The following is a 72089-nucleotide window of genomic DNA, read 5'->3' on the forward strand; positions in this document are numbered from 1 at the left end:
CAGGGTAGTAATGAGACTATATACAGGGGGTACCGGTACTGAGTCAGTATGCAGGGGTACAGGCTAGTAATGAGGCTATATACAGGGGATACAGGGTAGTAATGAGACTATATACAGGGGGTACCGGTACTGAGTCAGTATGCAGGGGTACAGGCTAGTAATGAGGCTATATACAGGGGATCCAGGGTAGTAATGAGACTATATACAGGGGGTACCGGTACCGAGTCAGTGTGGAGGGGTACAGGGTAGTAATGAGACTATATACAGGGGGTACCGGTACTGAGTTAGTATGCAGGGGTACAGGCTAGTAATGAGGCTATATACAGGGGGTACAGGGTAGTAATGAGGCTATATACAGAGGGTACCGGTACTGAGTCAGTGTGGAGGGGTAGAGGCTAGTAATGAGGCTAAATACAGGGGGTACTGGTACTGAGTCGGTGTGGAGGGGTACAGGCTAGTAATGAGGCTATATACAGGGGGTACTGGTACTGAGTCAGTGTGGAGGGGTATAGGGTAGTAATGAGGCTATATACAGGGGATACCGGTACTGAGTCAGTATGGAGGGGTACAGGGTAGTAATGAGACTATATACAGGGGGTACTGGTACTGAGTCAGTGTGGAGGGGTACAGGGTAGTAATGAGGCTATAAACAGGGGGTACAGGGTAGTAATGAGGCTATATACAGGGGGTACCGGTACTGAGTCAGTGTGGAGGGGTACAGGCTAGTAATGAGGCTATATACAGGGGGTACAGGGTAGTAATGAGGCTATATACAGGGGGTACAGGGTAGTAATGAGGCTATATACAGGGGGTACTGGTACTGAGTCAGTGTGGAGGGGTACAGGGTAGTAATGAGGCTATATACAGGGGGCACCGGTACTGAGTCAGTATGCAGGGGTACAGGCTAGTAATGAGGCTATATACAGGGGGTACAGGCTAGTAATGAGGCTATATACAGGGGGTACCGGTACTGAGTCAGTGTGGAGGGGTACAGGGTAGTAATGAGGCTATATACAGGGGTACAGGGTAGTAATGAGGCTATATACAGGGGGTACCGGTACTGAGTCAGTATGCAGGGGTACAGGCTAGTAATGAGACTATATACAGGGGGTACCGGTACTGAGTCAGTGTGCAGGGGTACAGGGTAGTAATGAGACTATATACAGGGGGTACCGGTACTGAGTCAGTATGCAGGGGTACAGGGTAGTAATGAGACTATATACAGGGGGTACTGGTACTGAGTCAGTGTGGAGGGGTACAGGGTAGTAATGAGACTATATACAGGGGGTACCGGTACTGAGTCAGTGTGCAGGGGTACAGGGTAGTAATGAGGCTATATACAGGGGGTACCGGTACTGAGTCAGTGTGGAGGGGTACAGGGTAGTAATGAGACTATATACAGGGGGTACCGGTACTGAGTCAGTATGCAGGGGTACAGGGTAGTAATGAGACTATATACAGGGGGTACTGGTACTGAGTCAGTGTGGAGGGGTACAGGGTAGTAATGAGACTATATACAGGGGGTACCGGTACTGAGTCAGTGTGCAGGGGTACAGGGTAGTAATGAGGCTATATACAGGGGGTACCGGTACTGAGTCAGTGTGCAGGGGTACAGGGTAGTAATGAGGCTAAATACAGGGGGTACCGGTACTGAGTCAGTGTGGAGGGGTACAGGGTAGTAATGAGACTATATACAGGGGGTACCGGTACTGAGTCAGTGTGGAGGGGTACAGGGTAGTAATGAGACTATATACAGGGGGTACCGGTACTGAGTCAGTGTGGAGGGGTACAGGGTAGTAATGAGACTATATACAGGGGGTACCGGTACAGAGTCAGTGTGGAGGGGTACAGGGTAGTAATGAGACTATATACAGGGGGTACCGGTACTGAGTCAGTGTGGAGGGGTACAGGCTAGTAATGAGGCTATATACAGGGGGTACAGTCAGTGTGGAGGGGTACAGGTTAGAGGTAATATATACATGTAGGTAGGGGTGAAGTGACTATACATAGATAATAAACAGAGAGTAGTAGCAGTGTAAAAACAAGGTGGGAGGGTCAATGTAAATAGTCCAGTGGCTAGTTGATTGGATTATATTTTGTAACAGATGGTTGTACCAGTGTGTGTTCACAGAATTTCTATTTGCATTTCGACTTAGGACAGATACTCCCCGAGGACCAAATGTCCATGTGACACACTTTGTTCTCTCTTTAAAACTGAGTCAGTGTGGAGGGGTACAGGGTAGTAATGAGGCTATATACAGGGGTACAGGGTAGTAATGAGGCTATATACAGGGGGTACCGGTACTGAGTCAGTATGCAGGGGTACAGGCTAGTAATGAGACTATATACAGGGGGTACCGGTACTGAGTCAGTGTGCAGGGGTACAGGGTAGTAATGAGACTATATACAGGGGGTACCGGTACTGAGTCAGTATGCAGGGGTACAGGGTAGTAATGAGACTATATACAGGGGGTACTGGTACTGAGTCAGTGTGGAGGGGTACAGGGTAGTAATGAGACTATATACAGGGGGTACCGGTACTGAGTCAGTGTGCAGGGGTACAGGGTAGTAATGAGGCTATATACAGGGGGTACCGGTACTGAGTCAGTGTGCAGGGGTACAGGGTAGTAATGAGGCTAAATACAGGGGGTACCGGTACTGAGTCAGTGTGGAGGGGTACAGGGTAGTAATGAGACTATATACAGGGGGTACCGGTACTGAGTCAGTGTGGAGGGGTACAGGGTAGTAATGAGACTATATACAGGGGGTACCGGTACTGAGTCAGTGTGGAGGGGTACAGGGTAGTAATGAGACTATATACAGGGGGTACCGGTACAGAGTCAGTGTGGAGGGGTACAGGGTAGTAATGAGACTATATACAGGGGGTACCGGTACTGAGTCAGTGTGGAGGGGTACAGGCTAGTAATGAGGCTATATACAGGGGGTACAGTCAGTGTGGAGGGGTACAGGTTAGAGGTAATATATACATGTAGGTAGGGGTGAAGTGACTATACATAGATAATAAACAGAGAGTAGTAGCAGTGTAAAAACAAGGTGGGAGGGTCAATGTAAATAGTCCAGTGGCTAGTTGATTGGATTATATTTTGTAACAGATGGTTGTACCAGTGTGTGTTCACAGAATTTCTATTTGCATTTCGACTTAGGACAGATACTCCCGAGGACCAAATGTCCATGTGACACACTTTGTTCTCTCTTTAAAATGTACAACCAGCTATTTTTAAGCTCTCGTCTCTCTTCTGTCTCTTTTCTAACGTCCCCCAGTCAACAAGCACAGCTCTCTTTGCCAAGATAACATTTTTGTTTTAGAAAAACAGAAGAAAAAAAACAGAATTGATTCTAATATGTTATGACTCATAAGAAAATGGTGTGTGTGTGTGTGTGTGTGTCTCACATACATTCTCATAAGATTCATTTCCCACCTGTGAAGTGAGGAGAGAGATGAGGAAAGGAGAGAGAGAGGAGATAGAGGAGGAAAGGAGAGAGAGAGAGGAGGAAAGGAGAGAGAGAGGAGGAAAGGAGAGAGATGAGAGAGAGAGGAGAGAGAGAGGAGAGAGTTAAGGAAAGGAGAGAGAGAGGAGAGAGATAAGGAAAGGAGAGAAAGAGGAGGAAAGGAGAGAGAGACGGGAGGAAAGGAGAGAGAGATGAGGAAAGAGGAGAGAGAAAGAAGATAGATGAGGAAAGGAGAGAGAGATGAGGAAAGGAGAGAGGGACAGGAGATAGCCGAGGAGAGGAGAGGAGAGAGAGAGAGAAAGGAGAGATGAGAAAGAGAGGAGAGAGAGGAGAGAGATATGAGGAAACGAGAGAAAGAGAGGGGAGAGAGGAGAGAGATATGAGGAAAGGAGAGAGAGAGCAAGGTATATAGAGAGAAAGAAATAGTGAAGGAGTAAACTTGGCAGTAGAAAACCTAAAACAGTATATTTGACCTCTCAGCTTCCCGATAAAATCTAAACATGTCAAGCAGAAAACTGAAGAAAATCAACAACAATGACAAATGGTTTGATGAAGAATACAAAAACCTAAGAAAGAAATTGAGAAACCTGTCCAACCAAAACATAGAGACCCAGAAAACCTGAGTCTATGCCTTCACTATGGTGAATCACTAAAACAATACAGAAATACACTACGGAAAAAGAAGGAACAGCACGTCAGAAATCAGCTCAATGTGATTGAAGAATCCATAGACTCTAACCACTTCTGGGAAAATTAGAAAACACTAAACAAACAACAACACGAAGAATTATCTATCCAAAATGGAGATGTCTGGGTAAACCACTTCTCCAATGTTTTTGGCTCTATAACAAAGAACAAACAGCAAAAACATATACATGATCAAATACAAATCTTAGAATCAACTATTAAAGACGACCAGAACCCACTGGATTCTCCAATTACCTTGAATGAGCTACAGGACAAAATAAAAACCCTCCAACCCAAAAAGGCCTGTGGTGTTGATGGTGTCCTAAATGAAATGATAAAATATACAGACCACAAATTCCAATTGGCTAAACTTGAACTCTTTAACATCATCCTCAGCTCTGGCATCTTCCCCAATATTTGGAACCAAGGACTGATCACCCCAATCCACAAAAGTGGAGACAAATTTGACCCCAATAACTATCGTGGGATATGCGTCAACAGCAACCTTGGGGAAATCCTCTGCATCATCATTAACAGCAGACTCATACATTTCCTCAGTGAAAACAATGTACTGAGCAAAAGTCAAATTGGCTTTTTACCAAATTACTGTACGACAGACCACGTATTCACCCTGCACACCCCATTTGACTAACAAACAAACCAAAACAAAGGCAAAGTCTTCTCATGACTTGTTGATTTCAAACAAGCTTTTGACTCACCTAGATCTTCTGCACAGATTCTGCAGACCTGGGCCCTGACAGACCTGGGCCCTGACAGACCTGGGCCCTGACAGACCTGGGCCCTGACAGTAAATCTCAGTAAGACAAAAATAATGGTTTCCCAAAAAAGGTCCAGCTGCCAGGATCACAAACACAAATTCCACTTAGACACCGTTGCCCTAGAGCACAAAAAAAACTATACATACCTCGGCCTAAACATCAGCGCCACAGGTAACTTCCACAAAGCTGTGAACGATCTGAGAGACAAGGCAAGAAGGGCCTCCTATGTCTTCAAAAGGAACATAAAACTTGACGTACCAATTAGGATCTGGCTAAAAATACATGAATCAGTTATAGAACCCATTGCCCTTTATGGTTGTGAGGTCTGGGGTCCACTTACCAACCAAGAATTCACAAAATGGGACAAACACCAAATTGAGACTCTAGCAAACTAGAATGCTGTTTGTCCCTAAACAGAGAGTACACAGTGGCAGAATACCTGACCACTGTGACTGACCCACACTTAAGGAAAGCTTTGACTATGTACAGACTCAGTGAGCATAGCCTTGCTATTGAGAAAGGCCGCAGTAGGCAGACCTGGCTCTCAAGAGAAGACAGGCTATGTGCACACTGCCCACAAAATGATGTGGAAACTGAGCTGTACTTCCTAACCTCCTGCCAAATGTATGACCATATTAGAGACACATATTTCCCTCAGATTACACAGATCCACAAAGAATTCGAAAATAAACCCAATTTTGATAAACTCCCATATCTACTGGGTGAAATACCACAGTGTGCCATCACAGCAGTAAGATTTGTGACCTGTTGCCACAAGAAAAGGTCAACCAGTGAAGAACAAACACCATTGTAAATACAACCTATATTTATGTTTATTTATTTTCCCTTTTGTACTTTAACTATTTGTACATCATTACAACACTGCATATAGACATAATATGACATTTGAAATGTCTTTATTCTTTTGGAACTTCTGTGAGTGTAATGTTTACTGTTCATTTTTATTGTTTATTTCACTTGTGTTTATTATCTATTTCACTTGTTTTGGCAACGTTAACATATGTTTCCCATGTTAATAAAGATCCTTGAATTGAATTGATAGAGAGGGAGACCATACATAGATAGAGAATAAATATTGTGAACAAGAATCTGTCAACTTCAGTTTGCTACCCTCACCACTTCCTGCCCGCTAGACTCAAACACTCTTCCTCTTTACTGCTGCTACAACTCATATAAACCTTGATGGAACAAACCAAGAAACACAGTCATGGTGAGGACTGAGAGCAGAGAGGGGAGAAGACCAAACCCAGTCATGGTGAGGACTGAGAGCAGAGAGAGGGGAGAAGACCAAACCCAGTCATGGTGAGGACTGAGAGCAGAGAGGGGAGAAGACCAAACCCAGTCATGGTGAGGACTGAGAGCAGAGAGGGGAGAAGACCAAACCCAGTCATGGTGAGGACTGAGAGCAGAGAGGGGAGAAGACCAAACCCAGTCATGGTGAGGACTGAGAGCAGAGAGAGGGGAGAAGACCAAACCCAGTCATGGTGAGGACTGAGAGCAGAGAGAGGGGAGAAGACCAAACCCAGTCATGGTGAGGACTAAGAGCAGAGAGAGGGGAGAAGACCAAACCCAGTCATGGTGAGGACTGAGAGCAGAGAGGGGAGAAGACCAAACCCAGTCATAGTGAGGACTGAGAGCAGAGAGGGGAGAAGACCAAACCCAGTCATGGTGAGGACTGAGAGCAGAGAGAGGAGAAGACCAAACCCAGTCATGGTGAGGACTGAGAGCAGAGAGGGGAGAAGACCAAACCCAGTCATGGTGAGGACTGAGAGCAGAGAGGGGAGAAGACCAAACCCAGTCATGGTGAGGACTGAGAGCAGAGAGAGGAGAAGACCAAACCCAGTCATGGTGAGGACTGAGAGCAGAGAGGGGAGAAGACCAAACCCAGTCATAGTGAGGACTGAGAGCAGAGAGGGGAGAAGACCAAACCCAGTCATGGTGAGGACTGAGAGCAGAGAGGGTAGAAGACCAAACCCAGTCATGGTGAGGACTGAGAGCAGAGAGAGGAGAAGACCAAACCCAGTCATGGTGAGGACTGAGAGCAGAGAGAGGGGAGAAGACCAAACCCAGTCATGGTGAGGACTGAGAGCAGAGAGAGGAGAAGACCAAACCCAGTCATGGTGAGGACTGAGAGCAGAGAGAGGGGAGAAGACCAAACCCAGTCATGGTGAGGACTGAGAGCAGAGAGAGAGGAGAAGACCAAACCCAGTCATGGTGAGGACAGAGCAGAGAGGGGAGAAGACCAAACCCAGTCATGGTGAGGACTGAGAGCAGAGAGAGGAGAAGACCAAACCCAGTCATGGTGAGGACTGAGAGCAGAGAGGGGAGAAGACCAAACCCAGTCATGGTGAGGACTGAGAGCAGAGAGAGGGGAGAAGACCAAACCCAGTCATGGTGAGGACTGAGAGCAGAGAGAGGGGAGAAGACCAAACCCAGTCATGGTGAGGACTGAGAGCAGAGAGAGGGGAGAAGACCAAACCCAGTCATGGTGAGGACTGAGAGCAGAGAGAGGGGAGAAGACCAAACCCAATCAAGTGAGGAGGTTTTTACACTGGACAGACACACTGATGAGAGTTGTCCTGGCTGTGGCATGTCCTCTTCTCTCTTCCTCATCAGACACACTGTATACATTCTAGTTCCTCTTGTTTCTTCTGGTTGATCCATTGTTTAAATAGAGAATGTTAGTAAATAGTGAAAGGTGTGGCCTTCCACCTGAAATCCTTTGATGTGGGAGAAGAGGATGACAGAGAGAAGGAGAGGGAGAGGACAGGAGGATGACAAGAGAGAAGGACAGGAGAGGGAGAGGACAAGAGGATGACAAGAGAGAAGGACAGGAGAGGACAGAGAGACGGACAGGAGAGGGGGAGGACAAGAGGATGACAGAGAGACGGACAGGAGAGAGAGAGGACAGGAGGATGACAGATAGACGGACAGGAGAGGGAGAGGACAGGAGGATGACAGATAGACGGACAGGAGAGGGAGAGGACAGGAGGATGACAGAGAGACGGACAGGAGAGGGAGAGAAGAAGTAAGAAGGAGAGGGTTAGGAATACATCACCTTTAATTCGTCTCACTTCCTGTTATCTCAGTGGTGCTACAAGCCCAGGTGGCCACAGGGAAAGTTGGCCTCCACCCAAGAGCAGTTTTAGGAGAGAGGGATGGAGGGAGGAGAGAGAGAATGAAGGAGAGAAGGTGGGAGGAGGAGAAATGGAGGAACGAAGGAGGGAGAGGTATGTGGCTACTTTAAATCTAGGAGAGTGAGAGAATATTTCACTTTTTTATATTATCTACTTCACTTGATTTGGCAATGTTAACATATGTTTCCCATGACAATAAAGACCCTTGAATTGAATTGATTGAGAGAGAATAGAGAGAGAGAGAATAGAGAATAGAGAGAGAGAGAAAATAGAGAGAGAGAATAGAGAGAGAGAAAATAGACAGAGAATAGAGAGAGAATAGAGAGAGAATAGAGAGAGAGAGAGAGAATAGAGAATAGAGAGAGAGAGAAAATAGAGAGAGAGAATAGAGAGAGAGAGACAATAGAGAGAGAGAGAGACAATAGAGAGAGAGAATAGAGAGACAATAGAGAGAGAGAGAGAGAATAGAGAGAGAGAATAGAGAGAGAGAGAGAGAGAGAGAGAGAGAGAGAGAGAATAGAGAGAGAGAGAGAGAGAGAGAGAGAGAGAGAGAGAGAGATATATATATATATATATATATATATATAGAGAGAGAGAGAGAATAGAGAGAGAGAGAGAGAATAGAGAGAGAGAGAGAGAATAGAGAGATAGAGAGAGAGAGAGAGAGAGAGAGAGAGAGAGAGAGAATAGAAAGAGAGAGAGAGAGCGAGAGAGAGAGAGGATAGAGAGAGAGAGAGAGAGAGAGAGAGAATAGAGAGAGAGAGAGACAGAGAGAGAGAGAGAGAGAGAGAGAGAGGATAGAGAGAGAGAGAGAGAGAGAGAGAGAGAGAGAGAGAGGATAGAGAAAAATAGAACTAGAAGCGGAGGGAAAAGAAGAGGAGTTAATTATGAAAATTGGAATTGTAAAAAAGATCAATATCGTTACAGATTAGAGTCTCTTCCAATCCTCCATTCTCTCTGTCCACAGAAGGAAGATGAACCAGCGGCTTCACTGATGGGATAAGATGTGTGTCACAGTGATTGTAGGCTCCTGCCAACTTTCCTCTGTGTTGAATAATGGATTTGTTTTCAGTCTGTGTGTGTGTGCATTTTTTTTTGGTTGTACTGTCCTTCTAGGTAACAGAAGTCCTCACATCACAAGGATAGTCAATGTAACAGTGTAGGTTCCGTCCCTCTCTTCGCCCCAAGCCGGGCTCGAACCAGGGACCCTTGCACACAATCAACAACTGACACCCCACGAAGCATCGTTACCCATCGCTCCACAAAAGCCCTTGCAACGCAAGGGGAACAACTACTTCAAGGTCTCAGAGCGAGTGACGTCACTGATTGAAACGCTATTAGCGCGCACCACCGCTAACTAACTAGCCATTTCACATCGATTACATCAACAAGGACAATTCTGACAACTGGATTCATTTTGCCGGTCCCCACAACAGAAAAAGCTATTTTAGGTTTAGGGTTTAGGGTTACAATTAGGGCTATGGGTTAGGCGTTAGGTTTAATGTTTTGGGGTTAAGGTTAGGTTAAAGGTTAGGTTTAGGCGTTAGGTTTAATGTTTTGAGATTAAGTTTAAGGTTAGGTTAAAGGTTAGGTTTAGAGTTAGAGTTAGGCGTTAGGTTTAATGTTTTGGGGTTAAGGTTAAGGTTAGGTTAAAGGTTAGGTTTAGAGTTAGGAGTTAGGTTTAATGTTTTGGGGTTAAGGTTAAGGTTAGGTTAAAGGTTAGGTTTAGAGTTAGGAGTTAGGTTTAATGTTTTGGGGTTAAGGTTAAGGTTAGGTTAAAGGTTAGGTTTAGAGTTAGGAGTTAGGTTTAATGTTTTGGGGTTAAGGTTAAGGTTTGGTTAAAGGTTAGGTTTAGGGTTAGGAGTTAGGTTTAATGTTTTGGGGTTAAGGTTAAAGTTAGGTTAAAGGTTAGGTTTAATGTTTTGGGGTTAAGGTTAAGGTTAGGTTAAAGGTCAGGTTTAGGGTTAGGAGTTAGGTTTAATGTTTTGGGGTTAAGGTTAAGTTAGGTTAAAGGTTAGGTTTAGGAGTTAGGTTTAATGTTTAATGTTTTGGGGTTAAGGTTAAGGTTAGGTTAAAGGTTAGGTTTAATGTTTTGGGGTTAAGGTTAAGGTTAGGTTAAAGGTCAGGTTTAGGAGTTAGGTTTAATGTTTTGGGGTTAAGGTTAAGTTAGGTTTAGGGGTTAGAGAAAATAGGATGTTTTATGTTTGGTCCTCACAAGGATAGTAACACAAACGTGTGTGTGCTTCTTCATTTCGATCTCAGTGTGTGTGTGTGTGTGTGTGTGTGTGTGTGTGTGTGTGTGTGTGTGTGTGTGTGTGTGTGTGATGCTGTTTGTTTAGGGAAATCATTCATAGAGCTGTGTGTGTGTTGAGGTGAGAGTGTCCGCAGTCCAATATCACAACGTAAATACTAGATATGGTACATACACACACACACACACACACACACACACACACACACACACACACACACACACACACACACACACACACACACACACACACACACACACACACACACACACACACACACACACACACACACACACACACACACACACACACACACCTTATCATACCAGAAATGAGAAACAAAACAAAATGTGAACGAGGGATATAGTACCGCTCTCAGAATGAGGAGAGGAAAGAGGAAAGGAAAGAGGAAAGGAAAGAGGAGAGGAAAGAGGAAAGGAAAGAGGAGAGGAAAGAGGAGAGGAAAGAGGAGAGGAAAGAGGAAAGAGGAGAGGAAAGAGGAGAGGAAAGAGGAAAGAGGAGAGAGGAGAGGAAAGAGGAGAGGAAAGAGGAGAGGAAAGAGGAGAGATGAGAGGAAAGAAGAGAGGAAAGAGGAAAGAGGAGAGGAAAGAGGAGAGGAAAGAGGAAAGGAAAGAGGAGAGGAAAGAGGAAAGATAAGAGGAAAGAGGAGAGGGAAGAGGAGAGAGGAGAGGAGAGAGGAGAGGAAAGAGGAGAGGAAAGAGGAGAGAGGAGAGAGGAGAGGAAAGAGGAGAGGAAAGAGGAGAGGAAAGAGGAGAGATGAGAGGAAAGAAGAGAGGAAAGAGGAAAGAGGAGAGGAAAGAGGAAAGAGGAGAGGAAGAGGAGAGGAAAGAGGAAAGAGGAGAGGAAAGAGGAGAGGAAAGAGGAGTGGAAAGAGGAGAGGAGAGGAAAGAGGAGAGGAAAGAGGAGAGGAAAGAGGAGTGGAAAGAGGAGAGGAAAGAGGAGAAGAAAGAGGAGAGGAAAGAGGAGTGGAAAGAGGAGAGGAGAGGAAAGAGGAGAGGAAAGAGGAGAGGAAAGAGGAGAGGAAAGAGGAGTGGAAAGAGGAGAAGAAAGAAGAGAGGAAAGAGGAGTGGAAAGAAGAAGAGACACTGCAGTATACTAACATAGAAGCCTCATATTGAGACTATTTTACACAATTATTTATAAAGTCAACTAACATTATGAATTAGGAGAAGAATTAGGTAGTAAAACATAAACAACAGTCAGTGTTCAGCCTATAAACCTCATGAATCCAGATGTCCATAAGGGTAGTTGCTAAGTAGGCCATAGCAAGGTCTCTCTCTCTCCCTCCCTCTCTCTCTCTCTCTCTGTCTCAATTCAATTCATTTCAAAGGGCTTTATTGGCATGGGAAACATTGCCAAAGCAAGTGAAATAGATAATAAACAAAAGTGAAATAAACAATATAAAACACACAGTAAACATTACACTCACCAAACTTTCAAAGGAATAGACACATTTCATAAATATGGGTTGTATTTACAATGGTGTTTGTTCTTCACTGGTTGACATTTTCTTGTGGTAACAGGTCACAAATGTTGCTGCTGTGATGTCACACTGTGGTACCCAGTAGATATGGTAGTTTATCAAAATCGGGTTTGTTTTCAAATTCTTTGTGGGTCTTTGTAATCTGAAGGAAATATCTCTCTCTCTTTGTCACACACACACACACACACACACACACACACACACACACACACACACACACACACACACACACACACACACACACACACACACACACACACACACACACACACAAAACAAGAGTCAAATGGATCGATACTTGAGCTATGCTGCTCTCTAGTGGCCAATGTGTGACGCATAGAATCAGGAAAAGGATATTTATGGCGCTTTAGTTGTGTTCTGTTATTCCCTCTGCACTGTAATAGTGACTATAGTTGTTCTGTTATTCCCTCTGCGCTGCAATAGTGACTATAGTTGTGTTCTGTTATTCCCTCAGCGCTGTAATAGTGACTATAGTTGTGTTCTGTTGTTCCCCCTGCGCTGTAATAGTGACTATAGTTGTTCTGTTATTCCCTCTGCGCTGTAATAGTGACTATAGTTGTGTTCTGTTATTCCCTCTGCTCTGTAATAGTGACTATAGTTGTGTTCTGTTATTCCCTCTGCGCTGTAATAGTGACTATAGTTGTGTTCTGTTATTCCCTCTGCACTGTAATAGTGACTATAGTTGTGTTCTGTTATTCCCTCTGCGCTGTAATAGTGACTATAGTTGTGTTCTGTTATTCCCTCTGCGCTGTAATAGTGACTATAGTTGTGTTCTGTTATTCCCTCTGCGCTGTAATAGTGACTATAGTTGTGTTCTGTTATTCCCTCTGCGCTGTAATAGTGACTATAGTTGTGTTCTGTTATTCCCTCTGCGCTGTAATAGTGACTATAGTTGTGTTCTGTTATTCCCTCTGCGCTGTAATAGTGACTATAGTTGTTCTGTTATTCCCTCTGCGCTGTAATAGTGACTATAGTTGTGTTCTGTTATTCCCTCTGCGCTGTAATAGTGACTATAGTTGTGTTCTGTTATTCCCTCTGCACTGTAATAGTGACTATAGTTGTGTTCTGTTATTCCCTCTGCGCTGTAATAGTGACTATAGTTGTGTTCTGTTATTCCCTCTGCGCTGTAATAGTGACTATAGTTGTGTTCTGTTATTCCCTCTGCGCTGTAATAGTGACTATAGTTGTTCTGTTATTCCCTCTGCGCTGTAATAGTGACTATAGTTGTGTTCTGTTATTCCCTCTGCGCTGTAATAGTGACTATAGTTGTGTTCTGTTATTCCCTCTGCGCTGTAATAGTGACTATAGTTGTGTTCTGTTATTCCCTCTGCGCTGTAATAGTGACTATAGTTGTGTTCTGTTATTCCCTCTGCGCTGTAATAGTGACTATAGTTGTTCTGTTATTCCCTCTGCGCTGTAATAGTGACTATAGTTGTGTTCTGTTATTCCCTCTGCGCTGTAATAGTGACTATAGTTGTGTTCTGTTATTCCCTCTGCGCTGTAATAGTGACTATAGTTGTGTTCTGTTATTCCCTCTGCGCTGTAATAGTGACTATAGTTGTGTTCTGTTATTCCCTCTGCGCTGTAATAGTGACTATAGTTGTGTTCTGTTATTCCCTCTGCGCTGTAATAGTGACTATAGTTGTTCTGTTATTCCCTCTGCGCTGTAATAGTGACTATAGTTGTGTTCTGTTATTCCCTCTGCGCTGTAATAGTGACTATAGTTGTGTTCTGTTATTCCCTCTGCGCTGTAATAGTGACTATAGTTGTTCTGTTATTCCCTCTGCGCTGTAATAGTGACTATAGTTGTGTTCTGTTATTCCCTCTGCGCTGTAATAGTGACTATAGTTGTGTTCTGTTATTCCCTCTGCGCTGTAATAGTGACTATAGTTGTGTTCTGTTATTCCCTCTGCACTGTAATAGTGACTATAGTTGTGTTCTGTTATTCCCTCTGCGCTGTAATAGTGACTATAGTTGTGTTCTGTTATTCCCTCTGCGCTGTAATAGTGACTATAGTTGTGTTCTGTTATTCCCTCTGCGCTGTAATAGTGACTATAGTTGTGTTCTGTTATTCCCTCTGCGCTGTAATAGTGACTATAGTTGTGTTCTGTTATTCCCTCTGCGCTGTAATAGTGACTATAGTTGTGTTCTGTTATTCCCTCTGCGCTGTAATAGTGACTATAGTTGTGTTCTGTTATTCCCTCTGCGCTGTAATAGTGACTATAGTTGTTCTGTTATTCCCTCTGCGCTGTAATAGTGACTATAGTTGTGTTCTGTTATTCCCTCTGCGCTGTAATAGTGACTATAGTTGTGTTCTGTTATTCCCTCTGCGCTGTAATAGTGACTATAGTTGTGTTCTGTTATTCCCTCTGCGCTGTAATAGTGACTATAGTTGTGTTCTGTTATTCCCTCTGCGCTGTAATAGTGACTATAGTTGTTCTGTTATTCCCTCTGCGCTGTAATAGTGACTATAGTTGTTCTGTTATTCCCTCTGCGCTGTAATAGTGACTATAGTTGTGTTCTGTTATTCCCTCTGCGCTGTAATAGTGACTATAGTTGTGTTCTGTTATTCCCTCTGCGCTGTAATAGTGACTATAGTTGTGTTCTGTTGTTCCCTCTGCGCTGTAATAGTGACTATAGTTGTGTTCTGTTATTCCCTCTGCGCTGCAATAGTGACTATAGTTGTGTTCTGTTATTCCCTCTGCGCTGTAATAGTGACTATAGTTGTGTTCTGTTATTCCCTCTGCGCTGTAATAGTGACTATAGTTGTTTCTGTTATTCCCTCTGCGCTGTAATAGTGACTATAGTTGTGTTCTGTTATTCCCTCTGCGCTGTAATAGTGACTATAGTTGTGTTCTGTTATTCCCTCTGCGCTGTAATAGTGACTATAGTTGTGTTCTGTTATTCCCTCTGCGCTGTAATAGTGACTATAGTTGTGTTCTGTTATTCCCTCTGCGCTGTAATAGTGACTATAGTTGTGTTCTGTTATTCCCTCTGCGCTGTAATAGTGACTATAGTTGTGTTCTGTTATTCCCTCTGCGCTGTAATAGTGACTATAGTTGTGTTCTGTTATTCCCTCTGCGCTGTAATAGTGACTATAGTTGTGTTCTGTTATTCCCTCTGCGCTGTAATAGTGACTATAGTTGTGTTCTGTTATTCCCTCTGCGCTGTAATAGTGACTATAGTTGTGTTCTGTTATTCCCTCTGCGCTGTAATAGTGACTGTAGTTGTGTTCTGTTATTCCCTCTGCACTGTAATAGTGACTATAGTTGTGTTCTGTTATTCCCTCTGCGCTGTAATAGTGACTATAGTTGTGTTCTGTTATTCCCTCTGCGCTGTAATAGTGACTATAGTTGTGTTCTGTTATTCCCTCTGCGCTGTAATAGTGACTATAGTTGTGTTCTGTTGTTCCCTCTGCGCTGTAATAGTGACTATAGTTGTTTCTGTTATTCCCTCTGCACTGTAATAGTGACTATAGTTGTGTTCTGTTGTTCCCTCTGCGCTGTAATAGTGACTATAGTTGTTCTGTTATTCCCTCTGCGCTGTAATAGTGACTATAGTTGTGTTCTGTTATTCCCTCTGCGCTGTAATAGTGACTATAGTTGTGTTCTGTTATTCCCTCTGCGCTGTAATAGTGACTATAGTTGTGTCTGTTATTCCCTCAGCGCTGTAATAGTGACTATAGTTGTGTTCTGTTATTCCCTCTGCGCTGTAATAGTGACTATAGTTGTGTTCTGTTATTCCCTCTGCGCTGTAATAGTGACTATAGTTGTGTTCTGTTATTCCCTCTGCACTGTAATAGTGACTATAGTTGTGTTCTGTTATTCCCTCTGCGCTGTAATAGTGACTATAGTTGTGTTCTGTTATTCCCTCTGCACTGTAATAGTGACTATAGTTGTGTTCTGTTATTCCCTCTGCGCTGTAATAGTGACTATAGTTGTGTTCTGTTATTCCCTCTGCACTGTAATAGTGACTATAGTTGTGTTCTGTTATTCCCTCTGCGCTGTAATAGTGACTATAGTTGTGTTCTGTTATTCCCTCTGCACTGTAATAGTGACTATAGTTGTGTTCTGTTGTTCCCTCTGCGCTGTAATAGTGACTATAGTTGTGTTCTGTTATTCCCTCTGCGCTGTAATAGTGACTATAGTTGTGTTCTGTTATTCCCTCTGCGCTGTAATAGTGACTATAGTTGTTCTGTTATTCCCTCTGCGCTGTAATAGTGACTATAGTTGTGTTCTGTTATTCCCTCTGCGCTGTAATAGTGACTATAGTTGTGTTCTGTTATTCCCTCTGCGCTGTAATAGTGACTATAGTTGTGTTCTGTTATTCCCTCTGCGCTGTAATAGTGACTATAGTTGTGTTCTGTTATTCCCTCTGCGCTGTAATAGTGACTATAGTTGTTCTGTTATTCCCTCTGCGCTGTAATAGTGACTATAGTTGTGTTCTGTTATTCCCTCTGCGCTGTAATAGTGACTATAGTTGTGTTCTGTTATTCCCTCTGCGCTGTAATAGTGACTATAGTTGTGTTCTGTTATTCCCTCTGCGCTGTAATAGTGACTATAGTTGTGTTCTGTTATTCCCTCTGCACTGTAATAGTGACTATAGTTGTGTTCTGTTATTCCCTCTGCGCTGTAATAGTGACTATAGTTGTGTTCTGTTATTCCCTCTGCGCTGTAATAGTGACTATAGTTGTGTTCTGTTATTCCCTCTGCGCTGTAATAGTGACTATAGTTGTGTTCTGTTATTCCCTCTGCGCTGTAATAGTGACTATAGTTGTGTTCTGTTATTCCCTCTGCGCTGTAATAGTGACTATAGTTGTTCTGTTATTCCCTCTGCGCTGTAATAGTGACTATAGTTGTGTTCTGTTATTCCCTCTGCGCTGTAATAGTGACTATAGTTGTGTTCTGTTGTTCCCTCTGCGCTGTAATAGTGACTATAGTTGTTCTGTTATTCCCTCTGCACTGTAATAGTGACTATAGTTGTTCTGTTATTCCCTCTGCGCTGTAATAGTGACTATAGTTGTTCTGTTATTCCCTCTGCACTGTAATAGTGACTATAGTTGTGTTCTGTTATTCCCTCTGCGCTGTAATAGTGACTATAGTTGTGTTCTGTTGTTCCCTCTGCGCTGTAATAGTGACTATAGTTGTGTTCTGTTATTCCCTCTGCACTGTAATAGTGACTATAGTTGTGTTCTGTTATTCCCTCTGCGCTGTAATAGTGACTATAGTTGTGTTCTGTTGTTCCCTCTGCACTGTAATAGTGACTATAGTTGTGTTCTGTTATTCCCTCTGCGCTGTAATAGTGACTATAGTTGTGTTCTGTTATTCCCTCTGCGCTGTAATAGTGACTATAGTTGTGTTCTGTTATTCCCTCTGCACTGTAATAGTGACTATAGTTGTGTTCTGTTATTCCCTCTGCGCTGTAATAGTGACTATAGTTGTGTTCTGTTATTCCCTCTGCGCTGTAATAGTGACTATAGTTGTGTTCTGTTATTCCCTCTGCGCTGTAATAGTGACTATAGTTGTGTTCTGTTATTCCCTCTGCGCTGTAATAGTGACTATAGTTGTTCTGTTATTCCCTCTGCGCTGTAATAGTGACTATAGTTGTGTTCTGTTATTCCCTCTGCGCTGTAATAGTGACTATAGTTGTGTTCTGTTGTTCCCTCTGCGCTGTAATAGTGACTATAGTTGTGTTCTGTTATTCCCTCTGTGCTGTAATAGTGACTATAGTTGTGTTCTGTTATTCCCTCAGCACTGTAATAGTGACTATAGTTGTGTTCTGTTATTCCCTCTGCACTGTAATAGTGACTATAGTTGTGTTCTGTTATTCCCTCTGCGCTGTAATAGTGACTATAGTTGTGTTCTGTTATTCCCTCTGCGCTGTAATAGTGACTATAGTTGTGTTCTGTTATTCCCTCTGCGCTGTAATAGTGACTATAGTTGTGTTCTGTTATTCCCTCTGCGCTGTAATAGTGACTATAGTTGTGTTCTGTTATTCCCTCTGCGCTGTAATAGTGACTATAGTTGTGTTCTGTTATTCCCTCTGCGCTGTAATAGTGACTATAGTTGTGTTCTGTTATTCCCTCTGCGCTGTAATAGTGACTATAGTTGTGTTCTGTTATTCCCTCTGCGCTGTAATAGTGACTATAGTTGTGTTCTGTTATTCCCTCTGCGCTGTAATAGTGACTATAGTTGTGTTCTGTTATTCCCTCTGCACTGTAATAGTGACTATAGTTGTGTTCTGTTATTCCCTCTGCGCTGTAATAGTGACTATAGTTGTGTTCTGTTATTCCCTCTGCGCTGTAATAGTGACTATAGTTGTTCTGTTATTCCCTCTGCGCTGTAATAGTGACTATAGTTGTGTTCTGTTATTCCCTCTGCGCTGTAATAGTGACTATAGTTGTGTTCTGTTATTCCCTCTGCGCTGTAATAGTGACTATAGTTGTTCTGTTATTCCCTCTGCACTGTAATAGTGACTATAGTTGTGTTCTGTTATTCCCTCTGCGCTGTAATAGTGACTATAGTTGTGTTCTGTTGTTCCCTCTGTGCTGTAATAGTGACTATAGTTGTGTTCTGTTATTCCCTCTGCGCTGTAATAGTGACTATAGTTGTGTTCTGTTATTCCCTCAGCGCTGTAATAGTGACTATAGTTGTGTTCTGTTATTCCCTCTGCGCTGTAATAGTGACTATAGTTGTTCTGTTATTCCCTCTGCGCTGTAATAGTGACTATAGTTGTGTTCTGTTATTCCCTCTGCGCTGTAATAGTGACTATAGTTGTGTTCTGTTATTCCCTCTGCGCTGTAATAGTGACTATAGTTGTGTTCTGTTATTCCCTCTGCGCTGTAATAGTGACTATAGTTGTGTTCTGTTATTCCCTCTGCGCTGTAATAGTGACTATAGTTGTGTTCTGTTATTCCCTCTGCACTGTAATAGTGACTATAGTTGTGTTCTGTTATTCCCTCTGCGCTGTAATAGTGACTATAGTTGTGTTCTGTTATTCCCTCTGCACTGTAATAGTGACTATAGTTGTGTTCTGTTATTCCCTCTGCGCTGTAATAGTGACTATAGTTGTTCTGTTATTCCCTCTGCGCTGTAATAGCGACTATTGTTGTGTTCTGTTATTCCCTCTGCGCTGTAATAGTGACTATAGTTGTGTTCTGTTATTCCCTCTGCGCTGTAATAGTGACTATAGTTGTGTTCTGTTATTCCCTCTGCGCTGTAATAGTGACTATAGTTGTGTTCTGTTATTCCCTCTGCGCTGTAATAGTGACTATAGTTGTGTTCTGTTATTCCCTCTGCGCTGTAATAGTGACTATAGTTGTTCTGTTATTCCCTCTGCGCTGTAATAGTGACTATAGTTGTTCTGTTATTCCCTCTGCGCTGTAATAGTGACTATAGTTGTTCTGTTATTCCCTCTGCGCTGTAATAGTGACTATAGTTGTGTTCTGTTATTCCCTCTGCGCTGTAATAGTGACTATAGTTGTTCTGTTGTTCCCTCTGCGCTGTAATAGCGACTATTGTTGTGTTCTGTTATTCCCTCAGCGCTGTAATAGTGACTATAGTTGTGTTCTGTTATTCCCTCTGCGCTGTAATAGTGACTATAGTTGTGTTCTGTTATTCCCTCTGCGCTGTAATAGTGACTATAGTTGTTCTGTTATTCCCTCTGCGCTGTAATAGTGACTATAGTTGTGTTCTGTTATTCCCTCTGCGCTGTAATAGTGACTATAGTTGTGTTCTGTTATTCCCTCTGCGCTGTAATAGTGACTATAGTTGTGTTCTGTTATTCCCTCTGCGCTGTAATAGTGACTATTGTTGTGTTCTGTTATTCCCTCTGCACTGTAATAGTGACTATAGTTGTGTTCTGTTATTCCCTCAGCGCTGTAATAGTGACTATAGTTGTGTTCTGTTATTCCCTCTGCGCTGTAATAGTGACTATAGTTGTTTCTGTTATTCCCTCTGCGCTGTAATAGTGACTATAGTTGTGTTCTGTTATTCCCTCTGCGCTGTAATAGTGACTATAGTTGTGTTCTGTTATTCCCTCTGCGCTGTAATAGTGACTATAGTTGTTTCTGTTATTCCCTCTGCGCTGTAATAGTGACTATAGTTGTGTTCTGTTATTCCCTCTGCGCTGTAATAGTGACTATAGTTGTGTTCTGTTGTTCCCTCTGCGCTGTAATAGTGACTATAGTTGTGTTCTGTTATTCCCTCTGCGCTGTAATAGTGACTATAGTTGTTCTGTTATTCCCTCTGCGCTGTAATAGCGACTATTGTTGTGTTCTGTTATTCCCTCTGCGCTGTAATAGTGACTATTGTTGTGTTCTGTTATTCCCTCTGCACTGTAATAGTGACTATAGTTGTGTTCTGTTATTCCCTCTGCGCTGTAATAGTGACTATAGTTGTGTTCTGTTATTCCCTCTGCGCTGTAATAGTGACTATAGTTGTTCTGTTATTCCCTCTGCGCTGTAATAGTGACTATAGTTGTGTTCTGTTATTCCCTCTGCGCTGTAATAGTGACTATAGTTGTGTTCTGTTATTCCCTCTGCGCTGTAATAGTGACTATAGTTGTTCTGTTATTCCCTCTGCGCTGTAATAGTGACTATAGTTGTGTTCTGTTATTCCCTCTGCGCTGTAATAGTGACTATAGTTGTGTTCTGTTGTTCCCTCTGCGCTGTAATAGTGACTATAGTTGTTCTGTTATTCCCTCTGCGCTGTAATAGTGACTATAGTTGTTCTGTTATTCCCTCTGCGCTGTAATAGCGACTATTGTTGTGTTCTGTTATTCCCTCTGCGCTGTAATAGTGACTATAGCTGTGTTCTGTTATTCCCTCTGCACTGTAATAGTGACTATAGTTGTGTTCTGTTATTCCCTCTGCGCTGTAATAGTGACTATAGTTGTGTTCTGTTATTCCCTCTGCGCTGCAATAGTGACTATAGTTGTTCTGTTATTCCCTCTGCGCTGTAATAGTGACTATAGTTGTGTTCTGTTATTCCCTCTGCGCTGTAATAGTGACTATAGTTGTGTTCTGTTATTCCCTCTGCGCTGTAATAGTGACTATAGTTGTGTTCTGTTATTCCCTCTGCGCTGTAATAGTGACTATAGTTGTGTTCTGTTATTCCCTCTGCACTGTAATAGTGACTATAGTTGTTCTGTTATTCCCTCTGCGCTGTAATAGTGACTATAGTTGTGTTCTGTTATTCCCTCTGCGCTGTAATAGTGACTATAGTTGTGTTCTGTTATTCCCTCTGCGCTGTAATAGTGACTATAGTTGTGTTCTGTTATTCCCTCTGCGCTGTAATAGTGACTATAGTTGTGTTCTGTTATTCCCTCTGCGCTGCAATAGTGACTATAGTTGTGTTCTGTTATTCCCTCTGCGCTGTAATAGTGACTATAGTTGTGTTCTGTTATTCCCTCTGCGCTGTAATAGTGACTATAGTTGTTCTGTTATTCCCTCTGCGCTGTAATAGTGACTATAGTTGTTCTGTTATTCCCTCTGCGCTGTAATAGTGACTATAGTTGTTCTGTTGTTCCCCCTGCGCTGTAATAGTGACTATAGTTGTGTTCTGTTATTCCCTCTGCGCTGTAATAGTGACTATAGTTTTGTTCTGTTATTCCCTCTGCGCTGTAATAGTGACTATAGTTGTGTTCTGTTGCTCCCTCTGCGCTGTAATAGTGACTATAGTTGTGTTCTGTTATTCCCTCTGCGCTGTAATAGTGACTATAGTTGTGTTCTGTTATTCCCTCTGCGCTGTAATAGTGACTATAGTTTTGTTCTGTTATTCCCTCTGCGCTGTAATAGTGACTATAGTTGTGTTCTGTTATTCCCTCTGCGCTGCAATAGTGACTATAGTTGTTCTGTTATTCCCTCTGCACTGTAATAGTGACTATAGTTGTGTTCTGTTATTCCCTCTGCGCTGTAATAGTGACTATAGTTGTGTTCTGTTATTCCCTCTGCGCTGTAATAGTGACTATAGTTGTGTTCTGTTATTCCCTCTGCGCTGTAATAGTGACTATAGTTGTGTTCTGTTATTCCCTCTGCGCTGTAATAGTGACTATAGTTGTGTTCTGTTGTTCCCTCTGCGCTGTAATAGTGACTATAGTTGTGTTCTGTTATTCCCTCTGCGCTGTAATAGTGACTATAGTTGTGTTCTGTTATTCCCTCTGCGCTGTAATAGTGACTATAGTTGTGTTCTGTTGTTCCCTCTGCGCTGTAATAGTGACTATAGTTGTTCTGTTATTCCCTCTGCGCTGTAATAGTGACTATAGTTGTGTTCTGTTATTCCCTCTGCGCTGTAATAGTGACTATAGTTGTGTTCTGTTATTCCCTCTGCGCTGTAATAGTGACTATAGTTGTTCTGTTATTCCCTCTGCGCTGTAATAGTGACTATAGTTGTGTTCTGTTATTCCCTCTGCGCTGTAATAGTGACTATAGTTGTGTTCTGTTGTTCCCTCTGCGCTGTAATAGTGACTATAGTTGTGTTCTGTTATTCCCTCTGCGCTGCAATAGTGACTATAGTTGTGTTCTGTTATTCCCTCTGCGCTGTAATAGTGATTATAGTTGTTCTGTTGTTCCCCCTGCGCTGTAATAGTGACTATAGTTGTTCTGTTATTCCCTCTGCGCTGCAATAGTGACTATAGTTGTGTTCTGTTATTCCCTCTGCGCTGTAATAGTGATTATAGTTGTTCTGTTGTTCCCCCTGCGCTGTAATAGTGACTATAGTTGTTCTGTTATTCCCTCTGCGCTGTAATAGTGACTATAGTTGTGTTCTGTTATTCCCTCTGCGCTGTAATAGTGACTATAGTTGTGTTCTGTTATTCCCTCTGCGCTGTAATAGTGACTATAGTTGTTCTGTTATTCCCTCTGCGCTGTAATAGTGACTATAGTTGTGTTCTGTTGTTCCCTCTGCGCTGTAATAGTGACTATAGTTGTGTTCTGTTATTCCCTCTGCGCTGTAATAGTGACTATAGTTGTGTTCTGTTATTCCCTCTGCGCTGTAATAGTGACTATAGTTGTGTTCTGTTATTCCCTCTGCGCTGTAATAGTGACTATAGTTGTGTTCTGTTATTCCCTCTGCGCTGTAATAGTGACTATAGTTGTTCTGTTGTTCCCCCTGCGCTGTAATAGTGACTATAGTTGTGTTCTGTTATTCCCTCTGCGCTGTAATAGTGACTATAGTTGTTCTGTTATTCCCTCTGCGCTGTAATAGTGACTATAGTTGTGTTCTGTTATTCCCTCTGCGCTGTAATAGTGACTATAGTTGTGTTCTGTTATTCCCTCTGCTCTGTAATAGTGACTATAGTTGTTCTGTTGTTCCCTCTGCGCTGTAATAGTGACTATAGTTGTTCTGTTATTCCCTCTGCGCTGTAATAGTGACTATAGCTGTGTTCTGTTATTCCCTCTGCACTGTAATAGTGACTATAGTTGTTCTGTTATTCCCTCAGCGCTGTAATAGTGACTATAGTTGTTTCTGTTATTCCCTCTGCGCTGTAATAGTGACTATAGTTGTGTCTGTTATTCCCTCTGCGCTGTAATAGTGACTATAGCTGTGTTCTGTTATTCCCTCTGCGCTGTAATAGTGACTATAGTTGTGTTCTGTTATTCCCTCTGCGCTGTAATAGTGACTATAGTTGTGTTCTGTTATTCCCTCTGCGCTGTAATAGTGACTATAGTTGTGTTCTGTTATTCCCTCTGCGCTGTAATAGTGACTATAGTTGTGTTCTGTTATTCCCTCTGCGCTGTAATAGTGACTATAGTTGTGTTCTGTTATTCCCTCTGCGCTGTAATAGTGACTATAGTTGTTCTGTTATTCCCTCTGCGCTGTAATAGTGACTATAGTTGTGTTCTGTTATTCCCTCTGCGCTGTAATAGTGACTATAGTTGTGTTCTGTTATTCCCTCAGCGCTGTAATAGTGACTATAGTTGTTCTGTTATTCCCTCTGCGCTGTAATAGTGACTATAGTTGTGTTCTGTTATTCCCTCTGCGCTGTAATAGTGACTATAGTTGTGTTCTGTTATTCCCTCTGCGCTGTAATAGTGACTATAGTTGTTCTGTTATTCCCTCTGCGCTGTAATAGTGACTATAGTTGTTCTGTTATTCCCTCTGCGCTGTAATAGTGACTATAGTTGTTCTGTTATTCCCTCTGCGCTGTAATAGTGACTATAGTTGTGTTCTGTTATTCCCTCTGCGCTGTAATAGTGACTATAGTTGTGTTCTGTTATTCCCTCTGCGCTGTAATAGTGACTATAGTTGTTCTGTTATTCCCTCTGCACTGTAATAGTGACTATAGTTGTTCTGTTATTCCCTCTGCGCTGTAATAGTGACTATAGTTGTGTTCTGTTGTTCCCTCTGCGCTGTAATAGTGACTATAGTTGTTCTGTTATTCCCTCTGCGCTGTAATAGTGACTATAGTTGTTCTGTTATTCCCTCTGCGCTTTAATAGTGACTATAGTTGTTCTGTTATTCCCTCTGCGCTGTAATAGTGACTATAGTTGTGTTCTGTTATTCCCTCTGCGCTGTAATAGTGACTATAGTTGTGTTCTGTTATTCCCTCTGCGCTGTAATAGTGACTATAGTTGTGTTCTGTTATTCCCTCTGCGCTGTAATAGTGACTATAGTTGTGTTCTGTTATTCCCTCTCCGCTGTAATAGTGTCTATAGTTGTGTTCTGTTATTCCCTCTGCGCTGTAATAGTGACTATAGTTGTGTCTGTTATTCCCTCTGCGCTGTAATAGTGACTATAGTTGTGTTCTGTTGTTCCCTCTGCGCTGTAATAGTGACTATAGTTGTGTTCTGTTATTCCCTCTGCGCTGTAATAGTGACTATAGTTGTTCTGTTATTCCCTCTGCGCTGTAATAGTGACTATAGTTGTGTTCTGTTATTCCCTCTGCGCTGTAATAGTGACTATAGTTGTGTTCTGTTGTTCCCTCTGCGCTGTAATAGTGACTATAGTTGTTCTGTTATTCCCTCTGCGCTGTAATAGTGACTATAGTTGTTCTGTTATTCCCTCTGCGCTGTAATAGTGACTATAGTTGTTCTGTTATTCCCTCTGCGCTGTAATAGTGACTAAAGTTACAAGGTCAACAAGACGTTTTTATTTGTCAAATTAAATTAGCCATATTTCTCCTGCCGCTTTTCAGAGATATGCATCACTGTGAATTGTAAATAGCAGAATATGCCTCTTTAGATTCATTCAGACCTTGTACTTTGTGAGAATTCATTATTTATTACACCGTTTGTATACTGTTTACTTTACATGGATGATTTATAGCTGAAGGTATCTAGCTAGCTAGGGAGAGTGAACGTTATTATTATTGTTATTGAGGCATACCTGACATAATCGCACCTCTTTGAAATGAAAATGGATGCTCTCTCCCTGAGGGAAATATATTTTTACCTGGTCCTCCAAGCGTTAAAACACGTTACCCTCCCCCCTCCAAAAAAAATTATAATTAAAACCAAATAACAGGGAACATTAAATCCCATTTTATTCGGCTATCAATGTTGCAGTCATAATTTCTGTCAAATCAATCTGTGGCTGAGAACCACTTCTGTAGTTAAAAATGATCCAAAATGTACCATGCATCAGGTTAAAAAATAAATAAAAAAATTACGAATCGCCGGTTTACAAAAAATGTTTTGCTCAAATTAGGTCTACTTTCTTTCTACCTTCCCAAAAGACCTCATATCTTGGGACAACTGCGTCCTGTTCTTCAGTGTGGAGTTAAGGACGTTATTATGTTGACAGTCATTCAGATGAACAAACCCCAAGTCATATCAGTAGTCAAACTGAAGCTTTGTGCGCTGACCAACGTAGGATACATGCTGGTCGTGTCTTGCACATCAGCAAGAGTTTTGTAACTTTCGCTTGAAACAAAATCAGTATATATATGTCAATGTTTAGATATACAGGGTAAAGTTGTCCCTATCTGGTGGTAGATGTCCAGTTTGTTATGGCTCAGCTCAGGAGCCGAAATACATAATTTACACACACAACTGTCTTACTATACCTGTTTGGACTTTCTGGGGACCAACAATGGATTCCCATCGTATTTTCCCTAACCCTAACTCTTAACCCTAAACCCAAGCCCTAACTCCTAACCCTAATTCTAACCCTAAACCCAAGCCCTAACTCTTAACCCTAATTCTAACCCTAAACCCAAGCCCTAACTCCTAACCCTAATTCTAACCCTAACCCCTCCCCAAATACAGGTGTGCCAAGCTTGTAGCGTCATACTCAAGAAGACTCAAGTCTATAATCGCTGCCAAAGGGGTTTCAACAAAGTACTGAGTAAAGGGTCTGAATACTTATGTAAATGTAATAATTCCATTTTTAATAAATTAGCACAAATTTCTATAAACCTGTATCTGCTTTGTCAATATGGGGCATTGTGTGTAAAGTATGAGAGGGAGAGAACAAAAAAAACTATTTAAAATAACGCCGTAACCGAACAAAATGTGTAGGAAAAAAAAAAGTCAACGGGTCTGAATACTTTAGGAAGGAACTTTTACAGCTGACTGGATTCAACTGAAAATGTGTCTTCCGCATTTAACCCAACCCCTTCTGAATCAGACATTCTGCTCCTGATAATGTGCACCGACGTCAGACAGATCCAGCATATGAACTCAATCCGCAGCGGATTTCAATTCACAACGGGGAAAATAATGTGTTGGCGCAACAAATGTTAAGTTTATCCAAATCGCATCGATTCGTTGCTCTAATCAAACCGAATCGTTTCAAACAAAAAAACGGATCATTCCTGTATCGTATCGGAGCCCATTTATCTAGTTACGTATCGAATCGTCTTGAAAGAGACGTCATTACTAATTATGTATCCACTTACCTGTGACTTAGTGATGCAGTCAGAGAAGGAGTGAAAGTACACTGGTTTTATACTCCCCTCAGAGACATTTACTTAGCAGAGTCCCAGTCCTTAAATCACAGTATCATAATAATAAATACAATTTATAATAATATATCATAGTGAATAAGACAGCCTCCACATTTAGATTTTAGTAACTCAATACTTGTCAAAAAAAGGTTTTCAACATCAGTAGTTTTATTGAAACACCTTGACGTTTTGACTGGTAACACTTCAGTTACTTAGGCCCAGTTGCACACACACACACACACACGACCAGTCTTAAAAAACACACAGGCTCTCTCTCTCTCTCTCTCTATCAATAGCAGCTTCGTACACCTGAGACAACACAACTCTTCAAAACAACAGAAAGTCCAGAAACTGAAATCTAGTCGTCTACAACGACAATAACTCAAACAAAAAAAGAGGCTCAAATAACTCATAAATAACTACATTCAATTTAAATATCTTTTAAAACATTTCACATTTGATAAAAAGTCTAAACATTCTGGTTGATACATATCGTACCAATATATTGATTCGCTTCATGACCGGTTGGTTCTATGTTAAAATTATAAATAAAACGTAAAAAAAAAAAAAAACTCCTTTCAGTTGAGAGCAGGGAGATGGCGCCATTGAAAAAGCATATTTTTATTTGTATAGAAAAATCCAATGAACACACATGTAACAAAAGCAACAAGAATGTTAAACATGAACACACAACCATACATTATATATATATATATATATATATATATACATACATACATACATACACACACACACATATATACACATACATATATAAATACACACTGTAGCCTGGTCGATACTTCAATACTGATAGTTCAACAACCATCCAGAAGGACCACAGGTTCAGAACTATTGTCAATACTGACAGTTCCATCCAGAAGGACGATATACAGTAGCCTGGTCGATACTTCAATACTGACAGTTCCATCCAGACTAATAAGACTGACCACCAAAGGTTTAGAACAGCTAACAGGAGAAAATATGGAATGATGATGATGATGATGGAAAATCAAAGATGGGAGGAAGAGGAGAAGGAGGAAGAGGCAAATTCAAAATCACCTCAAGCTAAAAATGGAGAGGAAGTGGGAAGACGGGTCCGGTATGCCGCCGTTCCAACCCCTCAGTCGCCCAGCGTCCCAAACGGCACCCTATTCCCCATTTAGTGCACTACTTTAGACCAGGGCTCATAGGGGCCAAAGATAGGGAATAGAGTGCCGTTTGGGACGCAAGACAAGGTTCCGTCCCTACATCCATCCAGGGTCTCACAGCTCCGTGTTCTTCCCAGGCAGAGCCACCTTTAGCTGGATGTCTTCGTCAGACGAGACCCCCTCTCTCTCCTTCTCCGGTGACACCGCCTTTCCCTTTTTATTCACGGTCTTCCTGGCTGCCTCTCCTTCCTGGCTGCCTCCGTCACTTCCTCCCGCGTCTTTGCTCTTCTTTTTTCCTACTCCCTTCTTTTTTTTTCTTCTTCTTCTCCTCGGCGATGGCTGCCACGTCTCCCTTCTTTGAGTACTCCTCTTTCAGGCAGGCTGAAGAAGAAGTGAGAAGAACATTCCAAACTACTTAATCAGTTTCCGTGTTTTTGCGTTCCTTCAGTGTGTTTATTACCCATGTCCTGTCCCTGTATACAGGGCCTCCAGGAAGTAGTCACACCCCTTGACTTTTTCCACATTTTGTTGTTACAGCCTGAATTTAAAATGGATTACAATGTAGATTTTTGTGTCACTGACCTACACATAATACTCCATAATGTCAAAGTGGAAATATGTTGTTTTTTTTTATGAATAAAAAATGTAAAAGCTGAAATGTCTTGTAAGTATTCAACCCTTTTGTTATGACAAACCTAAATAAGTTCAGGAGTAAACATTTACTAAACACGTCACATAATAAGTTGCATGTGTTAGATAGTCACAGACACGACACTATCATTAAATGTGAAGACTTACTTTAACATATAAATTCTCTCTGTTTGTCATTTAATTACGTAACTTTAACTAGGAAGTCGGGGGCACCACGGGAACATGTTTATAGAGTGTCAATTTCCCCAAATATAACTCTTCAGATATTTTCATTTCTTATAGGATTGGTCATTCTCATTCATGTATTATTATTATTACCTCATCAGTTCTCATTACTGAATGTTGCAAACCCTTGGATATCAGCATGAACCCTAACCTAAATCATGAATCAGTGATATAATTAAGCCAATTTGTATTTAAATTTACTGACTAACTAACTAACTACACACAGAATTACAAACAAACAGTAGATATTTGGGTTACTACATGACACAAAGAAGAAAAGTCCCTAGTGGTGATTCCAACAGAGAAGACAACGACAAACGGGTGTAAATATATACATCGAAATCATTCTCGAATGAGCGACCTGCTGGAGAGTCAGTTCAACAGAGCGTCTCTGGTTAACTAACCCAGAAGTCACAATGTCTTTCGTGGTTGTAGCTTACTCCACGGCTCTGGATAGTGTCTGTTGTAATGGTTACGTCAGGCGTACAGATGGTCGTTGTATAGAATAGATGCTTCCGCGGTTGTCGGGTATTCTCGTACTAGACTTACGTCATTTCCAGCTGCAGACTAGTAATTCTACGTCTAGGATTTGCTCTTATTGTGTAGTGATCGATAGTCTCAGAGTTTAATCATTTCCGGCCGTGTTGCCAAAACTACAGCGGCTAGAGCGTCGGGGCGGCAGGGTAGCCCAGCGGCTAGAGCGTCGGGGCGGCAGGGTAGCCCAGCGGCTAGAGCGTCGGGGCGGCAGGGTAGCCCAGCGGCTAGAGCGTCGGGGCGGCAGGGTAGCCCAGCGGCTAGAGCGTCGGGGCGGCAGGGTAGCCCAGCGGCTAGAGCGTCGGGCGGCAGGGTAGCCCAGCGGTTAGAGCGTCGGGGCGGCAGGGTAGCCCAGCGGTTAGAGCGTCGGGCGGCAGGGTAGCCCAGCGGTTAGAGCGTCGGGCGGCAGGGTAGCCCAGCGGTTAGAGCGTCGGGCGGCAGGGTAGCCCAGCGGCTAGAGCGTCGGGCGGCAGGGTAGCCCAGCGGCTAGAGCGTCGGGCGGCAGGGTAGCCCAGCGGTTAGAGCGTCGGGGCTGCAGGGTAGCCCAGCGGCTAGAGCGTCGGGGCGGCAGGGTAGCCCAGCGGCTAGAGCGTCGGGGCGGCAGGGTAGCCCAGCGGCTAGAGCGTCGGGGCGGCAGGGTAGCCCAGCGGTTAGAGCGTCGGGGCGGCAGGTAGCCCAGCGGTTAGAGCGTCGGGGCGGCAGGTAGCCCAGCGGTTAGAGCGTCGGGGCGGCAGGTAGCCCAGCGGTTAGAGCGTCGGGGCGGCAGGTAGCCCAGCGGTTAGAGCGTAGGGGCGGCAGGTAGCCCAGCGGTTAGAGCGTAGGGGCGGCAGGTAGCCCAGCGGTTAGAGCGTAGGGGCGGCAGGTAGCCTAGTGGTTAGAGCATTGGGCTAGTAACCAAAAGGTTGTTAGATCAAATCCCCGAGCTTACAAGGTTAAAATCTGTCGTTCTGCCCCTGAACAAGGCAGTTAACCCACTGTTCCCCGGTAGGCCTCCATTGTAAATAAGAATTTGTTCTTAACTGACGTGCCTAGTTATATAAAGGTTAAATATATATTTTTTTTTAAATGGTCTCCGTGGCCTATAGAATTGTAGCCGTCCCAACGTGGGGACTCTGTCCCGGCGTTCTCTGCCTTAAATGTAAATTATGTAGGAAGTGGGTTTTATACTTTGTGGAAAAAGGGGCGGTTCTATGATGCCTAATGTGATGTCTGGGCTCACGGGGGTGTGGCCACTGACTAGTTCTAAATGAGATTATGGCTTAACGTCACAATACATCTTTTCACAAATAGTTTCATGTTTAATCACATACGTTTCACAATATTTAGATGTAAACCTGACAGCTGGGAAATGTACACTTTAAGAGATAGTTATGCGTGTTTCCAGTCCTTCATGAGATCACCAAATGAAAACACACTCATCATAACTGTCCCTTAAGTGTCCACAGACCATTCCCACATTCTCAAAAACAGAAACGTTGTTTAATTATTCTAACTTCTGATGTCCAAGGGTCTCTGTGTTCCACAGTTCACATTCCATTCTCGAACACTACAGTGCATAGGGACAGAGTATTTTATGACCGACCATAAAACAGTCGACTTCCCGCTCTCCCCCTCTACGAGAGAGAGAGAGCACGCTGTAGAGAGGACCCACTGTAACCTGATCCTTCAGATCGTCACACGAGAGTCATGACAATAGGTAAAACAAAACAGACATTGAATATCTCTTTGAGCATGTTGAAGATATTATTTACACTTTGGATGGTGTATCAAATATTCCGAAACATGCATCCTGTTTGCAATACAGTGCAATAAAGTGTAACTGCAAAATGTTTGGCAAAGAAATTCAACTTCTTATCCTGAATACAAAGCGTTATGTTTGAGGCAAATCCAATACCACTCTTCACCAAGCATGGCGGTGGCTGCATCATGTTATGGGTATGCTTGTAAACGGCAAGGACTAGGGAGTCTTTTAGGATAAAAAGAAACAAAATAGAGCTGAGCACAGGAAAAATCCTTGAAGAAAACCAGGTTGAACCAGGTTCAGTCTGCTTTCCAACAGACACTGGGAGATGAATTCCCCTTTCAGCAGGGGAATAACCTAAAACACAAGGCCAAATATACACTGGAGTTGGTTACCAAGATGTTGAATGTTCCTGAGTGGCCTAGTTTAGGGCTGGGCGATATATATATATAAAAAATGATATTTTCCTAATTTTTGATTTTATGTTTTTTGATTAATAAAGGTTTTAGATTTTCTTTATGAGTAGTGTTCCTCTGGTGCCAACACATATTCTACATTATTTCAATGGGTCTTTCTCCTTTAGCTCTAACTAGCTAATAAAAGTACTGAGTCAGAGCAAACGTAGCTACAGTAGCTAATACCGCCTGATACCAGTAGCCTGCTAGCCAGCTAACTAGCGATTAGCATTAGTGGCTAACACGATTTAGCTTAACTTGCTAAGAACATACATACAAACTAGCTGTTTGCAGATGTAAGAAACAAACTAATATTGTAATTATAGCTTGTGGATTTATATTAAAATCAAAGTGGGAAACAACTTTGTCCAGCCTAGTTAGTTTTGACTTAAAAATCGGATAACATTTTAAAAAAAAAAAATCTATGGCAAGACTTGAAACCATCTATCTAGCAATGATCAACAACCAATTTGTCAGAGCTTGAAGAATAAAAAAGAAGAAGAATGTTGAAGTGTTGACAGCTCTTAGAGACTTACCCAGAGAGACTCACAGCTCTTAGAGACTTACCCAGAGAGACTCACAGCTCTTAGAGACTTACCCAGAGAGACTCACAGCTCTTAGAGACTTACTCACAGCTCTTAGAGACTTACCCAGAGAGACTCACAGCTCTTAGAGACTTACCCAGAGAGACTCACAGCTCTTAGAGACTTCCCAGAGAGACTCACAGCTCTTAGAGACTTACCCAGAGAGACTCACAGCTCTTAGAGACTTACCCAGAGAGACTCACAGCTCTTAGAGACTTACCCAGAGAGACTCACAGCTCTTAGAGACTTACCCAGAGAGACTCACAGCTCTTAGAGACTTACCCAGAGAGACTCACAGCTCTTAGAGACTTACCCAGAGAGACTCACAGCTCTTAGAGACTTACCCCGAGAGACTCACAGCTCTTAGAGACTTACCCAGAGAGACTCACAGCTCTTAGAGACTTACCCAGAGAGACTCACAGCTCTTAGAGACTTACCCAGAGAGACTCACAGCTCTTAGAGACTTACCCAGAGAGACTCACAGCTCTTAGAGAATTACCCAGAGAGACTCACAGCCCTCTGCCAAAGGTGATTCTACAAAGTATTGATTCAGGGCTGTGAATACTTCTGTAAATGAGATTTCTATATTACATTTGCAAACATTTCTAAAAACATGTCTTCACTGTCATTATGGGTTGTGTGTCGATTGAATCCATTTTGAATCCAGGCTGTAACACAACAAAATGTGGAATAAGTCAAGTGGTATGAATACTTTCAGAAGGCACCGTGTTAGGTGTGTGTGTGTGTGTGTGTTGTGTGTTAGGTGTGTGTGTATTACCGGTGTCCTGTCCCTTCAGAACGTGGTTCTCACAGAGGTAGGTGGTGAGGTCTTCCTCCTGACTGCCTTTGTACCAGTCCTCTATAACCTCCTCATACTGCTCTATCATTACATCACACTGAGACACAGAGACAGAGAGACAGAGGACACCCATCAGAGAGAGAGACACAGCCGAGAGAGAGAGAGAGACAGACAGATGAGACAGAGGAGACCCAGCAGAGAGAGAGACACAGCAGAGAGAGAGAGAGACAGGAGACACAGAGACAGAGGGAGAAAGAAGACAGAGGAGACAGAGAGAGAAAGAAGACAGAGAGAGAGAGAACCAGAGAAAGGAGACATATCAAACATGCACACAGAAGAATAAAACAAAATGTCTTTGTGAATAATATCAAATACATTCGTAAAACATTGACTGATCCTCACCTGCTTCTTGAGATCGGCGACCTCTGCGGAGGTTTCGTTCCAGAGCTCATAGGGGATGTCCATCACGACCTTTACCCCCTTATGGACCAGCCCATGGAGGGTAGAGAAGGTCTCAGACATACCCTGGAGAGAGAGCAGATCCACTGAGTTGATTTGACCATTTAAAATACATTTATAAAAGACAGTAAATACATTTATAAAAGACAGTAAATAATTTTTTCCCCCCAACTTGTCAAGCATAACCCAATAAAATAAATGTGGTCCATTAGAGAAAGCAAGAGCGAGGCGAGGGAGGGAGAGAGGCGAGGGCCGGAGAGAGGCGAGGGCCGGAGAGAGGCGAGGGCCGGAGAGAGGCGAGGGCGGGAGAGAGGCGAGAAAGAAGGAGAGAGATGGTGTGTTATATTTGTTAAACATCGTGGTTATCACGTCCTCAGTGAGCCTGCAGAAACACACACTGACCTTGGCAAAGCGGTTGCTGCCCTCCCTCTCCTTGTGCAGGTTGTAGCCAGAGAGCCTCTGACACACATTCTCCACAACCTCAATGAAACGGATGTCTCTATAGACAGACAGGGAGAGACAGGGAGAGACAGGGAGAGACAGGGAGAGACAGGGAGAGACAGGGAGAGACAGGGAGAGACAGAATTAGGAAGAAGAGACAGATGCAGGCTGGTTTTAGTACACACACACCATTTCATTTAGCCTTTTTTCAAACATTCACAAGTTGACTCTAACAACCTCCCATCATATTAGTTTGACAGAGATTCCCATTTATAAAAAGGCTAGGCCGCCTCCCACAGGAAGTGACCTGGACCAAGTTCTCGTCCCCCCGCTACCATAGCAGCCCTGCTATCTCCACGGCGACGACGGAGAGAAAATAGACACACGGCTCGAACTACAGTGAAAGCTTCTAGAAGTGACAGATCTTGTATCAGTTTACCCTCACCAGACCATTACCAATAAATAACATCGAAGCATTTTTATCTCCTATAAAGTGTGTGTGTGTGTGCGCGTCTCTTTCTACATTAGAGAGAGATAAAACATTTTTTTTATAATAAATAATAATAATAATAAATATAATAATAAATAATAATAATAAATATATAATAATAATAAATATATAATAATAATAATAATAATAATAAATATAACTACTTTTGACCAGAGCCCATAGGGATGTACATATGGTGCCAGTAGGACCTCACACATTGAATGATCAAATCATTCTACAACGACGGCATATCTGAAGTTCTCAAAATAATCTTTGTTGTAAATTATTATTATTTATTTTTTAAAAAGCATTTCAAAACAGTCAGGAATAATCTAATGAATGTAGGCGTTATTAAATTATACCTAGGCTAAATATAAAATCTTTATATTTCAAGTTCAATTTGGATCTATTTGCTAGCTAACGAGGCAGAACAGTTGAACTGTTATAAACACATCCTTCTGTCCATCTCCAACTGATTTGAACAGCATGTTAGACTGTCCACTTTGTTCATGTTGAAATGAAGTGGCCAACCTTGTTACTCAGAATGAAAAGTAGGTGTCAATTCCTTATTAAAAAAATAAAATAAGTGTTTTATGCTTATTGAACATTTATAAAAAACACAGACTAGACAGCTAACAGTCTTTGGCTAAGACTATTTAAAACCAAATACTTTTAGTATTTTACTGGTTGACTTTTACTTGAGTAATTTTCTATGAAGGTATCTTTACTTTTACTCATGTATGACAATTGAGTACTTTTTCCACCGCTGTTAGCGAGACGTAGTACAGAAATGATGCACTCGACAAACTGACCATTCATTTTCCAGAATCAATGTTCATTGATAGTCCTGTTTTAGATTATAGGGTCCCCTAGGAAACACTGAACATCACTTTGGTTCCTACCCTGTCACAATAACTCGTCCATGTCTGCTCTGTGTTCAATTGGAGGAGTTGAAACATAAAAATAATATTGTTAAAGGTTAACGTGTCTTCTATTACAGTAAGATATAGTCTACTACAGTAAGATATAGTCTACTACAGTAAGATATAGTCTACTACAGTAAGATATAGTCTACTACAGTAAGATATAGTCTAGGGGGCAGGGGCAGGGGCTTGGTGTGAGGGGCAGGGGGAGGGGCTTGGTGTGAGGGGCAGGGGGAGGGGCTTGGTGTGAGGGTTAGCTGAACAACGACATTATCAACATACAGCGGGCTGGTTATACGCTGTATCGGTAGGATGGAACAGCGGCGTCTGGTAAGACAAGGGGTGGCGGACTATGCTTATACGTAAACAACAGGTGGTGCTAAATGTGCAACCAGAGGAAAAATAACTCTGGACCACCTTTACTCCACACACAGAGATGCATACAAAGCTCTCCCTCACCCTCCATTTGGAAAATCTGACCATAATTCTATTCTTCTGATTCCTGCTAACAAGCAAAAATTAAAGCATGAAGCACCAGTGACTAGATCAATTCAAAAGCGGTCAGATGAAGCAGATGCTAAGCTACAGGACTGTTTTGCTAGCACAGACTGGAATACGTTCTGGGATTCTTCCGATGGCATTGAGGAGTACACCACCTCAGTCACTGGCTTCATCAATAAGTGTATCGATTACGTCTTCCTCACATTGACTGTACGTACATACCCCAACCAGAAGCCATGGATTACAGGCAACATCCGCACTGAGCTAAAGGCTAGAGCTGCCGCTTTCAAGGTGCGGGACTCTAACCCGGAAGCTTACAAGACATCCTGCTATGCCCTGCGACGAACCATCAAACAGGCAAAGCATCAATACAGGACTAAGATTGAGTCGTACTACACCGGCTCCGACACTCGTCGGATGTGGCAGGGCTTGCAAACTATTACAGACTACAAAAGGGAAACACAGCCACGAGCTGCCCAGTGACACGAACCTACCAGACAAGCTAAACTACTTCTATGCTCGCTTCAAGGCAAGTAACACTGAAACATGCATAAGAGCACCAGCTGTTCCCAGATGACTGTGTGATCACGCACTCCGCAGCCGATGCAAAACCTTTAAAATGGTCAACAATAACAAGGTTGCAGGGCCAGACGGATTACCAGGACGTGTACTGCGAGCATGCACTGACCAACTGGCAAGTGTCTTCACTGACATGTTCAACCTCTCCCTGAGTCTGTAATACCCACATGTTTTAAACAGACCACCATAGCCCCTGTGCCCAAGAGCACTAAGGTAACCTGCCTAAATGACTACCGACCTGTAGCACTCACGTCTGTAGCCATGAAGTGCTTTGAAAGGCTGGTCATGGCTCACATCAACACCATTAACCCAGAAACCTTAGACCCACTCCAATTTGCATACAACCCTAACAGATCCACAGATGATGCCATCTCTATTGCACTCCACACTGCCCTTTCCCACCTGGACAAAAGGAACACCTATGTGAGAATGCTGTTCATTGACTACAGCTCAGCGTTCAACACCATAGTGCCCTCAAAGCTCATCACTAAGCTAAGGACCCTGGGACTAAACACCTCCCTCTGCAACTGGATCCTGGACTTCCTGACGGGCCGCCCCCTGGTGGTAAATGTAGGTAACAACACATCCGCCACGCTGATCCTCCCACAGGGGCCCCCCACGACTCCAACACCATCATTAAGTTTGCTGATGACACAACAGTGGTAGGCCTGATCACCGACAACAATGATACAGCCTATAGGGAGGAGGTCAGAGACCTGGCAGTGTGGTGCCACGACAACATCTCCCTCAACTTGATCAAGACAAAGGAGATGAGTGTGGACTAGAGGAAAAGGAGGACCGAGCACGCCCCCATTCTCATCGACAGGGCTGTAGTGGAGCAGGTTGAGAGCTTAAAGTTCCTTGGTGTCCACGTCAACAAACTAACATGGTCCAAACACACCAAGACAGTCGTGAAGAGGGCACGACAAAACCTATTCCCCCTCAGGAGACTGAAAATATTTGGCATTGGTCCTCAGATCCTCAAAAGGTTCTACAGCTGCACCATCGAGAGCATCCTGACTGGTTGCATCACTGCCTGGTATGGTAACTGCTCGGCCTCCGACCACAAGGCACTACAGAGGGTAGTGCGTACCGCCCAGTACATCACTGGGGACAAGCTTCCTGCCATCCAGGACCTCTATACCAGGCGGTGTCAGAGGAAGGCCCTAAAAATTGTCAAAGACTCCAGCCACCCTAGTCATAGACTGTTCTCTCTGCTACCGCACAGCGAGTTGTACCGGAGCGCCAAGTCTAGGTCCAAGAGGCTTCTAAACAGCTTCGAACCCCAAGCCATAAGACTCATGAACAGCTGAACATCTCCTGAACAGTCTGATACCCAGACTATTTGCATTGCCCCCCCCCCCCTTTTACACCACTGGTACTCTCTGTTGTCATCTATGCATAGTCACTTTAATAACTCTACCTACATGTACATATTACCTCAATTACCTCGACTAACCTGTACCCCCCTGTATATAGTCTCGCTTATTGTCATTTTATAAATGTGTGATAATGAAAGTCACTTACGACTTGACATATTTGATTGGCGGAGCTCCCTTGTTGTCGTCAAGGAAACGGTAGTTCCTCTCAATGACTTCCTTGGTTTTCCCCGTCTCGTCAAAGGCAGACTTCATCTCGATACTCACAAACTTACACACTAGGTGGAGAGAGAGATGGAGAAGTTGAAGATGACAAAAGGTTAAGACAAGAGGATTCTAATATCCCATAAGTCTTTAGAAAAATTGGACCAGCTATAGTAGTTAGCACCGGCGCTGATCCCAGGAATCTGTTTATTTTCAAAAAACTTCCATGTGGAATCATAACTTGTCCTAACCTTTTATCTTCAACCTAGTATTTTTGCAAGATGGCGCCGACAGATGGTCGCCTCGCGTCCTTACAAAACTATGCTGCATTTTATTTTTGATGTATTATTTCTTACATTGTTACCCCAGGAAATCTTAAGTCTTATTACATACAGCCGGGAAGAACTATTGGATATAAGAGCAACGTCAACTTACCAACATTACGACCAGGAATACAACTTTCCCAAAACGGATCCTCTGTTTGGACCACCACCCAGGACAGTGGATCTAATCCCAGAGGCCAACCCAAGACAACAGCGCCGCAGAAGGGGCAGATGGAGCGGCCTCCTGGTCAGGCTCCGTAGACGTGCACGTCGCCCACCACTCCCGAGTATACTACTCGCCAATGTCCAGTCTCTTGACAACTAGGTAAATGAAATTCGAGCAAGGGTTGCCTTCCAGAGAGACACCAGAGATTGTAACATTCTCTGTTTCACGGAAACATGGCTCTCTCGGGATATGTCGTCGGAATCGGTTCAGCCACCGGACTTCTCTATGCATTGCGCCAACAGAGACAAGCACCTCTGGGAAGAGGAATGGCGGGGTGTATGCTTCATGATAAACGACTCATGGTGTAATCATAACAACATACAGGAACTCAAGTCCTTCTGCTCACCCGACCTAGAATTCCTCAATCAAATGCCGGCCATCTTACCTTCGAAGAAAATTCTCGGCAGTTATCATCACAGCCATGTACCTAAATTCGGGGGGGGGGGGGTTTACACTCGACCACTGCTACTCTAACTTCCACAATGCATACAAAGCCCTCCCCCGCCCTTCATTCAGCAAATCCGACCACGACGCCATCTTGCACCTACCTTCTTATAAGGAGAAATTCAAAACAGGATGTACCAGTGACTAGAACCATTCAGTGCTGGTCTGACCAATCGGAATCCACGCTTCAAGATTGTTTTGATCACGCAGACTGGGACATGTTCCGGTCAGCCTCAGAGAATAACATCGATCTATACGCTGACTCGGTGAGTGAATTTAAGAAAATGCTTTGGAGATGTTGTACCCACTGTGACTATTAAAACCCTACCCAGAAACCGTGGATAGATGGCGTCATTCGCTTAAAACTGAAAGCGCGATCCACCGCATTTAACCACAGAAAAGAGGTCTGGGAATATGTCTGAATATAAACAGTGGAGTTATTCCCTCCGCAAGGTAATCAAACAAGCTAAATACCAGTACAGGGACAAAGTGGAGTCGCAATTCAACGGCTCAGACACGAGACGTATGTGGCAGTGTCATCAGGAAATCACGGACTACAAAAACAGCAACGTCACAAATACCGACGTCACGCTTCCAGACAAACTAAACACCTGTCTTTGAGGATAATACAGAGCCACGGTAAGGGCCCACTAACAAGGACTGCGCGCCCCCTTCTCCATGGCTGACCTGAGTAAAACATTTAAACGTGTTAACCCTCGCAAGGCTGCTGGCCCAGACGGCATCCCCAGCCGCGTCCTCAGAGCATGCGCAAACCAGCTGGCTGCTGTGTTCACGGACATATTCAATCAATCCTTATCCCAGTCTGCTGTCCCCACATGCTTCAAGGGGGCCACCCTTGTTCCTGTACCAAAGAAGGCAAAGATAACCGAAATAAATGACTACCGCCCCGTAGCACTCACTTGTCATCATGTATCACAACCGGCCGTGATCGGGAGTCCCATAGGGTGGAGTACAATTGGCCCAGCATCGTCCGGGTTTGGCCAGGTATTTTTTTATTTTACCTTTAACTAGGCAGGTCAGTTAAGAACAAATTCTTATTTCAATGACGGCCTAGGAACAGTGGGTTAACTGCCTTGTTCAGGGGCAGAACGACACATCTTTACCTTGTCAGCTCAGGGATTCAATCTAGCAACTTTTCAGTTACTAGTCCAACGCTCTAACCACTAGGCTACCCGCCGCCCCTACACTCTAACCACTAGGCTACCCGCCGCCCCTACACTCTAACCACTAGGCTACCCGCCGCCCTACACTCTAACCACTAGGCTACCCGCCGCCCCTACACTCTAACCACTAGGCTACCCGCCGCCCCTACACTCTAACCACTAGGCTACCCGCCGCCCTACACTCTAACCACTAGGCTACCCGCCGCCCCTACACTCTAACCACTAGGCTACCCGCCGCCCTACACTCTAACCACTAGGCTACCCGCCGCCCCTACACTCTAACCACTAGGCTACCCGCCGCCCCTACACTCTAACCACTAGGCTACCCGCCGCCCCTACACTCTAACCACTAGGCTACCCGCCGCCCCTACACTCTAACCACTAGGCTACCCGCCGCCCCTACACTCTAACCACTAGGCTACCCGCCGCCCCTACACTCTAACCACTAGGCTACCCGCCGCCCCTACACTCTAACCACTAGGCTACCCGCCGCCCCTACACTCTAACCACTAGGCTACCCGCCGCCCCTACACTCTAACCACTAGGCTACCCGCCGCCCCTACACTCTAACCACTAGGCTACCCGCCGCCCCTACACTCTAACCACTAGGCTACCCGCCGCCCCTACACTCTAACCACTAGGCTACCCGCCGCCCCTACACTCTAACCACTAGGCTACCCGCCGCCCCTACACTCTAACCACTAGGCTACCCGCCGCCCTACACTCTAACCACTAGGCTACCCGCCGCCCCTACACTCTAACCACTAGGCTACCCGCCGCCCCTACACTCTAACCACTAGGCTACCCGCCGCCCCTACACTCTAACCACTAGGCTACCCGCCGCCCCTACACTCTAACCACTAGGCTACCCGCCGCCCCTACACTCTAACCACTAGGCTACCCGCCGCCCCTACACTCTAACCACTAGGCTACCCGCCGCCCCTACACTCTAACCACTAGGCTACCCGCCGCCCCTACACTCTAACCACTAGGCTACCCGCCGCCCCTACACTCTAACCACTAGGCTACCCGCCGCCCCTACACTCTAACCACTAGGCTACCCGCCGCCCCTACACTCTAACCACTAGGCTACCCGCCGCCCCTACACTCTAACCACTAGGCTACCTGCCTCCTCTACACTCTAACCACTAGGCTACCTGCCCCCCTACACTCTAACCACTAGGCTACCTGCCTCCTCTACACTCTAACCACTAGGCTACCTGCCGCCCCTACGCTCTAACCACTAGGCTACCTGCCGCCCCTACGCTCTAACCACTAGGCTACCTGCCGCCCCTACGCTCTAACCACTAGGCTACCTGCCGCCCCTACGCTCTAACCACTAGGCTACCCTGCCGCCCCTACGCTCTAACCACTAGGCTACCTGCCGCCCCTACACTCTAACCACTAGGCTACCTGCCGCCCCTACACTCTAACCACTAGGCTACCTGCCTCCTCTACACTCTAACCACTAGGCTACCTGCCCCCCTACACTCTAACCACTAGGCTACCTGCCGCCCCTACACTCTAACCGCTAGTCTACCTGCCTCCTCTACACTCTAACCACTAGGCTACCTGCCCCCCTACACTCTAACCACTAGGCTACCTGCCTCCTCTACACTCTAACCACTAGGCTACCTGCCCCCCTACACTCTAACCACTAGGCTACCTGCCTCCTCTACACTCTAACCACTAGGCTACCTGCCGCCCCTACGCTCTAACCACTAGGCTACCTGCCGCCCCTACGCTCTAACCACTAGGCTACCTGCCGCCCCTACGCTCTAACCACTAGGCTACCCTGCCGCCCCTACGCTCTAACCACTAGGCTACCTGCCTCCCCTACGCTCTAACCACTAGGCTACCTGCCGCCCCTACACTCTAACCACTAGGCTACCTGCCGCCCCTACACTCTAACCACTAGGCTACCTGCCTCCTCTACACTCTAACCACTAGGCTACCTGCCCCCCTACACTCTAACCACTAGGCTACCTGCCGTCCCATCCAGGTTAGGGGAGGGTTTGGCCGGGGTGGGCAGTCATTGTAAAATAACAATTTGTTCTTAACTGAATACACATATTTATAGGGTTTGTGGTCCCACACGGCCATATCTCCATGTTACAGCGCTTGTTTACGGAAAACAGACGGATGACAGAGACGACCACCTGTATGTATGTAACTGGTGAGGATCTGTGTAAACCTACAGTTTTATTTTAATTTTAAACATAATACAATTTGCCTGACTTTTTGGAATGGCGTTACTGGGTATAAATAGATCACACAATTCACTGGCGACACTAAACGTCTCTCCCCGTCAAGCATATTCCGGCGTGTTACCATAATGTGTATATACACACACACACACTCTCTACAGCGCGGATGGCCTGACCGAGGATTTCTGTTTGCAGGGTTAAACTAAAGCGTCAGGATTGTAGTTCAGTAAGCGGGGCTTATAGAGGAGAACTCTTGGGATAAAGCAGAAAGCCTTGTTGATGAAAGGGTAGGTAATATAACCTAACCACATGTTTATTAGTATACGCATCAACAGTCCCAATGCAAAGTTAACCTAAATAGTTGCTCTGCAGAAATAGGAAAGTGAGGTGTAGGCTATCAGGGATGAGAAAATACACAATGCAACTCGTTCTAGCTAATAGAATGAATGAAAAATGAATGAAATATGAATGAAATACGCTTATAGCTTTAAAAAAAGGGAACGAATGAACAGCATCGTTACTGTCCTCGGGTCAAGAATTCCCAACTCCCAACTCGGTCGTGGAGTACCTGCTATATTCAGGGTATTTCATGCCTAGATTCCAAAGATAATAAATGACTATATTTATTTGGTGTTTCCAAATGGAGGTAAGGTATGATCGTTGTTGGTCTTGCGCTTCCTACCTTCACATTTGTTGGGGAGATTCACCCATTCATCATCTCCCTCTTTCTTCTCCGCTCCTTCGACCAACACGCTCAACAAAAACATCGTCACGCAAGTAAACCAAACCATTCTGACTAAATGTTGTTGTCTAGCAACGAATAAAACAACAAAATGTCGACAGTATGTCAGACCTTTAGATTCGCTTCTTTACATGTCGCCCTCAACACGCTACTGATTTACATGCTTCACTTCCGCCTTGTGCAGCGCTACATACCACAGCTGGGCCGCTCTGAACCAATCACAGGCAGAGAAGTGGAACCACTCGACCAATCAGGGAAGGAGACGAGAGGGGGGCGTAGCTCTTATGTTCTGGTTACTTTACGCACATATCTAGGATCAGTTTGCGTCCTCCAAATGTTTGTGGCGTAATCACGTAGAACATCCAACAGAGGACGCTATTCTCTTTTTTTTTTTTTTACACAGCCTCGTGTATTTTACGGTTTGTACCCCATCCTCCAGGTTACAGCTCTCCAGGAAGAATACCGGCCGGCGGTTTGTACCCCATCCTCCAGGTTACAGCTCTCCAGGAAGAATACCGGCCGGCGGTTTGTACCCCATCCTCCAGGTTTACAGCTCTCCAGGAAGAATACCGGCCGGATACTGGCCCAAATATCCTACCCAATGCCCTTCTATGCCTCCTCAAATCAAAGTGTATTGGTCATGTACACAGATCTGAAGATTTTATTGCAGGTGCAGCGAAATACTTGTGTTTCTAGCTCCAACAGTGCAGTAATAATACCCAGCGATACAAAACAACACCCACATAACCCAAAAAGTTAAAAGAAAGAAATTAAGTGTGGCTCAGTTGGTAGAGCATGGTGTTTGCAACGCCAAGGTTGTGGGTTCGATTCCCATGGAGGACCAGTACGGAGAAGAGAGAGAAAAATAAATGTATGAAATGTATGCATTCACTCCTGTAAGTTGCTCTGGATAAGAGTGTCTGCTAAAATGACTAAAATGTAAGAAATATCAGAACAAATAATATGGAAGTTGTCCTGATAACTACTGATTCAACATTCCCCAGATGCAGAGCTGTTAAATCAGATATTCCATATGGTGATAGGGGTGTAATCTGATGCTAGATCTGTGGGTAAGGGCTTCATCAACCCTCAAGCCCCTTTCTATCCATCCCTCAGTCACACCACACCAATATTTCATCACTCACCTCTCCATTTGTTCACTCACTCACCAGTGACATGTAATGTTTGTTTAGGTATGGACCATTTTATTGCTGTTGTACCAATCAATGATTTACAGTGTAATACAGTCTATGGATGAATCCCACGTGGAATCATATTGCCTACATAGGTCCCTATGGGGCCCTGGTCTAAAGTAGTACACTATATAGGGAATAGGGCTCTGGTCTAAGGTAGTGCACTACATAGGGAATAGGGCTCTGGTCTAAGGTAGTGCACTACATAGGGAATGGGATGCTATTTGGGATGTAGGCTATATGTCAGTGTCGTTACTAACAATGATTAATATATTGATTGTATTGGTTTTATATCTATTTATATAGCCTTCCCTGTAGCTCAGTTGGTAGAGCATGGTGTTTGCAACACCAGGGTTGTGGGTTTGATTCCCACGGGGGGCCAGCACAGAAAAAAAAATGTATGAAATTGTATGAAATGTATGCATTCACTACTGTAAGTCGCTCTGGATAAGAGCGTCTGCTAAATGACTAAAATGTAAATGTAATATCTAGTTGAGTGGAGTACTCTGATGACCCCACTCCCAATGTGGTCAGCCCTGTGTGTGTGTGTGTGTGTGTGTGTGTGTGTGTGTGTGTGTGTGTGTGTGTGTGTGTGTGTGTGTGTGTGTGTGTGTGTGTGTGTGTGTGTGTGTGTGTGTGTGTGTGTGTGTGTGTGTGTGTGTGTGTGTGTGGTTTTACCATCCTTGTGGGGACCAGAAGTACTCACAAAGACAATTCGGTCAAGTGGAGACATTTTGCTGGACCCCACACAAGGAAAGTCTATTTAAAACTTAGGGGTTAGGTTTAGGGTTACAATTAGGGTTAAAGTTAGGTTTAAGGAAACTAGGATTTGAAATGAATTAATTGTTTGGTTCCCACAAGGATAGTAAAACAAACGTGTGTGAGAGAGAGAGAGAGAGAGAGAGAGAGAGAGAGAGACAGAGAGAGAGAGAGACAGAGAGAGAGAGAGAGAGAGACAGAGAGAGACAGAGAGAGAGCGAGACAGAGAGAGAGAGAGAGAGAGAGAGAGAGAGAGAGAGAGAGAGAGAGAGAGAGAGAGAGACAGAGAGAGAGACAGAGAGAGACAGAGAGAGAGAGAGAGAAAGAGAGAGAGAGAGAGAGAGAGAGAGAGAGAGAGACAGAGAGAGAGAGACAGAGAGAGACAGAGAGAGAGAGCGAGACAGAGACAGAGAGAGAGAGAGAGAGAGTCAGAGACAGACAGAGACAAACAGAGACAGACAGAGAGAGACAGACAGAGAGAGACAGAGAGAGAGAGAATTATCTTGACTGGTGACCGTTGGTGTTGGTGACCACTGTTCTGCAGAGTTGGACATTTTTCTTTTTGTGTGTAGAACAAATAAAATATGAATTAATATATCATCCAGTCAATCAATCAATCAATCAATGCAATAAACATGACTTAGCGTTCAGACCATTGATTTATTCATGTTCTGTAAACGTAATGTGGTTTAATAGATCGATACCAAACGTTCTGATGGGTTCAGTAGGGACTAGGGGTTGTTTCTGGACACGTCCATAATAACCTCCTAGTTTAGGGGTTCAGTAGGGACTAGGGGTTGTTTCTGGACACGGCCATAATAACCTCCTAGTTTAGGGGTTCAGTAGGGACTAGGGGTTGTTTCTGGACACGGCCATAATAACCTCCTAGTTTAGGGGTTCAGTAGGGACTAGGGGTTGTTTCTGGACACGGCCATAATAACCTCCTAGTTTAGGGGTTCAGTAGGGACTAGGGGTTGTTTCTGGACACGGCCATAATAACCTCCTAGTTTAGGGGTTCAGTAGGGACTAGGGGTTGTTTCTGGACACGGCCATAATAACCTCCTAGTTTAGGGGTTCAGTAGGGACTAGGGGTTGTTTCTGGACACGGCCATAATAACCTCCTAGTTTTAGGGGTTCAGTAGGGACTAGGGGTTGTTTCAGGACACGGCCATAATAACCTCCTAGTTTAGGGGTTCAGTAGGGACTAGGGGTTGTTTCTGGACACGGCCATAATAACCTCCTAGTTTAGGGGTTCAGTAGGGACTAGGGGTTGTTTCAGGACACGGCCATAATAACCTCCTAGTTTAGGGGTTCAGTAGGGACTAGGGGTTGTTTCTGGACACGGCCATAATAACCTCCTAGTTTAGGGGTTCAGTAGGGACTAGGGGTTGTTTCTGGACACGGCCATAATAACCTCCTAGTTTAGGGGTTCAGTAGGGACTAGGGGTTGTTTCTGGACACGGCCATAATAACCTCCTAGTTTAGGGGTTCAGTAGGGACTAGGGGTTGTTTCTGGACACGGCCATAATAACCTCCTAGTTTAGGGGTTCAGTAGGGACTAGGGGTTGTTTCTGGACACGGCCATAATAACCTCCTAGTTTAGGGGTTCAGTAGGGACTAGGGGTTGTTTCTGGACACGGCCATAATAACCTCCTAGTTTAGGGGTTCAGAGTCCCCCTGTATACAGTCCTCTCGTCACCTGTGGCTTTGCGGTTGTTTGTTTGGTTCCCGATAGGTAACCAACTGACTACAGTCTTCTTATAGCTGCGTAGTAACAGAGTCCTCCATGCCGCTGGATTCCTCGATGACGGATTCCCTACCTCCCACAACACTGCCCCCTCCTCCTCCCTCCAAGATGCTCTCGCTGGAGTCCAGAAGGTGGAAGTTAGAGTCTGCCATATTGGAAGCACAGTGCAGGGATTGGCAGGGGCAAGGAGGTGGGAGGGGCAATGGGAGGAGAGAGTCCTTCTCATTTGCTCGTCTGGAGAAATTAGGAGGGGCTCCGACTGGCTTAGTATGCCCCACCTGGTTAAGCTGCGTCTCGCTGCGGGTCAAGTGACTAACTAAACTGAGGTCATACGACCCTCGACCTCTCAGGGGGTGGAGCAAGCCGTCTGAGATGGTGAAGGAGAGAGGGGATTGGCTGACGGAGAGGGGAAGGAGCGGGGCTTTGCGTGAGAACAGGAAGCCGAGGCGTTTAAAGGAGTCTGGAGTCTTATTGGACGTCGCCGCCGACAACAGCTGGAGACGACTCTTCGTGCGAGCGAAGGATGAGGAGGAAGGGAACGAAGGGAAGATAGAAGAGGAGGAAGGAGCGGCTTCTCTCCTCACCCCGTTGCTCTTTGGTTTACCCTCCTCCTCTTCCTCCTCCCCCCATCTCTCCTCCACCTTCTCTTCGTACTCCTCCTCCTCTCCTTCCATCTTCGTTACAGAAACCACCTCCATTCCTGAAATACTCCGGACCAAAGCGGAGACGCCATATTTAGGTTTCTTCTTCCCCGTGCTTCCTGTAGGGGTCAGAAAGGTCACGCCCATTGACCTCTTGGCTCCGCCCACCTCCTGCGATCCCAGAGAAGGATCATCGGGGTCAAGGTTAGAGTCAGGCCCCTCCTCATCACTGGTTCCTCCCTTGTCTCTCAGTGTGGCTTCGCTGCTGGAAGAGTAGTGGCGTCTGGGAGGCCGGCGGTTACCAAGGAGATCTAAAGCTTCATAACGGAAACTGGAGATGTCCTGCTTCAACTCCTAGAGAGAGACGAGAGGAAAGGGCGAGGAGGAAAGGAGGGGGATAGAGGGAGGGATGGAGAGAGAGTAATGGAGAGAGAGGGATGGAGAGAGATGAGAGAGAGGGGTGGAGAGGGAGGGATAGAGAGAGAGGAATGGAGAGAGAGGGATGGAGAGAGAGGGATGAGAGAGATGGATAGAGAGAGAGGGATGGAGAGAGGGATGGATGAAGAGAGAGGGATGGATGAAGAGAGAGGGATGGAGAGAGGGATGGAGAGAGGGATGGATGGAGAGAGAGGGATGGAGAGAGAGGGATGGAGAGAGAGGGATAGAGAGAGAGGGATAGAGAGAGAGGGATAGAGAGAGAGGGACGGAAAGAGAGATGGACGGAAAGAGAGATGGACGGAAAGAGAGATGGACGGAAAGAGAGATGGACAGAAAGAGAGACGGAGAGAGATATGGAGAGAAGCAGAGAGATAGATATTACATATAGTCTTCAGAAAAACGACGGTCGATGTCAATCTAATTGGCATAACGTCCGCCTTCCACACACACACCTTAAAGTTCTCCTCGGTCAATCCCTCGTCCGTCTTGGAACTGCGTATCATGGCCGCCACGTACCTCTTCACCAGGCTACGGATCACTTCCTGTTAACAATGACATTACTTCCCGTTAACCACAACACTGTTACCATGGACACCCCTGTCTGACACTTTAAAAAAAAAAGAAAATAATATTTTATGAATCCATAGGAGACTGACATGTACACATACAGATTAATTCAATAATGCTGTCATTGAAAATTGTACACCCAAGGTAGGCTTCTGCCCCTTTAAGAGCTAGAACAGACTGTGGACCCTATGTTGTGATTCGGAGCTTCTGCCCCTTTAAGAGCTAGAACAGACTGTGGACCCTATGTTGTGATTCAGGGCTTCTGCCCCTTTAAGAGCTAGAATAGACTGTGGACCCTATGTTGTGATTCAGGGCTTCTGTCCCTTTAAGAGCTCGAACAGACTGTGGACCCTATGTTGTGATTCAGGGCTTCTGCCCCTTTAAGAGCTAGAACAGACTGTGGACCCTATGTTGTGATTCAGGGCTTCTGCCCCTTTAAGAGCTAGAATAGACTGTGGACCCTATGTTGTCATTCAGGGCATCTGTCCCTTTAAGAGCTAGAATAGACTGTGGACCCTATGTTGTGATTCAGGGCTTCTGTCCCTTTAAGAGCTACAATAGACTGTGGACCCTATGTTGTGATTCAGGGCTTCTGCCCCTTTAAGAGCTAGAATAGACTGTGGACCCTATGTTGTGATTCAGGGCTTCTGCCCCTTTAAGAGCTACAATAGACTGTTCAACCCCCACAATCCAATAAACAGCTGCTGAAACTCTCTTGGGTTATAGATCACATATGTCAGTAGGTTATGTCAGTAGTCTAGTGTGAGGGGTTATAACAGTAGTCTAGTGTGAGGGGTTATAACAGTAGTCTAGTGTGAGGGGTTATGTCAGTAGTCTAGTGTGAGGGGTTATAACAGTAGTCTAGTGTGAGGGGTTATAACAGTAGTCTAGTGTGAGGGGTTATAACAGTAGTCTAGTGTGAGGGGTTATAACAGTAGTCTAGTGTGAGGGGTTATGTCAGTAGTCTAGTGTGAGGGGTTATAACAGTAGTCTAGTGTGAGGGGTTATAACAGTAGTCTAGTGTGAGGGGTTATAACAGTAGTCTAGTGTGAGGGGTTACGTCAGTAGTCTAGTGTGAGGGGTTATAACAGTAGTCTAGTGTGAGTGGTTATGTCAGTAGTCTAGTGTGAGGGGTTATAACAGTAGTCTAGTGTGAGGGGTTATAACAGTAGTCTAGTGGTAGTGGTTATAACAGTAGTCTAGTGTGAGGGGTTATGGCAGTAGTCTAGCGTGAGGGGTTATAACAGTAGTCTAGTGTGAGGGGTTATGTCAGTAGTCTAGTGTGAGGGGTTATGTCAGTAGTCTAGTGTGAGGTTATGTCAGTAGTCTAGTGTGAGGGGTTATGTCAGTAGTCTAGTGTGAGGGGTTATAACAGTAGTCCAGTCTGAGGGGTTATAACAGTAGTCCAGTCTGAGGGGTTATAACAGTAGTCTAGTGTGAGGGGTTATAACAGTAGTCTAGTGTGAGGGGTTATGTCAGTAGTCTAGTGTGAGGGGTTATAACAGTAGTCTAGTGTGAGGGGTTATAACAGTAGTCTAGTGTGAGGGGTTATAACAGTAGTCTAGTGTGAGGGGTTATGACAGTAGTCTAGTGTGAGGGGTTATGTCAGTAGTCTAGTGTGAGGGGTTATGACAGTAGTCTAGTGTGAGGGGTTATAACAGTAGTCTAGTGTGAGGGGTTATGTCAGTAGTCTAGTGTGAGGGGTTATAACAGTAGTCTAGTGTGAGGGGTTATGTCAGTAGTCTAGTGTGAGGGGTTATGTCAGTAGTCTAGTGTGAGGGGTTATGTCAGTAGTCTAGTGTGAGGGGTTATGTCAGTAGTCTAGTGTGAGGGGTTATAACAGTAGTCTAGTGTGAGGGGTTATAACAGTAGTCTAGTGTGAGGGGTTATAACAGTAGTCTAGTGTGAGGGGTTATAACAGTAGTCTAGTGTGAGGGGTTATAACAGTAGTCTAGTGTGAGGGGTTACGTCAGTAGTCTAGTGTGAGGGGTTATAACAGTAGTCTAGTGTGAGGGGTTATGTCAGTAGTCTAGTGTGAGGGGTTATAACAGTAGTCTAGTGTGAGGGGTTATAACAGTAGTCTAGTGTGAGGGGTTATAACAGTAGTCTAGTGTGAGGGGTTATAACAGTAGTCTAGTGTGAGGGGTTATGACAGTAGTCTAGTGTGAGGGGTTATAACAGTAGTCTAGTGTGAGGGGTTATGTCAGTAGTCTAGTGTGAGGGGTTATGACAGTAGTCTAGTGTGAGGGGTTATGACAGTAGTCTAGTGTTAGGGGTTATAACAGTAGTCTAGTGTGAGGGGTTATAACAGTAGTCTAGTGTGAGGGGTTATAACAGTAGTCTAGTGTGAGGGGTTATAACAGTAGTCTAGTGTGAGGGGTTATAACAGTAGTCTAGTGTGAGGGGTTATGACAGTAGTCTAGTGTGAGGGGTTATGACAGTAGTCTAGTGTTAGGGGTTAAAACAGTAGTCTAGTGTGAGGGGTTATAACAGTAGTCTAGTGTGAGGGGTTAAAACAGTAGTCTAGTGTGAGGGGTTATGTCAGCGACACTGTAGGGAGCTTTTTGTTCACATTGTCCTAAAAAGGGAACCAGACTGTGGAATTCAATCGACCCGAAGTCAGACCACCTCGAAACTGCACTGAGTTCACAAAACAAAAAATGAGAGAGAAATACCTGATAGTGTTGATTCTGTATCAGGCTGTCTGCATGACGCTCCTGGAAATAAATTATATACTGGTAAAGCATATTATGTACCAGCACACACACACACACACACACACACACACACACACACACACACACACACACACACACACACACACACACACACACACACACACACACACACACTTCACCCACTCGTATCAGCAGCATCAGAGGGATTCTTGGTGTTATATAATACAGCCCACATTTGGGATGTGTCCCAAATCACCCCTCTTCCCTACGTAGTGCACAAACTGTTCTCTTTCCTACATAGTGCACTATAGAGTCCCATGGGCCCTGGTCAGTGTATATAGGGAATAAGGTGCAGTTTGGGACGCAGACCCAGGACTGGAAATCAGGCCAGGTGTGTGCGTGTGTGTGTGTTTGCTTTCATTAGTGTGAGCAACATGAGATTATGAACAAGTAATTCTCAAGTGTTTTCTTGTGTTTGGAAATGTGCAATTTCATGCAGTTATATATATATATAATATATACAGTTGAAGTCGGAAGTTTACATACACCTTAGCCAAATACATTTAAACTCCGTTTTTCTAATTCCTGACATTTAATCCTAGTAAAAATTCCCTGTCTTAGGTCAGTTAGGATCACCACTTTATTTTAAGAATGTGAAATGTCAGAATAATAGTAGAGAGAATGATTTATTTCAGCTTTTATTTCTTTCATCACATTCCCACTGGGTCAGAAGTTTACATACACTCAATTAGTATTTGGTAGCATTGCCTTTAAATTGTTTAACTTGGGTCAAACGTTTCGGGTAGCCTTCCACAAGCTTCCCACAATAAATTGGGTGAATTTTGGCCCATTCCTCCTGACAGAGCTGGTGTAACTGAGTCAGGTTTGTAGGCCTCCTTGCTCGCACACGCTTTTTCAGTTCTGCCCACAAATGTTCAATAGGATTGAGGCCAGGGCTTTGTGATGGCCACTCCAAGACTTTGACTTTGTTGTCCTTAAGCCATTTTGAAACAACTTTGGAAGTATGCTTGGGGTCATTGTCCATTTGGAAGACCCATTTGCGACCAAGCTTTAACTTCCTGACTGATGTCTTGAGATGTTGCTTCAATATATCCACATCATTTTCCTCCCTCATGATGCCATCTATTTTGTGAAGTGCACCAGTCCCTCCTGCAGCAAAGCACCCCCACAACATGATGCTGCCACCCCCATACTTCACGGTTGGGATGGTGTTCTTCGGCTTGCAAGCCTCCCCCTTTTTCCTCCAAACATAACAATGGTCATTATGGCCAAACAGTTCTATTTTTGTTTCAACAGACCAGAGGACATTTCTCCAAAAAGTACTTTCTTTGTCCCTATGTGCAGTTGCAAACCGTAGTCTGGCTTCTTTATGGCGGTTTTTGAGCAGTGGCTTCTTCCTTGCTGAGCGGCCTTTCAGGTTATGTCGATATAGGACTCGTTTTACTGTGGATATAGATACTTTTGTTCCTGTTTCCTCCAGCATCTTCACAAGGTCTTTTGCCCTTGTTCTGGGATTGATTTGCACTTTTCGCACCAAAGTACATTCATCTCTAGGAAACAGAACGCGTCTCCTTCCTGAGCGGTATGACGGCTGCGTAGTCCCATGGTGTTTATACTTGCGTACTATTGTTTGTATAGATGAACGTGGCACCTTCAGGTGTTTGGAAATTGCTCCCAAGGATGAACCAGACTTGTGGAGGTCTACAATTTTTTTCCTGAGGTCTTGGCTGATTTCTTTTGATTTTTACATGATGTCAAGCAAAGAGGCACTGAGTTTGAAGGTAGGCCTTGAAATACATCCACAGGTACACCTCCAATTGACTCAAATGATGTCAATCAGAAGCTTCTAAAGCCATGACATCATTTTCTGGAATTTTCCAAGCTGTTTAAAGGCACAGTCAACTTAGTGTATGTAAACTTCTGATCCACTGCAATTGTGATACAGTGAATTATAAGTGAAATAATCTGTCAGTAAACAATTGTCGGAATAATTACTTGTGTCATGCACAAAGTAGATGTCCTAACCGACTTGCCAAAACTATAGTTTATTAACAAGAAATTTGTGGAGTGGTTGAAAAACTAGTTTTAATGACTCCAACCTAAGTGTATTTAAACTTCCGACTTCTACTCTATGTGTGTTTTAACATTAACTGTCACTGTGAATCGACAGGTTATGTGTTTTAACATTGATTCTCACTGTGAACTGTCAGGTTATTGTGTGTTTTAACATTGGCTTCTACTAAGCTCTATGGAATTGTTTTAAGAAGTATAAAAAAAATCCAAATATAAAAAAATATATTTTGGCCTTGCTGCAATAGAAATGCATTGAATAACAGATAGTCCCCCCCAAAAAAATCAAAAGGAAGTTTGTTCTGAAGTGTCCTATGTCTGAGAGATACAAGAACGATCAGGAAACATTTGTAAATTTTTTATTTAACATGTAATTAACCCCGTATTTTTGGCAATTAACAGTCTCCATATATACTTCCATACATTTTTCACAAGACGAGTCTTGTGAGGCCTGTGGGCATCCTAGAGCAAAAACAACCGACATGTTCGTGTTGCTGAGAGTCTCACCTTTCCACAGAGAGGTCATATTAATGTGTAGCCCAACCTGTTTGGAAGCTACAGACAGAAGATGGCGGATCGGCTGTAGCGACTTCAGACGAGTCTCCTGGTTCGGAAGCTACAGACAGAAGATGGCGGGTCGGCTGTAGCGACTTCAGACGAGCCTCCTGGTTCGGAAGCTACAGACAGAAGATGGCGGATCGGCTGTAGCGACTTCAGACGAGTCTCCTGGTTCGGAAGCTACAGACAGAAGATGGCGGGTCGGCTGTAGCGACTTCAGACGAGTCTCCTGGTTCGGAAGCTACAGACAGAAGATGGCGGGTCGGCTGTAGCGACTTCAGACGAGTCTCCTGGTTCGGAAGCTACAGACAGAAGATGGCGGGTCGGCTGTAGCGACTTCAGACGAGTCCCAGAGCAAAACGGAGAACAACATCGTGTTTTGCGAGTCGCATCTTTCCATAGAGGGGTCATAATAGTTTGTAAGCCAAACCGTACAGACAATTTTGTGAGAAGACCGATTTTACCGGATGTCTCATGGTTTGACAAAACCCGCTCTAGCCCGGTCACCTTTCACCGCAGATGCGGAAGTGCGACATCGGAGGATGCGGTGAAAAAAAAAAGCGATATCTCTAGCTTAAATGAACAGATTTTGATTGGGAGGTTGTTATGATAATAATTTGAATTTCCGCAGGGGCACGGACATCGACCTCAGGGTGTTAACATTCATTCTCACTGTGATCTGTATTCTCACTGTGAACTGTATTCTCACTGTGAACTGTATTCTCACTGTGATCTGTATTCTCACTGAACTGTATTCTCACTGTGAACTGTATTCTCACTGTGATCTGTATTCTCACTGAACTGTATTCTCACTGTGAACTGTCAGGTTATTGTGTGTGTAAAGATATAGAATACAGATATAGATATAGAATACATTCTCACTGTGAACTGTCAGGTTATTGTGTGTGTAAAGATATAGAATACAGATATAGATATAGAATACATTCTCACTGTGAACTGTCAGGTTATTGTGTGTGTAAAGATATAGAATACAGATATAGATATAGAATACATTCTCACTGTGAACTGTCAGGTTATTGTGTGTGTAAAGATATAGAATACAGTTCACAGTGAGAATGAATGTTAACACCCTGAGGAAACTTTCATAGTTTTTGAAATGTTCCGAATTGACTGACCTTCATGTCTTGATGGACTGTCATTTCTCTTTGCTTATTTGAGCTGTTCTCGCCATAATATGGACTTGGTCTTTTACCAAATAGGGCTATCTTCTGTATACCACCCCTACCTTGTCACAACACAACTGATTGGCTCAAACGCATTAAGAAGGAAATAAATTCCACAAATTAACTTTAAACAAGTCACACCTGTTAATTGAAATGCATTCCAGGTGACTACCTCATGAAGCTGGTTGAGAGAATGCCAAGAGTGTGCAAAGCTGTCATCAAGGCAAAGGGTGGCTACTTTCAAGAATCTCAAATATAAAATAGATTTGAATTTGTTTAACACTTTTTTTTGGTTACTACATGATTCCATATGTGTTATTTCATAGTTTCGATGTCTTCACTTATTATTCTACAATGTATAAAATAGTAAAAATAAAGAAAAACCCTTGAATGAGTAGGTGTGTCCAAACTTTTGACTGGTACTGTACGTCGGGCCTTTGTTAGCAATGCAGACTGTGCTGTTGGCACTGAAACATACAGTAAGCAACATTATGGGTCATCTACAGAAATGTGCGAAAATTAATTTCTCCATCCTGAAGAATGTATTCAGTGAACACAGACTCTGAACACAGAGCATGTTACATCAAAGAAAAGCCCAGCTTTGTCCAGCTGGCATTTGAGAGGGACTTGACAAGTACATTTCGCCAGGAAGGAGAATGGAAACAGAGACTTCTCATGAGGTTCAACACATCGCATCGAAGAGGCTGCAACTCTTCTAAATGGTAAAGCTACAACCTTTGTGCCAGAATTATTAACTCCTACTGGTTGTAGGTCTCATTTCTTTTTTAATGTAATGTCTAGTTTAGGCCTTTGCTTTTTACTTCAAAGCATCTTTTAGATGTATCTGTGATTCTTAGAGTCATTCGGCTACTTGCTTTTGAGGGTTTAATTGCTATTGATAGATATACAGCTTTGCGTTATTTGATGGGTATACTGACAATGACCAATGTGGCCTATTGGTTGTGCTCTGAGGTGAGATGTGGCGTTTGGTTCCTGTTGTCCAGGCTGTCTCTCTGATGGTGCTGAAAGTGACAGAGCATCCAATGTTATCCTTTCATCGCACTGACTGGCTGTAGCCTCCTGTCCATGGTTCTGAATCGATAGTTAAGCTGACTAGCCTGTCCATGGTTCTGAATCGATAGATAAGCTGACTGGCTGTAGCCTTCTGTCCATGGTTCTGAATCGATAGTTAAGCTGACTAGCCTGTCCATGGTTCTGAATCGATAGATAAGCTGACTGGCTGTAGCCTTCTGTCCATGGTTCTGAATCGATAGTTAAGCTGACTGACTGTAGCCTTCTGTCCATGGTTCTGAATCGATAGTTAAGCTGACTGTAGCCTTCTGTCCATGGTTCTGAATCGAGAGTTAAGCTGACTGTAGCCTTCTGTCCATGGTTCTGAATCGATATTTACAGTGTGTGCTGTTTTAATGAGTACGTCTTGCGTTACCAGTGTACTGGCTCTTCCAGCTCGTGTCTGACTGGCTGTCTGTCCATGTGTACGTGCTCCCAGTGTACGGCTCTCCAGTGTACGGCTCCCAGTGTACGGCTCCCAGTGTACGGCTCCCAGTGTACGGCTCCCAGTGTACGGCTCCCAGTGTACGGCTCCCAGTGTACGTGCTCCCAGTGTACGGCTCCCAGTGTACGGTGCTCCCAGTGTACGGCTCCCAGTGTACGGCTCCCAGTGTACGGCTCCCAGTGTACGGCTCCCAGTGTAAGGCTCCCAGTGTACGGTGCTCCCAGTGTACGGCTCCCAGTGTACGGCTCCCAGTGTACGGTGCTCCCAGTGTACGGCTCCCAGTGTACGGCTCCCAGTGTACGGCTCCCAGTGTACGGCTCCCAGTGTACGGCTCCCAGTGTACGGCTCCCAGTGTACGGCTCCCAGTGTACGGCTCCCAGTGTACGGCTCCCAGTGTACGGCTCCCAGTGTACGGCTCCCAGTGTACGGCTCCCAGTGTACGGCTCCCAGTGTACTGCTCCCAGTGTACGGCTCCCAGTGTACGGCTCCCAGTGTACGGCTCCCAGTGTACTGCTCCCAGTGTACGGCTCCCAGTGTACTGCTCCCAGTGTACGGCTCCCAGTGTACGGCTCCCAGTGTACGGCTCCCAGTGTACGGCTCCCAGTGTACGGCTCCCAGTGTACGGCTCCCAGTGTACGGCTCCCAGTGTACGGCTCCCAGTGTACGGCTCCCAGTGTAAGGCTCCCAGTGTAAGGCTCCCAGTGTACGGCTCCCAGTGTACGGCTCCCAGTGTACGGCTACGTTTCAGAACAGTAGTAGGACCTATCTACCTTGTATTATTAGGGTTGTGCCCACCCATGGATTTACAATGCCCCCTCGGGCATGGCATCCTGCGTGTGTGTGTGTGTGTGTGTGTGTGTGTGTGTGTGTGTGTGTGTGTGTGTGTGTGTGTGTGTGTGTGTGTTTATCTTCTTACTGGGAACTCTCGTAGGTCGTGGTGTTTGTGTGTGTCGTCAGCAGGGGGCGTTCCTCTCCTACAGAGTCTATGGTGAACCCACAGGCAGAGGTACCACACTGACTTTGGACTGGGAACGATGTTGAAGGGAGGGGGCAGAGTACCCCCCTCGTCAAAATAACTCATCCATAACTTGGTCCGGGCAAACTTCCACTCTATATCTGCATGGTCCTGGAGGAGACCGAGGGGGAGGGAGGGGAGAAGTGGGAGAGAGAGAGAGGGGGATGAGGGGGAGAAGTGGGAGAGAGAGAGAGAGAGAGGGGGATGAGGGGAAGAAGTGGGAGAGAGAGAGAGGTGGGGATGAGGGGGAGATGTGGGAGAGAGAGAGAGAGAGAGAGGGGGATGAGGGGAAGAAGTGGGAGAGAGAGAGAGGTGGGGATGAGGGGGAGATGTGGGAGAGAGAGAGAAGTGGGGATGAGGGGAGATGTGGGAGAGAGAGAGAGAGAGAGAGTGGGGATGAGGGGAGATGTGGGAGAGAGAGAGAGGTGGGGATGAGGGGGAGATGTGGGAGAGAGAGAGAAGTGGGGATGAGGGGGAGATGTGGGAGAGAGAGAGGGGGGATGAGGGGGAGAAGTGGGAGAGAGAGAGAGGGGTGATGAGGGGGAGAAGTGGGAGAGAGAGAGGTGGGGATGAGGGAGAGAAGTGGGAGAGAGAGAGAGGGGATGAGGGGAGAGAAGTGGGAGAGAGAGAGAGGGGATGAGGGGAGATGTGGGAGAGAGAGAGAGGGTGATGAGAGGGGAGAAGTGGGATGAGGGGAGATGTGGGAGAGAGAGAGAGGGGATGAGGGGGAGAAGTGGGAGAGAGAGAGAGGGGGATGAGGGGAGATGTGGGAGAGAGAGAGAGGGGGATGAGAGGGAGAAGTGGGATGTGGGGGAGATGTGGGAGAGAGAGAGAGGGGGATGAGGGGAGATGTGGGAGAGAGAGAGAGTGGGGATGAGGGGGAGATGTGGGAGAGAGAGAGAGGGGGATGAGGGGGAGAAGTGGGAGAGAGAGAGAGGGGGATGAGGGGAAGAAGTGGGAGAGAGAGAGAGGGGATGAGGGGGAGATGTGGGAGAGAGAGAGGGGGATGAGGGGGAGATGTGGGAGAGAGAGAGGGGGATGAGGGGGAGATGTGCGAGAGAGAGAGGGGGGATGAGGGGGAGAAGTGCGATGTGGGGAGATGTGGGAGAGAGAGAGAGGGTGATGAGAGGGAGAAGTGGGATGAGGGGGAGATGTGGGAGAGAGAGAGGGGGATGAGGGGGAGATGTGGGAGAGAGAGAGGGGGATGAGAGGGAGAAGTGGGATGAGGGGGAGATGTGGGAGAGAGAGAGAGGGGGATGAGGGGGAGATGTGGGAGAGAGAGAGGTGGGGATGAGGGGGAGATGTGGGAGAGAGAGAGAGGGGGATGAGGGGAGAAGTGGGAGAGAGAGGGGATGAGGGGGAGATGTGGGAGAGAGAGAGAGGTGGGGATGAGGGGGAGAAGTGGGAGAGAGAGAGAGAGAGGGGATGAGGGGGAGAAGTGGGAGAGAGAGAGAGGGGGATGAGGGGGAGATGTGGGAGAGAGAGAGAGGGGGATGAGGGGGAGAAGTGGGAGAGAGAGAGAGGGGGATGAGGGGGAGAAGTGGGAGAGAGAGAGAGGGGGATGAGGGGAGAAGTGGGAGAGAGAGAGAGAGAGTGGGATGAGGGGGAGAAGTAGGAGAGAGGGAGGATAATAAATTATTTGGTCAATCAGTCAATCAATGACTAGTTTGTACAGGATACTTTGATACTGAGATAATACAATGGAACTCATCAACACTGAGATAATACAATGGAACTCATCAGCACTGAGATAATACAATGGAACTCATCAACACTGAGATAATACAATGGAACTCACCAGCACTGAGATAATACAATGGAACTCATCAACACTGAGATAATACAATGGAACTCACCAACACTGAGATAATACAATGGAACTCATCAACACTGAGATAATACAATGGAACTCATCAACACTGAGATAATACAATGGAACTCATCAACACTGAGATAATACAATGGAACTCATCAGCACTGAGATAATACAATGGAACTCATCAGCACTGAGATAATACAATGGAACTCATCAGCACTGAGATAATACAATGGAACTCATCAACACTGAGATAATACAATGGAACTCACCAGCACTGAGATAATACAATGGAACTCACCAGCACTGAGATAATACAATGGAACTCATCAGCACTGAGATAATACAATGGAACTCATCAGCACTGAGATAATACAATGGAACTCATCAACACTGAGATAATACAATGGAACTCACCAGCACTGAGATAATACAATGGAACTCACCAGCACTGAGATAATACAATGGAACTCATCAGCACTGAGATAATACAATGGAACTCATCAACACTGAGATAATACAATGGAACTCATCAGCACTGAGATAATACAATGGAACTCATCAGCACTGAGATAATACAATGGAACTCATCAGCACTGAGATAATACAATGGAACTCATCAGCACTGAGATAATACAATGGAACTCACCAACACTGAGATAATACAATGGAACTCACCAGCACTGAGATAATACAATGGAACTCACCAGCACTGAGATAATACAACGGAACTTCAATGGAGTATTATAATATGTTTAATAGCAGCACTACTTACAGTGATGAGTTGATCGTTGTTCCTGATGGCTATCAATCAATCAATCAATCAATGTATAATAACGGTAGTAGTACTCACAGCGATGAGTTGATAGGAGTTGTTCATCATGGCGATCAATCAATCAATCAATGTATAATAACGGTAGTAGTACTCACAGCGATGAGTTGATAGGAGTTGTTCATCATGGCGATCAATCAATCAATCAATGTATAATAACGGTAGTAGTACTCACAGCGATGAGTTGATAGGAGTTGTTCATCATGGCGATCAATCAATCAATCAATGTATAATAACGGTAGTAGTACTCACAGCGATGAGTTGATAGGAGTTGTTCATCATGGCGATCAATCAATCAATCAATGTATAATAACGGTAGTAGTACTCACAGCGATGAGTTGATAGGAGTTGTTCATCATGGCGATCAATCAATCAATCAATGTATAATAACGGTAGTAGTACTCACAGCGATGAGTTGATAGGAGTTGTTCATCATGGCGATCAATCAATCAATCAATGTATAATAACGGTAGTAGTACTCACAGCGATGAGTTGATAGGAGTTGTTCATCATGGCGATCAATCAATCAATCAATGTATAATAACGGTAGTAGTACTCACAGCGATGAGTTGATAGGAGTTGTTCATCATGGCGATCAATCAATCAATCAATGTATAATAACGGTAGTAGTACTCACAGCGATGAGTTGATAGGAGTTGTTCATCATGGCGATCAATCAATCAATCAATGTATAATAACGGTAGTAGTACTCACAGCGATGAGTTGATAGGAGTTGTTCATCATGGCGATCAATCAATCAATCAATGTATAATAACGGTAGTAGTACTCACAGCGATGAGTTGATAGGAGTTGTTCATCATGGCGATCAATCAATCAATCAATGTATAATAACGGTAGTAGTACTCACAGCGATGAGTTGATAGGAGTTGTTCATCATGGCGATCAATCAATCAATCAATGTATAATAACGGTAGTAGTACTCACAGCGATGAGTTGATAGGAGTTGTTCATCATGGCGATCAATCAATCAATCAATGTATAATAACGGTAGTAGTACTCACAGCGATGAGTTGATAGGAGTTGTTCATCATGGCGATCAATCAATCAATCAATGTATAATAACGGTAGTAGTACTCACAGCGATGAGTTGATAGGAGTTGTTCATCATGGCGATCAATCAATCAATCAATGTATAATAACGGTAGTAGTACTCACAGCGATGAGTTGATAGGAGTTGTTCATCATGGCGATCAATCAATCAATCAATGTATAATAACGGTAGTAGTACTCACAGCGATGAGTTGATAGGAGTTGTTCATCATGGCGATCAATCAATCAATCAATGTATAATAACGGTAGTAGTACTCACAGCGATGAGTTGATAGGAGTTGTTCATCATGGCGATCAACATGTTGAGCAGAACCACCAGGGAGATGACGTTATAGGTTCCAAACATGGTGGCGCCAACAAACTCTGTGAACTCATGACGAGCTTTAACGTTGGTCACGTACAGGTTTAACAAGCCGAAGATGGACCAGAACAGAGACTGGAGGGTCTCAAATAACCTGGAGAGAGGAGAGAGAGAGAGATGAGAGGGACAGGGAGAGAGAGAGAGAGAGAGATAGATGAGGACAGGGAGAGAGAGAGAGAGAGAGGAGAGCGAGAGAGAGGGAGAGAGAGAGCGAGATGAGAGGGACAGAGAGAGAGAGAGAGAGAGAGAGAGAGAGAGAGAGAGAGAGAGAGAGAGAGAGAGACAGACTGATCAGGCCAAAAATAGACAAGACTACCTGGAGAGGGAGAGAGAGAGAGAGAGCATATATATATATATACATACATACACAAATCCACATATGTATAAATACATATACACACACACACACACACATTTATATATATATATATATATATATATACATTAAAAATATATATTTTCCTTTATTATTTTCTGCTAACCCTAATTGAGAAGTTGTGATCTGAATGAAGGGGAAAAGGCCTTTCCTTGAACATAAGGTGAGACATTCTTATTAATTTACTAGAGAACCAATTCGGATAGAAGTGTAACTTTTGTATGACTGAAGCCTTTAGCGAGAGGTCTAATGCTTTAATATTTAATCATTTCTGCCCTCTGATTTCATATTAATTATTTAAATAGACCCGTTTATTTTTTTGTGGACAACCTTGTTTTATTCCTCTTGACGGTTTAAAAGTTTCTGAGAAGTAGCCATTATTTACTATTTTACACCTCGGGTTGCTATACATGATTTGAACTCATTTTATAAGAGATTCTCCTAAATTGAAATGTTCCAGGTATTTATATATAAAGTCCAGTCGTACTTTATCAAAAGCCTTTTCAAAGCCAGCTATGAATAGCAGGCCTGGTTTCACAGATCTTTCATAGTGTTCTATTGTTTCCAGTGCTTGTCTTATATTATCTCTGATGTATCGTCCATGTAAAAAACCTGTCTGATTAAGATGAATTATATCTGACAAAACCTTTTTAATTCTATGCGCCAAACATTTCGCTAGGAATTTTTGCATCACAACACTGAAGTGTAAGAGGTCTTCAAATTTTAAATTGACTGGATCTTTATATTTACCATTTTACATTTTAGTCATTTAGCAGACGCTCTTATCCAGAGCGACTTACAGTAGTGAATGCATACATTTCATACATTATTTTCCCCCGAACTGGTCCCCCGTGGGAATCGAACCCACAACCCTGGCGTTGCAAACACCATGCTCTACCAACAGAGCCACACGGGACCACATGGATCCTGTTTCAGTAATAATGAAATCAGACCTTCTTGTTGAGTATCTGATAACCTACCGTTTATATTGGAGTGGTTAAAACATGCTCATAACGTCCACTGAGTGAATCAGAAAGGTTTGTTATACCTCCACTGGTATACCATCCATCCCTGGAGTTTGGTTATACCTCCACTGGTATGCCATCCATCCCTGGAGTGTGGTTATACCTCCACTGGTATGCCATCCATCCCTGGAGTGTGGTTATACCTCCACTGGTATGCCATCCATCCCTGGAGTGTGGTTATACCTCCACTGGTATGCCATCCATCCCTGGAGTGTGGTTATACCTCCACTGGTATGCCATCCATCCCTGGAGTTTGGTTATACCTCCACTGGTATGCCATCCATCCCTGGAGTGTGGTTATACCTCCACTGGTATGCCATCCATCCCTGGAGTTTGGTTATACCTCCACTGGTATGCCATCCATCCCTGGAGTGTGGTTATACCTCCACTGGTATGCCATCCATCCCTGGAGTGTGGTTATACCTCCACTGGTATACCATCCATCCCTGGAGTGTGGTTATACCTCCACTGGTATGCCATCCATCCCTGGAGTTTGGTTATACCTCCACTGGTATGCCATCCATCCCTGGAGTGTGGTTATACCTCCACTGGTATGCCATCCATCCCTGGAGTGTGGTTATACCTCCACTGGTATACCATCCATCCCTGGAGTGTGGTTATACCTCCACTGGTATGCCATCCATCCCTGGAGTGTGGTTATACCTCCACTGGTATACCATCCATCCCTGGAGTGTGGTTATACCTCCACTGGTATGCCATCCATCCCTGGAGTTTGGTTATACCTCCACTGGTATGCCATCCATCCCTGGAGTTTGGTTATACCTCCACTGGTATACCATCCATCCCTGGAGTTTGGTTATACCTCCACTGGTATGCCATCCATCCCTGGAGTTTGGTTATACCTCCACTGGTATACCATCCATCCCTGGAGTTTGGTTATACCTCCACTGGTATACCATCCAGGCCTGGAGTGTGGTTATACCTCCACTGGTATGCCATCCATCCCTGGAGTGTGGTTATACCTCCACTGGTATGCCATCCAGCCCTGGAGTTTGGTTATACCTCCACTGGTATGCCATCCATCCCTGGAGTTTGGTTATACCTCCACTGGTATACCATCCATCCCTGGAGTGTGGTTATACCTCCACTGGTATGCCATCCATCCCTGGAGTGTGGTTATACCTCCACTGGTATGCCATCCATCCCTGGAGTGTGGTTATACCTCCACTGGTATGCCATCCATCCCTGGAGTGTGGTTATACCTCCACTGGTATGCCATCCATCCCTGGAGTTTGGTTATACCTCCACTGGTATGCCATCCATCCCTGGAGTGTGGTTATACCTCCACTGGTATGCCATCCATCCCTGGAGTTTGGTATACCTCCACTGGTATGCCATCCAGCACCGGAATTTGGTATACCTCCACTGGTATGCCATCCAGCCCTGGAGTTTGGTTATACCTCCACTGGTATGCCATCCAGCCCTGGAGTGTGGTTATACCTCCACTGGTATGCCATCCAGCCCTGGAGTTTGGTTATACCTCCACTGGTATGCCATCCAGCCCTGGAGTTTGGTTATACCTCCACTGGTATGCCATCCAGCCCTGGAGTTTGGTATACCTCCACTGGTATGCCATCCATCCCTGGAGTTTGGTATACCTCCACTGGTATGCCATCCAGCACCGGAATTTGGTATACCTCCCCTGGTATGCCATCCAGCCCTGGAGTTTTCCCAGAATTAAAGGCTTTAAATGCATCAAGAAGTTCCTCCTCTGTAATTTGGCCTTCACATGAGTCTTTCTGTGCATCTGTTAATTTTACATTATTAATAGGAAAAAAATCCTACAAATGAGAACTTGTTCTTAACTGGCCTACCTGGTTAAATAAAGGGGAAATAAACAAATACTAAATAAATCTCCTCTAACCAGAGGAGGAGATTTTTAGAAGAGATGTATTTAGTATTTGTTTATTTCCCCTTTATTTAACCAGGTAGGCCAGTTAAGAACAAGTTCTCATTTGCAACTGAGACCTGGCCAAGATAAAGCAAAGCAGTTCGACAACATACAACACACGAGTTACACATAAACAAACGTACAGTCAATAACACAAAATAAAATAAAAATAGAAAAATCTATATACAGTGTGTGCAATGTAGAAGAGTAGGGAGGTAGGCAATAAATAGGCCATAGAGGTGAAAATAGTTACAATTTAGCATTAATACTGGAGTGATAGATGTGCAGATGATGATGTGCAAGTAGAGATACTGGGGTGCAAAAGAGGAAGAGGGTAAGTAATAATATGGGGATGAGGTAGTTGGGTGGGCTATTTACAGATGGGCTGTGTACAGGTACAATGATCGGTAAGCTGCTCTGACAGCTGATGCTTAAAGTTAATGAGGGAGATCTAAGACTCCAGCTTCAGTGATTTTTGCAATTCGTTCCAGTCATTGGCAGTAGAGAACTGGAAGGAAAGGCGGCCAAAGGAAGTATTGGCTTTGGAGATGACCTAACCTGCTGGAGCACGTGCTATGGGTGGATGTTGCTATGGTGACCAGTGAGCTGAGATAAGGCGGGGCTTTACCTAGCAAAGACTTATAGATGACCTGGAGCCAGTGGGTTTGGTGACGGACATGTAGTGAGGGACAGCCAACGAGAGCATACAGGTCACAGTGGTGGGTAGTATATGGGGCTTTGGTGACAAAACGGATGGCACTGTGATAGACTACATCCAGTTTGCTGAGTAGAGTATTGGAGGCTATTTTGTAAATGACATCACCGAAGTCAAGGATCAGTAGGATAGTCAGTTTTACGAGGGTATGTTTGGCGACATGAGTGAAGGAGGCTTTTCTGCGAAATAGAAAGCCGATTCAATATTTAATTTTAGATTGGAGATGCTTAATGTGAGTCTGGAAGGAGATTTTACATCTAACCAGACACCTAGGTATTTGTAGTTGTCCACATATTCTAGGTCAGAACCGTCCAGAGTAGTGATGCTAGTCGGGCGGGAGGGTGCAGGCAGCAATCGGTTGAAGAGCATGCATTTAGTTTTACTAGCATTTAAAAGCAGTTGGAGGCCACGGAAGGAGAGTTGTATGGCGTTGAAGCTTGTTTGGAGGTTTGTTAGCACAGTGTCCAAAGAAGGGCCAGAAGTATACAGAATGGTGTCGTCTGCGTAGAGGTGGATCAGAGAATCACCAGCAGCAAGAGCGACATCATTGATGTATACAGAGAAAAGAGTCGGCCCGAGAATTGAACCCTGTGGCACCCCCATAGAGACTGCCAGAGATCCGGACAACAGGCCCTCCGATTTGACACACTGAACTCTATCTGAGAAGTAGTTGGTGAACCAGGCGAGGCAGTCATTTGAGAAGCCAAGGCTATTGAGTCTGCCGATAAGAATGCGGTGATTGACCGAGTCGAAAGCCTTGGCCAGGCCGATGAAAACGGCTGCACAGTATTGTCTTTTATCGATGGCGGTTATGATGTCGTTTAGGACATTGAGGCTTAGGTGCACCCATGACCAGCTCGTAAACCAGATTGCATAGTGGAGAAGGTACGGTGGGATTCGAAATGGCCGATAATCTGTTTATTAACTTGGCTTTCGAAGATTTTAGAAAGGCAGGGCAGGGTGGATATTGGTCTATAACAGTTTGGGTCTTGAGTGTCTCGCCCTTAAAAGAGGGTGATGACCGCGGCAGCTTTCCAAATCTTTGGGAATCTCAGACGATACGAAAGAGAGGTTGAATAGGCTAATAATAAGGGTTGCAACAATTTCAGCTGATAATTTTAGAAAGAGAGGGTCCAGATTGTCTAGCCCAGCTGATTTGTAGGGATCCAGATTTTGCAGTTCTTTCAGAACATCAGCTGTCTGGATTTGAGTGAAGGAGAAGCGGGGGGGGGGCAAGTTGCTGCAGGGGGTGCTGAGATGTTGACCGGGTTAGGGGTAGCCAGGTGGAAAGCATGGCCAGCCGTGGAAAAATGCTTATTAAAATTATAGAATATCCTAGATTTATCGGTGGTGACAGTGTTTCCTAGCCTCAGTGCAGTGGGCAGCTGGGAGGAGGTGCTCTTATTCTCCATGGACTTTACATTGTCCCAAAACTTTTTGGAATTAGTGCTACAGGAAGCAAATTTCTGTTTGAAAAAGCTAGCCTTAGCTTTCCTAACTAACTGAGTATATTGGTTCCTGACTTTCTCTGAAAAGTTGCATATCGTGGGGGCTATTTGATGCTAATGCAGAACGCCACAGGATGTTTTTGTGCTGGTCAAAGGCAGTCAGGTCTGGAGAGAACCAAGGGCTATATCTGTTCCTGGTTCAATTTTTTTAATGGGGCATGCTTATTAAGATGGAGAGGAAAACACTTTTGAAGAGCAACCAGGCATCCTCTACTGACGGGATGAGGTCAATATCCTTCCAGTATACCAGGGCCAGGTCGATTAGAAAGGCCTGCTCGCAGAAGTGTTTTAGGGAGCGTTTGACAGTGATGAGGGGTGGTCGTTTGACTGCGGACCCAGGCAGTGATCGCTGAGATCCTGGTTGAAGACAGCAGAGGTGTATTTAGAGGGCAAGTTGGTCATGATGATATCTAAGAGGGTTCCCATGGTTACGGATTTAGGGTTGTACCTGGTTCCTTGATAATTTGTGTGAGATTGAGGGCATCTAGCTTAGATTATAGGACGTCCGGGGAGCTAAGCATGTCCCAGTATAGGTCACCTAACAGTACGAACTCTGAAGATAGATGGGGGGTGATCAATTCACATATGGTGTCCAGGGCACAGCTGGGGCAACGGTGAGAGACTTGTTTCTGGAAAGTAGAAGCTTGAATTGTTTGGGCACAGACCTGGATAGGATGACAGAACTCTGCAGGCTATCTCTGCAGTAGATTGCAACTATCTTGGCGGAAAATGTTATAGTTAGGGATGGAGATTTCAGGGTTTTTGGTGGTTTTCTTAAGCCAGGATTCAGACACGACTAGGACATCTGGGTTGGCAAAGTGTGCTAAAGCAGTGAATAAAACAAACTTAGGCAGGATGCTTCTAATGTTAACATGCATGAAACCAATGCTTTTACGGTTACATAAGTCAACAAATGAGAACGCCTGGGGAATGGGAGTGATGCTAGGGGCTGCAGGGCCTGGGTTGACCTCCACATCACCAGAGGAACAGAGGAGGAGTATGATAAGGGTACGGCTAAAGGCTAAAATAACTGGTCGTCTAGTACGTTCAGAACAGAGAGTAAAAGGAGCAGATTTCTGGCCGCGGGAGAATAGATTCAATGCATAATGTACAGACAAGGGTATGGTAGGATCTGAATACAGTGGAGGTAAACCCAGGCACTGAGTGACGATGAGAGTGGTTTTGGACTGAAATGAAAACATATCCTTAAAGTGCTTTGCTTCCTCTTTCAAAATATTATTTGTTGAATCATGGATGACTCTGTCATTTGTAACAAGTTTCAGTAAATTCTGAAACTCAAGTTTGTTATTAAGGCACATGAAAGTTCACATGTTCCATTTTGATTTAAAAAATGTTACGTTCAAATGGTTCTCCTGTGAAGTAATGACGCGCAACATACGCCTAGTTTTCTGAAACGAGGCACAAATATATCAACGAATTTGCAATGGCTAGGGCTGTTACGGTGACCGTATTACCGCCACACCGGCGGTCACAAGTCACGACAGAAGTCAAATTCAACGTGATCGTTTTAGTCACGGTAACTAGGCTTCTCCAAGCTCTGATGCTGCTCATGGTCGTTAGTAGTCTACAAAATTTTCTAACTGCCTGTCACAACGTTGACTGAAGGGGGCGCCTCTCCCCGTGCGGTCGTCGTCGCCGGCCTACTAGCTGCCACCGATCCTCTGTTATTTTTCCTTTTGTTAGGTCTAGTTTAGGTTTGCACCTGTGTTGTATTAGTTCATCGCTCTGGGACCGTTGGTACCACCAGTCTGACCGCTATGGGACCGATGGTACCACCAGTCTGACCACTCTGGGACCTATGGTGTCCAGTCTGACTGCTCTGGGACCTATGGTGTCACCAGTCTGACTGTTCTGGGACCTGCCACCAGTCTGACCGCTCTGGGACCTGCCACCAGTCTGACCGCTCTGGGACCTATGGTGTCACCAGTCTGACTGTTCTGGGACCTATGGTGTCCAGTCTGACTGCTCTGGGACCTATGGTGTCCAGTCTGACTGCTCTGGGACCTATGGTGTCCAGTCTGACTGCTCTGGGACCTATGGTGTCCAGTCTGACTGCTCTGGGACCTATGGTGTCCAGTCTGACTGCTCTGGGACCTATGGTGTCCAGTCTGACTGCTCTGGGACCTGCCACCAGTCTGACCGCTCTGGGACCTGCCACCAGTCTGACTGCTCTGGGACCTGCCACCAGTCTGACTGCTCTGGGACCTGCCACCAGTCTGACTGCTCTGGGACCTGCCACCAGTCTGACTGCTCTGGGACCTGCCACCAGTCTGACTGCTCTGGGACCTATGGTGGCTCCAGTCTGACTGCTCTGGGACCTATGGTGGCTCCAGTCTGACTGCTCTGGGACCTATGGTGGCTCCAGTCTGCTTGCAGTTGTCAGTTATCATCAGGTATGAGGATGATCTACTTTGATGTGTCAAGTGGGTGAGATGCGCAGTCTGTGTTTGACTTTATGAGTTTTGAGATGTCTGAGTTTAACTTCATGGACAAACTCGTTGTCCAAACCGACGATGGCGCAGCTGTAATGGAATGCATCTGCTATTTGTATTTACAGGTAAGTTCCCTCCTGTTCCCTGATTAAAGAGGTGATGAATACTCCACTCCACTACCATTGTCAACTCTCTCCTGACATGAACTGAAGTCACGTCTCATGTGCCCCAGTCATCCACTGGCAAAATGAATGTTTCCCCTCCGAGCACATTGAGTACCCCATCAACATTCTCTCATTACTGTATGTAGAGTCAATCTCGTTATTACACATCTATGATTTTACTCCTTGCTTGGACTAACTCATTCTTAGCTCTTTTGTCTAACTGTCTTGTGTTATAGTTTTTTTTGTCTCTTCCCAGTCAAATCCTGTCTTGCACTGGTCAAGCCTCTGAACACCTCAACTCATGCTTCATACCCTCATTCAATCACTGCTGTGATCCCTTCCCAACACTGTGTAAGTAGCCCTCTCATTCCCATTCCCCATAATATTGTACTATAAATGTCTTTATTAGATGCTTTAGGTTAAAATAATTGGTCTTTGACGATTTTGAAAAAAAAACCCACTTTTGTCGTCTCCTTGTGATCCACGCCTATACCGTGGGTCTCCCATCCTCCTCAATTTGTCAAGTCACCAGCCTCCACTGATGCAAATGTAGTCGAAAATCTAATCAAACACTTCATGAGAGCCCATGAGCTCATGTTGCGCAAGAATTTCTATAGGCTGTGCAATTGCATAAGAAAACAGAGCGATGGCCTCTATTAAAAAGAGGAGGATCCCATCAGCTATCTATAGGCTAGGCCTACTATATTTATTTCTCAACTTTCCTAATATTATTAAGCACATCGCTTCTCTTTAAAAACAGCAGTATAGCCTACCTGGCTGGCATGAAAATGAACCACGGAAAAAAGCATCGTCAATTCACTATTTACAGTAAGTGCATAGATGACAAGTAATATGTATTTTCTCGCACAGAATAGGTCAACTTTTGTACTATAGGGGATAGTATATTGACATAGGCTAGTGCTTTTGCTGTTCGTCAGGTCTACTCATCTAAAGAAAACTAAATGTAGACAGTTTTTTCAATATCTTCAATATGAGCCTCAGATTTGGATAAGGAGGTGCGCAGTTGCATCCCCGATGTGACTGTCTTCACTTGTAGCCTGTGAGAAAGACCAGATCACATGACGGATAGCCATGTGAGTGAGACGTGCTTCAGCACGCAGCCGGGAGAAGGGTATTATAATTATTATATTCAGCCCAAGAACACACTGGCCGCAAAAGGCGTGGATTTTTTTTAGGGGGCATTATGACCACACAAAGGGGATGCAGCCGGGAAATTCGAGGCATTATCAAGTTCTTGTCTCATTGTGAATGAGAGACTGATGAAGTGTGTACAGCCTGAGCAAAAAAACAATGCAGAGGTCATGCCTTTTCAAACAACTTTTTTTAAAAATCATCATTAGTCTCATCATACAGCCTTACAATATATTAAACATCTAAACATATGTTTGTATCACAATTTAAGATACATAAATAACTTAAAAGAAATTAAGCATTTAGGAGGACATGTTTATTTGTTATTCGCTCAACACAGAATAGCCGCATGTACGCACTCCCTCAAATCATTTGTGGAGAAAATATAATTTATATTTTATTCAGCTTTGTTCAATTGTACTATTCATACTATAAGATAATATAAAATAATACCCTGGAATTCTAAGCAAATCTTGTCTGCTAAATGAACTAGTGTCGCCCCACAGCCATTTGGCTCAGCCCTATCAGGACCTGCTAAATGAACTAGTGTAGCCCCACAGCCATTTGGCACAGCCCTATCAGGACCTGCTAAATGAACTAGTGTCGCCCACAGCCATTTGGCACAGCCCTATCAGGACCTGCTAAATGAACTAGTGTCGCCCACAGCCATTTGGCACAGCCCTATCAGGACCTGCTAAATGAACTAGTGTAGCCCCACAGCCATTTGGCACAGCCCTATCAGGACCTGCTAAATGAACTAGTGTCGCCCCACAGCCATTTGGCACAGCCCTATCAGGACCTGCTAAATGAACTAGTGTCGCCCACAGCCATTTGGCACAGCCCTATCAGGACCTGCTAAATGAACTAGTGTCGCCCACAGCCATTTGGCACAGCCCTATCAGGACCTGCTAAATGAACTAGTGTCGCCCCACAGCCATTTGGCTCAGCCCTATCAGGACCTGCTAAATGAACTAGTGTCGCCCACAGCCATTTGGCACAGCCCGATCAGGACCTGCTAAATGAACTAGTGTCGCCCCACAGCCATTTGGCACAGCCCTATCAGGACCTAACATAAGGACAACTCAGAGTATACTATTCTGTTCTTCTGAAATAGACTACATTTTCTTCATATCATGCTTCTTTAGACCTGTCTAAGATAAATAATGGATTTATCGTGATGCTGTAGTCTATATTAAATGGATTTATTAGACTTTTGACTTTTTAAAACGTAGACGTTCCAAAGGTGTGTTAATTATCGTGTTTGTGTGGAAGCCAGGTGTCACGGTTGTCGTCGGTTAAGGAGGACCAAAACGCAGC

General features: G+C 44.5%; 2 protein-coding genes across 3 annotated transcripts in view; both read right to left on the minus strand.

Annotated features, from left to right (window-relative positions):
• Positions 1–10628: 10628 nt before the first annotated feature.
• cnpy3 (canopy FGF signaling regulator 3) lies at positions 10629–43200 on the minus strand. Of its 2 annotated transcripts, XR_006770555.1 has the most exons (7): positions 42941–43182; positions 37819–37948; positions 33760–33856; positions 33301–33423; positions 32878–32995; positions 27653–28290; positions 10629–10663 (listed from the first exon to the last, which is right to left on the minus strand). XR_006770555.1 is itself a non-coding variant. In XM_045721441.1 (6 exons), the coding sequence occupies exons 1-6, from the start codon at positions 43047–43049 to the stop codon at positions 28172–28174; spliced, it is 696 nt and encodes a 231-aa protein (XP_045577397.1). In that variant the 5' UTR covers positions 43050–43200; the 3' UTR covers positions 26905–28171. The 2 variants fall into 2 exon arrangements, 1 of the variants encoding a protein (XP_045577397.1); XM_045721441.1 differs by lacking the exon at positions 10629–10663 and having other exon boundaries at positions 26905–28290; positions 42941–43200.
• Positions 43201–45592: 2392 nt separating this feature from the next.
• LOC106591872 (short transient receptor potential channel 5) overlaps positions 45593–72089 on the minus strand; it is a 101106-nt gene continuing 74609 nt past the window's right edge. The window contains exons 14-18 of the mRNA XM_045721442.1: positions 61366–61561; positions 57289–57498; positions 51021–51062; positions 48231–48320; positions 45593–47694 (exon numbers count right to left, since the gene is read on the minus strand). Coding sequence (XP_045577398.1) covers positions 46711–47694; positions 48231–48320; positions 51021–51062; positions 57289–57498; positions 61366–61561 — 1522 coding nt within the window. The 3' untranslated portion in view covers positions 45593–46710. The remainder of the gene's footprint in view (positions 47695–48230; positions 48321–51020; positions 51063–57288; positions 57499–61365; positions 61562–72089) is intronic.

Source organism: Salmo salar, chromosome ssa07, assembly GCF_905237065.1.
Source record: "Salmo salar chromosome ssa07, Ssal_v3.1, whole genome shotgun sequence".
Lineage (NCBI taxonomy): Eukaryota > Metazoa > Chordata > Actinopteri > Salmoniformes > Salmonidae > Salmo > Salmo salar.

What these genes read in the sequence shown, in the direction of transcription:
- cnpy3 (XM_045721441.1), bottom strand. Translation starts at nt 43,049, where the DNA reads ATGGTTTGGTTTACTTGCGTGACGATGTTTTTGTTGAGCGTGTTGGTC. An exon ending in CCAATCAAATATGTCAAGTC is followed by an intron (nt 33,857 to 37,818) that starts GTAAGTGACTTT and finishes GTCTGTCTATAG; the next exon opens with AGACATCCGTTTCATTGAGG. An exon ending in TCGCCGATCTCAAGAAGCAG is followed by an intron (nt 32,996 to 33,300) that starts GTGAGGATCAGT and finishes TCTGTGTCTCAG; the next exon opens with TGTGATGTAATGATAGAGCA.